The sequence below is a fragment of the Dendrobates tinctorius genome, unplaced genomic scaffold, assembly GCF_039654945.1.
Source record: "Dendrobates tinctorius isolate UK_male_01 unplaced genomic scaffold, ASM3965494v1 ptg000257l, whole genome shotgun sequence".
In the NCBI taxonomy this organism is placed as follows: domain Eukaryota; kingdom Metazoa; phylum Chordata; class Amphibia; order Anura; family Dendrobatidae; genus Dendrobates; species Dendrobates tinctorius.
The window spans coordinates 9,608,517-9,680,605 of record NW_027361924.1 but is presented as its reverse complement, the minus strand read 5'-3'; the positions used below and the strand labels follow the sequence as shown (position 1 = coordinate 9,680,605).

The following is a 72,089-nucleotide window of genomic DNA, read 5'->3' as shown; positions in this document are numbered from 1 at the left end:
GTGTTGTATGCATGTATGAATGTCTCTGGTGAATGACTCAGGCTGGTTTCACATTAGCGCTTTTTAAGCGTACGCACGGCCGGGGGTAGCTCCGCCCCCGAGCCGGCTCTCTGCCCGGCGTGCCCGCCCCTTGCTTGTAGCGCCGCCTCCTAGCGCACAGCGGCGCCTGCGATCGGCGCACCCTATCTTTAGCATAGGGTGCGCAGATCGTGCGCAGACCGTGCGCTAGTTGCGCTTTGACCTGCGCTGCGCACTTTTGACGGTGCGCCGTGCGCGCCAAAATCAAACTTTTCGGATTTTGGCGCGCACGGCGCACCGTCAAAAGTGCGCAGCGCAGGTCAAAGCGCAACTAGCGCACGGCCTTTGCACGATCTGCGTACCCTATGCTAAAGATAGGGTGCGCCGATCGCAGGCGCCGCTGTGCGCTAGGAGGCGGCGCTACAAGCAAGGGGCGGGCACGCCGGGCAGAGAGCCGGCTCGGGGGCGGAGCTACCCCCGGCCGTGCGTGCGCTTAAAAAGCGCTAATGTGAAACCAGCCTTATTGGAAACCCCTACCCTTGGTACACATGTGTTGTGTAGCCTAGCCTGCTAGCACCCAGGCTGAGGTCCAGGTAGAGACCGAGTCAGAGACTGCCATCAGCATTCACTTGTGGCTTTGTCTGTATGCCACGGTGCAAATAGTCTGCACTCCTCAGTGGTCAGCGCTCATTAGAGGCGTCCGCAGGTGCAACGCCACACGCTCAGTATGTCTAGAGGGACTCATACCTCGTGTCCTTGGGGCTGAGTTCTTTGACCTTTTACTGAGCACTCTCTTGCTGAGTGCTGTGTGTTTTAACAGGCTCCAGCATTTATGTTCCGCGGTACTGCGGCTCTGTGACGTAACAGAGTCCGCTCCTGTTCACACCGAGTGATGTTAACCCACGTGTATTGTATACCGCTATATACTTCCTCTATTGTTAAGCAGCAGTTTACCACCTCTGCACAGTGGACCCTGGGCTGCGAACCTTACTATTATTTTATTATTTGGTGCGTTCTGCCAGCCCTAACATTATATTAGCGCCAGGGTCTGGCTAGTAATGGCGGGCGAACAGCAGCTGCAGCAGTACATTCAGCAGCTGGAGGGTAGGTTGATGGCTCTTGAGTGCACAACCACAGCCATGGATGCTACCGCAGTTGCTGCTCAGGCTGCTAGCGTGGCTGCAGCTACTTTGCCCACTGCCATCCCTGTTCCGGCATTATCCCGCCTCCCGCTGCCAGATAAGTTTTCTGGTGATAGCCAGTCTTATAGGGGATTCGTGAGCCAGTGTGCAATACACCTTGAGCTCCTGGCAGCACGTTTTCCCTCAGAGCGGGCCAAGGTGGGATTCATAATATTACGAACATATAAATCCCCTTAAAACAAATTTTATTCAAAAATACATTAAAAAACACCTATCCCAGTGGATCATTGGCAAATGCCACAAATAGAAAGAGACCTATTCTGGGATGCTACACAGCCCTACAATAAGGCTTTCTGACACCTTCCTAGCAGTGGAGGTTGGCACCCTAGAAGTATGATTATTTGGTGCCCCCACTCAACGAGGACTGTCCCTCACTCCCCTACCAATCCCTGATAAGACAGGAGGGAAAACAATAATCAGATAGTGCAGAAATGAATATTCAAAATGCCCTAGGCTATGCAGGGCCCCAGATAAATATCACAAATACATAAAAACTATAATGCCTCCGCTCCATGATCAACCATGACCAGCTGATATGCCAAAAAGACAAATGATACAAAACAGCCCCTCTCAGGGGTATACAATCAATCAGATGAAATAAAGAGGGTCACTTATCATGTGCAGGTATGCCCCGACGCATTTCTCCGCCTATAGCGGTTCATCAGGAGGATTAATCAATATTGATAAAGTCCATAGCCGATACCCAGATGATGCTTGATGGTCACCAGTATGTCCTCACCAGGAGCTCAAATGTCCTCTTGGTCCCAAAATGTCCACCCACCCTGGACAGAGAGAACCTCTGGTCGCAAATTCCTCTACAGCCACAGAGGTTCCTGCTCAGCAGAGACGTCGATCCCAGCATTGTGCCCAGGCTAATGTTAGGCGTCTGGTTGCTACTCCAGGCTCAGCTATTGTACCATGCATGAGTCAGCGGCGAGCAGACTAAGTCCTGCTTTTCTCCTGCTGAGCATGCCCGTGGGACGACCTCTCATTGGAGGTCGGAGGTCACTTGCTCAGGTCCTATTGCATCTCATATTGGGCCATCAGGAGGGTTCTGGAAGGCTGCGTCTATAAATGGATCGCACGACCGCGTGGCCGTGCGCTAATATAGAAAAAGATAAGACCATGTGGAGTGAGTGTTGAATGCATGTATGAATGTCTCTGGTGAATGACTCATTGGAAACCCCTACCCTTGGTACAAATGTGTTGTGTAACCTAGTATGCTAGCACCCAGGCTGAGGTCCAGGTAGAGGCCGAGTCAGAGACTGCCATCAGCATTCACTTGTGGCTTTGTCTGTACACCACGGTGCACATAGTCTGCATTCCTTGGTGGTCATCGTTCATTAGAGGCATCCGCAGGTGCGACGCCGCATGCTCAGTAGGTCTAGAGGGACTCAGACCTCGTGTCCTTGGGGTTGAGTTCTGTGACCATTTACTGAGCGCTCTCTTGCTGAGTGCTGTGTGTTTTAACAGGCTCCAGCATTTATGTTCCGCTGTACTGCGGCTCTGTGATGTAACAGAGTCCGCTCCTGTTCACACTGGGTGACGTTAACCCGCGTGTGACCTATTGTATACTGTTATATACATCCGCCATTGCTAAGCAGCAGTTTACCCCTCTGCACGGTGGACCCCAGACTGCAAACACACCTTACTATTATTTTATTATTTGGTGCGTTCCGCCAGCCCTAACACTATAACTGCCATGCACACTGTGTGCCTCACTGCTGTCTTGGGGAACATCCCTCTTAAGATTGTGTAAAAGCATGTTTCGATGTTCTAGCATGTGTAAGTCCCTTACCAGGGAGGAAAACATCAGGCAAAATTTACTCTTGTGCCATCTAAGAGAAGGGGAAACCAAGTTGTCAGCACTATTTCTATTTCTAACAATACGGGCATCATGGTGCAGATAGTGAAGCAATAATAATAATAATCTTTATGTATGTAGCATCAACATATTCTGCAGCGCTTTACAGTTTAACAGTTCATACACAAGTCATAGGTAACAACTAGAGTTGAGCGAAACGGGTCGACAAATTTCAAAAGTCGCCGACATTTGGCAAAGTTGGGTTTCATGAAACGAAACCCGACCCTAGGATGAGGTCGGCCACGATGTCGGCGACTTAGGCGCCAAAGTCACGTTTCAAAAGCTTTTTTTGCGCTCTTTTTCAGCCAATCAGGATCCACGGACACTGTGGGCAACGTGATGACATAGGCAGGGGTCACCACCATCTTGGAGAAGGGCATGCAAGTGATTGGCTTGCTTTGTGGGGCGTCACAGGGGGTATAAAAGGGCGGGGGCGCCGACCACCATGTTACTCATGCTGATCTCAGAATAGGGAGAGCTGCTGAGGAAGATTCTGTAGGGAGAGTGTTAGGCAGGGAAGAAGATACCAAAAACTGATTCTGCTGCTAGCGATTTTGCCTGTACAACACACCAGTCACTGTGCAGTGCAAGGGGAGGCTATATCTTGGTGCATCAGCTCTGTTGGTTATTAAGCTGCCTTTTAAGGCTACCTGGTAGCTGCATTGCTGTGTGCACACTGCTGAGCAAACTGCTTTTTGCAAAGCAATCCAGATTTTATTGTTTTGTCCTGCTGAGGTACTGAGCGTGCATTTTTCACACCATACAGCGGTGCACACTCCTCACACAGTACCGTGTAACGGCTGTTATCACAGCCACAGTGAAGCTATCTGTGTGTCACTCTGTGAGAATAAGTCGAGGACATGTTCCGTTCTTACAGACCTGCACCTTCTAGTTTTGTCTAGCTTTCAAACAGTTAAATATATTTGCTGTTTGATCACATTCAAAACTATAGAGAGACAGCGTGTGTCAGTCCGTATCCTTAAAAAACACGGAGCTTGACAATTTTACGTACACCGGACAGCCGTGTACGTGCACGCGCCTCTCAGTACCGTGTAACGGCTGTTATCACGGCCACAGTGAAGCTATCTGTGTGTCACTCTGTGAGAATAAGTCGAGGACATGTTCCGTTCTTACAGACCTGCACCTTCTAGTTTTGTCTAGCTTTCAAACAGTTAAATATATTTGCTGTTTGATCACATTCAAAACTATAGAGAGACAGCGTGTGTCAGTCCGTATCCTTAAAAAACACGGAGCTTGACAATTTTACGTACACCGGACAGCCGTGTACGTGCACGCGCCTCTCAGTACCGTGTAACGGCTGTTATCACGGCCACAGTGAAGCTATCTGTGTGTCACTGTGGAAGGATAAGTGAAGGACTTGTTCCCTTCTTACAGACCTACACTCTAGGGAGATTCCTATTCTGCCCAATTCTATATACACCTTGTAGTTTGTGATACACTAGCCAATTTCTGCCTGTGACATAGCGCTTTGATATTCAGTGGGCCTCACACAATCCATAAGTGTCCAGTGTCCACAAGTGTGTGCAGAAATTCAAAATCTCCCCTGTCCTATAGACACTTTTTTCACACCTGTGCCATCGAGCCTGTGGCATAGCGCTGTGATATTCAGTGGGCCTCTCACAATCCATAAGTGTCCAGTGTCCACAAGTGTGTGCAGAAATTCAAAATCTCCCCTGTCCTATAGACACTTTTTTCACACCTGTGCCATCGAGCCTGTGACATAGCGCTGTGATATTCAGTGGGCCTCTCACAATCCATAAGTGTCCAGTGTCCACAAGTGTGTGCAGAAATTCAAAATCTCCCCTGTCCTATAGACACTTTTTTCACACCTGTGCCATCGAGCCTGTGACATAGCGCTGTGATATTCAGTGGGCCTCTCACAATCCATAAGTGTCCAGTGTCCACAAGTGTGTGCAGAAATTCAAAATCTCCCCTGTCCTATAGACACTTTTTTCACACCTGTGCCATCGAGCCTGTGACATAGCGCTGTGATATTCAGTGGGCCTCTCACAATCCATAAGTGTCCAGTGTCCACAAGTGTGTGCAGAAATTCAAAATCTCCCCTGTCCTATAGACACTTTTTTCACACCTGTGCCATCGAGCCTGTGACATAGCGCTGTGATATTCAGTGGGCCTCTCACAATCCATAAGTGTCCAGTGTCCACAAGTGTGTGCAGAAATTCAAAATCTCCTCTGTCCTATAGACACTTTTTTCACACCTGTGCCATCGAGCCTGTGACATAGCGCTGTGATATTCAGTGGGCCTCACACAATCCATAAGTGTCCAGTGTCCACAAGTGTGTGCAGAAATTCAAAATCTCCCCTGTCCTATAGACACTTTTTTCACACCTGTGCCATCGAGCATGTGACATAGCGCTGTGATATTCAGTGGGCCTCACACAATCCATAAGCGTCCAGTGTCCACAAGTGTGTTCAGAAATTCAAAATCTCTGTGATCCTGTAGTCACTTTTTTCACACCTGTGCCATCGAGCCTGTGACATAGCGCTGTGATATTCAGTGGGCCTCTCACAATCCATAAGTGTCCAGTGTCCACAAGTGTGTGCAGAAATTCAAAATCTCCCCTGTCCTATAGACACCTTGTACCTTGTTTTACATTACTATATAGTTTGTTTGACGATCGTTATGGCTACAAAAGGTCCTGCGCCAGTACTAGCGGCATCTCCTTGAGAAAGCGCTAGTGGCAAGCGCGAAACGCGCGTTGGAGATTACTTTTACAACCGGGGGCTAGTGGGCACCATCTGGTAAGCGTTCGCATTATAATCTCTTTACCTTTTTGGCATAATTATGTATGGCTGAACTCTTACCGTTGTTTTCATTTCCATAATGTCAGCCCGCTTTGGGAGCTCTCTGCCACCCTAGACATATTATGGTTACGATAGGATTTTTACATAGGCAGTAGTTTGCTAATTATATCCCATAAGGGCTATTATATCTTAGGCATTTTTGTGGTTTGGTGCCTCCTGTCATTGTTGTGTATCTCCTCTTCTGGTGTATGGTGTCATATTTTATGTGTAATTATATTATGATTATTGTGCTTTTCTATACTTACCAATTATAATAAAATGTTCATATTTTTATAATAAAAAACTGTTGGATTCAGTCACTCCTTTTTCTCCTTGTGTATGCATAGTTTCTTTGATTTTGTCTACATTTCTACCAAAAATGAGGAAGGCTGGTGGAAGAGGCCGTGGAATTGGGCGGGGGTTGGCAGCTGGTAATGATGGTGTTGGCGGTGGATCTGATGGTAGTGGCAAAAGCAAAATAGGACCAAATGCAGGAGGTGTTGAGCCTGCGTCATCGTCTGGCTCCACAAGGCCTCGAAGGCTTAGTTTTCTAGGAGTTGGCAAACCGCTTTTAAAGCCAGAGCTGCAGGAAAAAGTTTTGTCTTACATTGCTGACTCAGCCTCCAGCTCTATCGCCTCCTCTTCTGAAGTTGTAAAAAGTAAAAGCACTGAGTCGTCATTGGAGGCTCATGTTCATGAACCACACCTTTCCTTGTGTCCTTCACCCCAACCAAGATTGAAGGATGAAGCTGGCCGTACTACTGATTACTCCATGGAGCTGTTTTCACATACCATGCCTGGATTATCAAGTGAAATGGTGAATTACCCAGGCCAAGATGAATCTGACATAGAGTGCACTGATGCACAGCCACTGATAGATGATTCTGCTGGTACATTCACTCAGAGCACTACATTGTCCTCGCAGTGTAAAGAGCCAGATTCTGACCCTGATGAGACTCAGGTGCCCCTTCCCACACACTATACCACCATACACGGTGACACAGAGGAAGGTGCACATGACATTGAAGAGGAGGTGATGGAGGACCCAGTTGTTGACCCAGATTGGCATCCATTGGGGGAAGAGGGTGCTGCTTCCAATAGCTCAGATGAGGAGCATCCACAGCAGACATCAACATTGCAACAGCTGTTTTCTGGCAGGCACGGAGCACTCCAAAGACAGGTTCCAAAAATCAAAAGAGTTGCTGGACAGCTTGTCCAGAGGGTCAAAATATCACAGCGTGCTAGGCCGCAAAATGTCTGCCAAAGTAGGAACAGTGCAGTGTGGCACTTTTTTGAACAAAATCCTCATGATCAGGCCAAGGTTATCTGTAAGAAGTGCGCAAAGACCTTTAGCCGAGGGAAAAATCTGAAAAATTTGAATACCAGTTGCATGCTTAGACATTTAACCAGCATGCACTTGCAAGCGTGGACACAACACCAAACCTCAAGTGCCACATGTGCAACTGATCACAAAGAAGGTAATCAGCAATGCTACATTGTTTCCCCCACTGTAAGCCCACCGGTCAGCACAGCAGCAAATGTTGAGGTGTCGTTGCAAGGCCACAGCAGTCAGGGAATCCCACTGTTATATCAACGAAATACTGAATCTAGGCCATCAGAAAGAACACCAACTCCATCACCATCATCAACCCTCTCTCAGTCCGCCCTGTCCACCGCTACTTCCACCATATGCAGCTCTCAAGTCCAGCTCACCCTCCCAGACACTATGAGTAGGTCAAGGAAGTACTCAGTCTCTCATCCGCGTACACTGGGTTTGAACGCCCACATTGCCAAACTAATCTCGCTTGAGATGATGCCCTATCGGTTGGTGGAAAGCGCAGCTTTCCGCAAACTCATGGCCTATGCAGTACCACGCTATGACCTACCCAGTCGCCACTTCTTCTCTCGCAAAGCCATCCCAGCCCTCCACCATCATGTGAAAGGCCGCATTGTCCATGCACTCAAGCAGTCAGTGATTGGAAAGGTGCACCTCACAACTGATGCATGGTCCAGTCGGCATGGCCAGGGCCGTTACGTGTCCATCACTGCGCACTGGGTTAATGTGGTGGATGCAGGGTCCACAGGGGACAGCGGTGGTGGGACAGTGCTGCCTAGCCCACGGTATAGGAAACAGTTGGCTGTAGGCGTTCTACCCTCCTCCTCCTCCTCCAGAAGCGAAAGCTCGTCCACAGAGCGCAGTCGTACGAGCACTCCATCTGCAGCTGCCACTGTTGCACACGAGGTGTCCCCCTATCGAGCAGCTAGTGGAAAGCGTCAGCAGGCTGTGTTGCAGATGATGTGTTTGGGCGACAGACACACCGCCGAGGTGCTGGCCGAGTACTTTCAGCGACAAACTGAGTCATGGCTGGGCATTGTACATCTTGAGGCAGGCAAGGTAGTTAGTGATAACGGCCGTAATTTTGTGGCAGCCATAGCCCTTTCAAAACTCAGCCACATACCTTGCTTGGCTCACACCTTGAACCTGGTGGTGCAGTGCTTCCTCAAAAATTATCCGGAGTTAACAGCCCTGCTCCAGAAGGTGCGAAGACTGTGCGCGCACATCCGCCGGTCGCCTGTTCACTCCACTCGTATGCAGAAGCTGCAGCGATTGCTCCACCTTCCCAACCACCGCCTCATTATCGACATTGCAACAAGGTGGAACTCCACCCTGCACATGGTTGAGCGGCTGTGCGAGCAGAGGCAGGCCATAATGCATTTGTGGGAGGATACACGGCCAGGCACTTTGAGAGCAGACATGGAGTTGACAGGTGTGCAGTGGTCGAAGCTGAAAGACCTCTGTAAAGTCCTTCAGTGTTTTGAGGAATGCACACGGCTGGTAAGCGCAGATGACGCCATCATAAGCATGAGCATCCCACTTATGCGTCTGCTCATGCAAACTTTGACGCACATTAAGGAGCAGGCGTCTGCAGCCAATGTTGACGAGGAGGGAATCCTTGATGACATTCAGCCATTGTCTGCTCAGGGACCAATCCTGGACGAGGTGGAGGAAGAAGAGGAGGAGGAGGATGATTATGGGGATGATTACTTTGGGGAGGAGGATGCATCTCGTGGGGCAAGTGAAAATGTTGGCGTGGCAAGGTCTGGTACAGGGTTTGTGCGTGACTGGAGGGATGTGGATTTGCCAGAAAGTGCTCCTCCAACCAGCACTCGCAGTGCATCATTGACACCGGGAACATTGGCCCACATGTCAGATTATGCCTTGCAGATCCTAAAAAGGGACCCCCGCATTGCCAAAATGATGAACGATGACGACTACTGGTTGGCCAGCATCCTGGATCCACGCTATAAAGGCAAATTACAAAACATCATGCCACAGGAGAACCTTGACCTAATATTGGCGAATAAACAAGCAACTCTGGTAAATCGGTTGCTTGAGGCATTCCCAGCACACAGCAGCGGTGATGGTTCTCACACGAGCCGTACGGGCCGGGGGCAGCTTGGCAGAGTTGTTCGTGGTGCACACAGCAGAAGTGGCATTGGAGACAGGGGTTTCATGACAATGTTGTGGACTGATTTTTCAAGTACCGCTCACACAACTGGTAATACTGCATCGATGGAAAGTGACAGGAGACTGCAGTTGTCAACTATGGTTACAAACTACTTTTCCTCCCATATCAATGTTCTCCCACACAGGTCATTCCCCTTTGACTATTGGGCCGCAAAACTGGACACCTGGCCTGAATTGGCCCAATATGCCATACAGGAGCTCGCGTGCCCAGCTGCAAGTGTGCTATCGGAAAGAGTCTTCAGTGCTGCTGGTTCAATACTGACAGAAAAAAGGACCCGTCTGTCGACCCAAAATGTGGATGATCTAACCTTCATTAAAATGAACCATGCATGGGTTTCCAAGGATTTTGTCCCACCTTCCCCTGATGACACATAGGTTGACAGAAACATGGCTTGCTTTGGTCCTCCGCTTCCTGGGACTTGACCAATTTCGCCTTTTGCATCAGCTGAATGTCCAACATCAACATATGCCATTGTATAAACCTCCCTAACTGGGCTGCCCCCCACATGGTCGGGTTCACCAGCTAGCGCACGCAACCGTGCGAGTGCCGTTGCCCTTGACAGGTGGGTAGGCCGACTCTTGGGCGCGGGCACTGGCACAGGGTCCCTCATAGTGCAATCAAGTGTCTCTGATGGTGGTGGTGCACACCCACCGTCAGACACACCGCCGTACTATGAGGGGCCCAGTGCCAGTACCGACGCCCACGAGTGGGCCAGCCGTGCTTGGCCAGGGCCCCAGCATTTGCAATCTTTACCTCTCCCTGCTCCTCCGCTGTGTAGTCTGGGCTGTCAAATCCATACTGGGCCTGACACCGTCTGAGCCTGCCTCCTGATGTATAGACATATATTTTTAATGTGTAAACTATGCTATCCATACATGTTATCCGGTGATACGGTACCCTTTCTCACCTTTGTGCAATCACGTGTAATCCATAATGTGCCTGAGAACGGCTGGCGAGCTGTTATGCAAGCTACAGCACCTGTGGTTTGCACACATAAGTTTTTCCCTTTTTTAGGAATGACGGTTAGGCCTAATTCCGGAACAGCGGTTGACCTGCACTTACTGGGAAATCATCGTTCGCGGGTAATAATTGTAATCCCAGATCCCCATCACTAACGGTGTTCAGCGGCTTATCTGCACCTGTAAGCGACACCCGCTGGCCCTTTTGGTGTAGCGCGCATGCAGCCACGGACATGTAAGGCCTTGGCACACCAGTTATTGCCCAATCTCGCGTGCCAGAGCCTCGCGTGTCCCTCTAGTAAGCTGGACGCGGACCGCGTGGGCAGGACAGAGTCTCGTTCGTTAACGGAATTAAGCTTGCAATGCGTGCATCTTTTCGGTTGCTGGATGGTTGAGGTTGCCCGTGTTGAGTCCAATTACGCCGCAGGCTCCACTCCTGGTGGTGCCCTTCTGGACATTCCTTTAAGGTTCAGCTTTGCAACCATACTGCCCATGTCAAACTACAATTTTGCCTTCATGGATGCTGTTTGGAGGGTCGTGAGTCGTGGGAATCATGCCGCCCAATCAGTTAACCTGCTAGAGAGATCCTTCGTTCGTTGCTCCCAAGCATGACATCACACTCCCTAGGAGGAAGGTAATGCCAGTGTGGCGACCATACTCCTGTGGGCGCCACAAGTGCACTGATGCCCAGCCACTGCTCAATGATTCTGCTGGTACATTGACCCAGACCACTACATTCCTCTCGCACTCTACACAGCCTGAATCTGACCCTGATGAAACTCAGGTTACCCTTCTCATATAATGTTCCACCTTACACGGTGACAAAGAGGAAGCTGCAGATGAAAGTACAGGTTCGGCCCACCTGCCGTCAGACACACCGCCGTACTATGAGGAGCCCTGTGCCAGTGCCCTTGCCAAAGAGTGGGCCCCCCCTGCTTGCTCAGGATCACAGCACTTGCAAGGTTGAAATACTTACCTCTCCCTGCTCCACCGCCATGACGTCTTCCGCATTTCCTGACACTGATATTGTGATCAGAGAGCGCAATGACATCACGTCTGTACGCCCTCTGCCTAAACAGCCAAGTGCAGTGGGATGGAAGATGGGGACGACAAGGAGTCCTGACTAGTACAGGGATTCCATAGCGAGGAGAATTATTTCATTGTTTTCAATGTTGGGCCTGCTATTTTTGGGGAGCACTATACTCTGGAGAATGATAGATGGGGCCCACCATACACTGGAACATTCCAAAGGTGGACATCAGACACTGGAGCAGCATGTACAGGGCCCATTATACACTAGAGCATTAGAAATAGGGTCCATTATGTATGGAGCATTATTTGGGCCCATAAGACAGTGGAGCTTCATCCATGTAGACCAACATATACTGTAGCATTATGTGGAGCTCATCATATACAGTTTCAAACATTATATGGGATCAATGATTCTGTAGGGAGAAATAGATGGGCCTCATTACTCTGTATAGCGCACTATGCGGTGGCCATAATACTGTATGGAGTAATATACTGTCCGTTTTTGGAGCTATTGGAGAATTTTAAATGGATATCAGTCATGAGATGTAAAAAGTGAAGTATTTTTCATTGTACTAGACCGCTATTTCTCTGCCATATCAGAGCATCATGAGTTGTGGTATGTGTTAAAGGGGCGCTCTTTGGCCCAGGGCACATGAAAACCTGGATCCAGCCCTCCCCCATGCAAATTTAGCCAAATAACCCCCATTTTTCAATGCGTAGCTTGTATTATGAAGTAAATAAAGGGTGACAAGCTTCAGGAATAAGATTTTATGGTTTTGGCATTCAAATGGGCAGTGTAAGTGTGTTTTCTGTCCTCTTTGCACTCCCGACTTTTCTTCCCCATTGACTTACATTGGGTTTCGTGTTTCGGTCTGAACGAAACCCGACTTTTTCCGTTAGTCGGACGATCTCACTCGACCCGACTTTTGGAAAAGTCGGGTTTCACGAAACGAAACTCGACCCAAAAAAACCAAAAGTCGCTCAACTCTAGTAACAACATTAAAAATAATACAATAATTAAAGCAAAATAAAATGACCTTGCTCATGAAAGCTTGCAACCTAAAATGAGGTGGGGGGAGACACAAAGAACAGTTGCGTATATACAATGATGGTCCAGCCATCTTCAGGGACTGGGGGATAGGTAAAGGCTGAATGAAGTTGTCACCAGCCAGTATTTGTGGTGCTATTGGGTGTGGGGGAGTTTGATGGAGAGTTATTCTCAGATAGATAGTGAATGGGAGACACACACATATATACACACACCTACACATAAATATGCATACATACATAATAGGACTTTTATTAGGGAATGTGATAGGCCGCTCTGAACAGATTGTTTTGAGGGAGTGCCTAAAACTGTGTAAGTTGTGGATAGTCCTGATTTCTTGGTTTAGATCATTCCAGAGGTTTGGTGCAAATCGGGAGAAGTCTTGGAGCAGCAAGAAGGTGCTCATGTGTTGGGAGCTTCCATGAGGTCCAAGTCTATGGTGTGTTGGTGGTGAAGTAACATTAAAGCTTGCTTAGTCCATCTCCTCACACCAATCACAGTCAACAGAGAGGGGATCATTATCCTCTTCATCTCCTGACTGTCGGGCACCCATCACTTCTTCCTCCTCGTCCTCCTCTATTTGTTCCTCATCTCCTGCACCTTCAGTAATAGTTTGTCTTGTACCATGAGCCCCCGTCAATAGCTGTTATCCACCCCACAATAGCACACAACGACAGTCCGGTACTTAGAGTTATTGTTATCCTTTCCGCATCCTTCTCTGCTTCCACCTCTTCCTTTGGGACCACCACCTCCTCTCGCACACTACTCAATGTGTGCTCCAGCATGTAGATGACCAATATTGTGATGCTGATGACAGCATCGTCAGTGCTAACTATCTTAGTAGGATTTCGGAACTGTGCAGAAGGATGCAGAGGTCCTTCATCTGTGCCCACTCCGCAAGCATGATTTGCACCATGTCTGTACTGCGTTGGCCCATGCTCCAGGTTCAGTGGAGACAGCCAATGTTCAAACTCAGCCTGGATAGCTGTCCACAACTCTTGAGCTGTGTGACTGCGATCTCTAAGGCATATTAATTTAAACACTGCCTGATTACGGTGAGCCCTGGTTGCACAGTACTGAGGCTGGTGGGAATTCTCTCTGCACTGTTGGAACACATGTCTCATTAAGGGAGAGGTTGAGGGGACAGGTGGAGACCCTAGAGGATGTGGAAGAGGCAGAAGCAGTGGAGGAAGTGTTAGGTACAGAAGTTTGTACCGCAAGCCTTGGGGATTCCAAGACTTGTGAAGAAGCCCTTTGATCACCTGCCCCCGATGCCACCAGAATTACCCAGTACAGAGTCAGCGAGATGTAACGTCCCTAGTCATGTTTGCTCATCCAGGTGTCAGTGGTAAAATGCACCCTAAGTTAATTTAATTCACCGCACACTCAAACAGACTTTATGCAAATAGGTATTCATTTTATTACATGTGGGAGCCAAACAGGAATATAGCACACAGTGGAAGCGATATAAATAAAAGACGTTTCGGCTCAGCCCGAGCCTTTATCATATTATCGATTAGGACCTACTGGTCCATTGCACCTGCACCTCATCTATATTTGACTAGAGTGCACGCTAACTACCCAGTAAAATGCACCCTGGCAGACAAAGATTTTTTTCAAGAAATGGGTGATGTCTGCTACATGCTGGTGTAGCACATGCACAGCTTTCTTAGAGAATTGTGGCGATTGGACAACTGGTACTATGGGACTCTGACATCCATCAGCTTTCAGAAACCGTCTATACCATCAGGCAGAAAGGCAGCATTTATGTGGCCAAAATATTGGAGATGGTGGAGTTTAAGCTCTTAACTTTGGTATGTGAGCACAACAGCGGGACTGAGGGATGGCTGCTGTGCTGAGAAAGGGTGGAATAGGGTAAACATGAATAACTGCTTGACTGTGAGTGAAGTGCAGGCAGAGATGTTATTGTGGATTGAGAAAGATGTGGTGTGCTCGGTGAAATAAAAACAGTAGGTATCTATTGTAAGGGGTAAACAAATGGACATTCTGTAGCCGAAGACCTGTGTGAGAACACTTTCCATGGAGACAGAGAAGGAAGAAGCAGCAGATGTGTTAGATGGGACAGCCGGTGGTTTGTGAGGCCTGCTAGTTCGCATTTTAGCGCAGTGAGATTCCCAGACTAATGCATGTTGATCGTGCATGTGCTGGTTCATGCATATTGTAGTCAAATAATTGCAATTTTTGCCTCTACTGAGTCGTTTTTTGCAAAGTTGGCAGATCACATGAGTTCAGTCATCCTTTGTGGTCTTTATTTATTTGCTGAGATATTATTAATATAATAATAATAATAATAATAATAATATTAGCACAAACGATTTTGATCAGGATATGTGGCTTCCTGCCTGCACAACAATATTAGCCCAAATGATTTTGATTAGGAAATGTGGCAACTTGCAGCAGCTGGAGCAGCCTCTCTATGCTGTTACACTAACAAAATGGTGCCACCGAATCATGTCAACTTTTTATATGGAGAAGGAAATGTGACTTCGGCAGCCAATGACAGAAGCTGTTGTGTTTGGAATTTGTGGATGGTTTCTGTGCCTTGATTGGCTGTCGGAATTGCCGCACATTAAGTTAATTAAGAAGAAAACTGTACACAGCTCATTTGATCTCTCTCCACCCCCTTCCCTTTTAAACGATTTCCCCCACGCTCATCATACAGCACCACTATGCTAGCAAAAGTTCACCCAAAAGACTTAGTGGAAATGCGATCATTTACCGAATTGTGCCCAAATTTTGTCGTCCTTGAGGGAAAATACTCAGGTATCTGAACACAAATCCGAATAAGCTACTTTTATGCCAAATTTGAGATTGATGAACAAGATCGCTCATCTCTGTGTACAACTCTATAAAAATACAGTTAATTTCAACAATAAGTCATTTTCTGGTGACACATTCCCCTTTCCATGATTTGCTTTGAGTTTTGGAGGCCACAGAAAGCCCAAGAGGAGAGCAAGCAACCTCTGATCCTCACAAGATCTCATTCTCTACTCCCCTCTTATCTCCTCTTCCAACAGTCACATACAAGATTTTTCCCATGCATCCCCCCACTCTGGAACTCTCTACCCCAAGATCAGACTCTTGCCTACCAAAGAAACATTCAAAAGGAACCTGAAGACCTACCTTTTCTGACAAGCCTACAACCTGCTGTAACCTCCGAACCACCATACCGCTGAATGACCAGCTCTACCCTCATTTTATATATGTAAAGCGCCACAGAATAAATGACTCTACAATAATAAATAATAATAATAAAATATTAAGAGTACTATGATCACATATACATCTGTGTTCAATTCAGAACCTCCATCAAAGATTCTCTAAAATTGAGGTTTAAAAATATTGCTATTTGCTTACCGTATATACTCGAATATAAGTCGAGATTTTCAGCCCATTATTTTGGGCTGAAAGTCCCCCTCTCGACTTATATTCGGGTCATATACACCGGGGGGTCGGAGGGGAGGGGGGTCGGGTCATACTTACCCGTCCTGACGCTGTCTCTTGAGCCCCCCAGCTTCTCCGCGCTCTCTCTTCCTGCCTTCAGCGGTCACGTGGTACCGCTCATTAAAACTCATGAATATGCGCATATTCATGAGTTTTAATGAGCGGTATCACAGGACCGTTGAACGCAGGAAGAGAGCGCGGAGAAGCTGGGGGCTCAAGAGACAGCGTCAGGACGGGTAAGTATAGCGATACTCACCTGTCCTGCGTCCATGGCTGCTTGCTGCTGTCTGTCATCGGTCAGTGACTTCAGACAGCAGAGGGCGCGGTGACGTAATTAGTGCGCGTCGCGCCCCCTGCAGTCTGAACATCACTGACCGATGACGTGGCAGATAGCGCTGAGCAGCCATGGACGCAGGACAGGTGAGTATCTGACACCCAGCGACGGAGAGGTGAGTATGTAATTTTTTTTATTTTTACATGCAGCAGCAGCACATGGGGGAGTATATCTAAGGAGCTTCTTATGGGGCAGCACATGGGGGAGTAATCTAAGGAGCAACTTATGGGGGCAGCACATGGGGGAGTATATGTAAGGAGCTACTTATGGGGGCAGCACATGGGGGAGTATATGTAAGGAGCTACTTATGGGGGCAGCACATGGGAGAGTATATGTAAGGAGCTACTTATGGGGGCAGCATATGGGGGAACAACAATCTAAGGAGCTACTGTTGGGTTCAGCACATGGGGGAATAATCTATGGAGCTACTTATGGGGGCAGCACATGGGGGAGTATATGTAAGGAGCTACTTATGGGGGCAGCACATGGGGGAGTATATGTAAGGAGCTACTTATGGGGGCAGCATATGGGGGAACAACAATCTAAGGAGCTACTTATGGGGTCAGCACATGGGGGAATAATCTATGGAGCTACTTATGGGGGCAGCACATGGGGGAGTATATGTAAGGAGCTACTTATGGGGGCAGCATATGGGGGAACAACAATCTAAGGAGCTACTTATGGGGTCAGCACATGGGGGAATAATCTATGGAGCTTCTTATGGGGGCAGTATATGGGGGAATAATCTATGGAGCTTCTTATGGGGGCAGTATATGGGGGAATAATCCATGGAGCTTCTTATGGGGGCAGTATATGGGGGAATAATCGGAGCATTTCCCACCCTAGACTTATACTCGAGTCAATAAGATTTCCCAGTTTTTTGTGGCAAAATTAGGGGGGTCGACTTATACTCGGATCGACTTATACTCGTGTATATACGGTAGTTATTTTTCCCATCAAAACAACTTGATGGAAATACCAATTACAAAAATTTGATGGAGATACTAAGTCCAAATAATTTAGGTAAAAAAGGTTTAATAACACATCTCCTGTGACCTTATTTATATTACTATGGTGGTCTGACTGGAATGTGAAATTAGTATAGAGAAAAATTACTGTCTTGCACCAAACCTGTGACAAACCGCTCCCGATGTATGTTTCGCCACAAAGGCTTCATTAATCTTGATGGCCTCTATTAGGCTGGTTTCACATTCGCGCTTTTGAGCGCAGCGACGGCCTGTGCACGGCCGCCGCTAAGCCCCGCCCCCTGCCCCGCCTCCACCGGTATCTCCGCCTCCGGGCGCATGACGTTGCATGCGTCATGCGTCCCCTATCTTCATCACAGAGGGCGCAGGCCGTGCGCAGTCTGCGCACAGTCTGCGTTTGGCGGCGCATGCGTCCTTTTGACGGTGCGCCGAGCACAACCAAAATGCAACAGGTTGCGTTTGGCGCTGCTCGGCGCACCGTCAAAAGGACGCATGCGCCGCCAAACGCAGACTGTGTGCAGACTGCGCACGGCCTGCGCCCTCTGTGATGAAGATAGGGGACGCATGACGCATGCAACGTCATGCGCCCGGAGGCGGAGATACCGGTGGAGGTGGGGCAGGGGGCGGGGCTTAGCGGCGGCCGTGCGCAGGCCGTCGCTGCGCTCAAAAGCGCGAATGTGAAACCGGCCTTACACATGTCATGGTTTGCTGGCTTATCTGTTCTGGATCTCAGTTTCCTCCACATGGCCACCACAGCTCTACTTTTTCCATTGATGTTGTTCCTTGAGCTGTTGCTATGTTCTTCTTGGCCCACTGCTACCTGCTACCTTCTCCCATTACATTGGTCTGTCTTTATCCAAGCCTATATATAAAAACCTGGGAGCTGCCCCTAGACAGTGTTACCGAGTAGTCGTGTCCCGCCCTGTAAAATGTTTACAATTTATCTTTGCCTGAAGGTGTTAACAGCTTATTGATGACAGTGCCAGATTTCAAATCACCCATAATCTGAAAATGATAACAGATCCTGACTAGTGATGAGCGAGTGTGCTCGTTACTCAGGTTTTCCAAGCATGCTTGGGTGATCTCAGAGTATTTTGGGCCTGCTCGTAGAGGATTTTTGTGTCTCCACAGCTGCATGCTAAGTGTTCAGACTAAAGAGATATGTGTTGTGAGTTCGTTTTCCCCTTCACCATTGAGGTCTGATGAAATCCCTCTTCTGGTGAAGGAAGGTAGTGAGGCTGATTATAAACCACCTGAGCAGAATCATGATGACTGGCTGCCTGGGATTGCCAACTGGATATAAGTCAGCCGCCGCCCGTCTGCCTTGCAGGTTATTCCTCTCTGGGATTCTTGGAGACCAGTCTGATTCCTGCTCCTCTGAAAGCTAAGTTTTCCTGCTCTACTTTTTGCATCTGTATTTTGTTTTGGTTTTGCCTTGTTTGTCTGGAATTCTGCCTCTCCCTGCTGGTGAGCTGAATTCCTTTTTGCTCTGTCTTCAGATATTTCCAGAACACTGATATAGTTTTTGAAGCCTAGCGTCTTCAGGATATTTTTCCCTATCAGTCAGTTGGCTGTTTTTTGGAGAGGGTTTTGGTGGATTGCAGACAGCAACTGTCCTGTCCTTTTCTATTTAGTTAGCTTGGGCCCCAACATTTGCTCAGCCTATCTTTCTGTCTGTGTAAGTGTTTTTCCATCTCGCTTCACCGTCATTATATGTTGGGGGCTGCCTATTGCTTTGGGGGTCTGCTCTGGGGCAGTTTAGATTTCCCTTTTCTGTCTTTAGGCTATGTAGCTCTCCGGCTGTGATCGAGGGGTCTAGGGCATCGTAGGAACCCCCACGGCTACTACTAGTTGTTGTTGTTAGATTCAGGGGTCTGCAATCCGATAGCTGCCAACTTCTCTGGGTTTCTGGACTTAGCTAGCAATTCTGTTTTTGCCTCCTACGGTTACTCAGTCATAACAGAATAACCTGCCTTACCGCTGATCCTAGGGTACTCAATAGCAGGAAAGAATTGTGTGAAAAAAAAAAAGTGTGTATATTTTTTCCTCTATATCTCTGAGGCCGTAGGGGGAATTTTTTTTTTCCTCTCAATGGAGATAAAGCAATTGTCTGATCGTGTGGAGCAGCTCGCTGCTAAAGTGCGGGGAATTTCCGCTTACCTTGCTCATTCTCATGTTGCTGAACCAAAGAGCCCTACTCCGGATGTGTTTTTTGGAGATCGGTCTAAATTTCTGAATTTCAAAAATAATTGTAAATTATTTTTTGCCTTGAAGCCTACATCGTCAGGGAGCTCCGCGCAGCAGGTTAAAATTGTCATCTCGTTGCTGCGTGGCGATCCCCAGGATTGGGCGTTTTCTTTGAAACCAGATGACCCTATTCTGACTAGTGTGAACGCATTTTTTCAAGCCTTGGGGTTGTTGTATGATGAACCTAATGCTATTGATCAGGCTGAAAAGACCCTGTTGGCACTGAGCCAGGGTCGAGATTCTGCAGAATTATATTGTCAAAAATTCCGAAAGTGGGCGGTCCTTACTACCTGGAATGATAATGCCTTGGCAGCTCTCTTTCGGAAAGGGTTGTCAGAAGCCTTAAAAGATACTATGGTGGGATTTCCTGTTCCCTCTGGTCTTGACGATTCTATGTCATTAACCATTCAGGTTGATCGGCGTTTACGTGAACGCAGGATTGCACGGGAGGTGTTGCCACCTGTTGAACAAGTGTCGGAACCTATGCAATGTGATAGAGTTTTGTCCAGGGAGCAACGTCAGGAGTTCAGAAGGCGTAATAAACTGTGTTTTTTCTATGGAGAAGCCTCGCATAGTATTTCTGTCTGTCCTAAACGAGAGAGACGTTTTGTCCACACGTTTTCTGTGGGAGGTGTTCAACGTAAGTTTCTTCTGGCAATTACTCTGATCTGCTCCCTGTCCACATTTTCCGCCGAGGCTTTTGTGGATTCGGGAGCAGCCCTGAATTTGATGGATTTGGATTTTGCTAAACGTTGTGGATTTCCTATGACGCCTCTGTGGACGCCTATCCCTTTGAGCGGGATTGATGCTACTCCTTTGGCGAAAGATAAACCTCAGTTTTGGACCCAGGTGGTAATGCGGGTCGCCCCAGACCATCAAGAAAATTGCAGGTTCTTGGTGTTACATAATTTGCATGATACTATCGTTCTGGGGTTTCCCTGGTTGCAAATTCATAACCCAGTTTTGGATTGGAAATCTGTGTCTGTGGTGAGTTGGGGTTGTCGGTGTGCCCTTAGTGAGGCTCCGGTATTTTCCACCTCTCCTCAGTCGCATGATGTTCCTGACTATTTGGCGGACTTTTATGATGTATTTAGTGAGAATGAGTCTGCGTCTTTGCCTCCTCATAGGAGTTATGACTGTGCAATTGAACTGAGTCCGGGGTGCAAATTTCCTAAGGGTCGGCTCTTCAATTTATCTGTACCCGAGCACGAGGCTATGCGATCCTATATTAAGGAGGCGTTGGAGAAGGGTCATATTAGACCATCCTCTTCGCCCTTAGGTGCCGGTTTTTTTTTCGTGGGCAAAAAGGATGGTTCATTAAGGCCTTGTATTGATTATCGTGCCCTCAACAAAATTACTATTAAATATCAGTATCCGTTACCCCTGATTTCAGATCTATTCTCCAGAGTTAAAGGTGCTTGCTGATTTACCAAGCTTGACCTCAGGGGGGCGTATAATCTTATCCGCATTAAGCATGGGGATGAATGGAAGACGGCGTTTAATACTCCGGAGGGACATTTTGAGTACCTGGTGATGCCTTTTGGGCTCACTAATGCCCCTTCTGTCTTCCAGTGCTTCATGAACGACATTTTCCGTGACTTTGTGGATACATTTTTGATTATCTATCTGGATGATATTTTGATCTTCTCCAAGGATTGGGATTCTCATGTGGAACATGTTTGGACTGTGTTCCGGATCTTGAGGGAGAATTCTCTGTATGTCAAGGGATCGAAATGCCTTTTTGGGGTACAGAGGATTTCTTTTTTGGGATTTATTTTGTCTCCGTCTACTATTGAAATGGACCTGGCCAAGGTACAGGCCATTCATGATTGGGTTCAGCCCACTTCTTTGAAGGCCCTCCAGAAGTTTTTGGGTTTTGCTAATTTTTATCGGAAATTTATAGCAAAATTTTCTAGTATTGCCAACCCATTGACTGATCTGACTAAGAAGGGTGCTGATGTGTTGAATTGGTCTCCGGAGGCTGTTTCTTCCTTCCAGGAGCTGAAGCGAAGATTCACTTCTGCCCCGGTTTTGCGGCAACCTGATGTCTCACTCCCGTTCTAGGTGGAGGTGGACGCTTCTGAGATTGGTGCTGGAGTGGTTTTGTCCCAAAAAGATCCTGTGACATTTAAGATGAATCCCTGTGCTTTCTTTTCCCGAAAGTTCTCTTCATCTGAACGTAACTATGATGTGGGGAATCGGGAACTGTTGGCCATGAAATGGGCATTTGAGGAGTGGAGACATTGGTTGGAGGGAGCTAAACACCAAGTTGTGGTCCTCACTGACCACAAGAATTTGATTTACCTGGAATCGGCCAAACGCTTGAACCCTAGACAGGCTAGGTGGGCCTTGTTTTTTACATGTTTTGATTTTGTGGTCTCTTTTCTTCCTGGCACTAAGAATGTCAAGGCAGATGCCCTCTCTAGGAGCTTCCTTGCTGATTCTCCTGTAGTGACCAAGCCTGCTACCATCTTAGGCGAAGGGGTAGTGCTTTCTGCCATCTCGCCCGATCTGAGACGTGCTCTGGAAGAGTTCCAGGAGGACAAAACTGAGCATTGTCCCAGTGGAAAGTTGTATGTTCCTGACCAGTGGAAGAAGAGAGTGATGTCTGAAGTTCATTGCTCTGCATTGGCTGGTCATCCAGGTATTTTTGGTACTAGAGATCTGGTGAGTCGGTCTTTTTGGTGGCCCGCCTTGTCTCGTGATGTCAGGAATTTTGTGCAGTCCTGTGGGACTTGCTCCCGGTCTAAACCTTGTTCTCGCTCTAGTGGGTTGTTGATGCCTTTGCCGGTCCCTAAGAGGCCTTGGACCCATATTTCTATGGATTTCATCTCTGATATGCCTGTCTCCCAGAGAATGACTGTTATTTGGGTGATTTGTGATAGATTCTCTAAGATGGTTCATCTTGTACCACTCCCTAAGTTGCCATCTTCCTCTTGAGCTGGTGCCCCTGTTTTTGCAACAGGTGGTTCGCTTGCATGGGATTCCTGAGAACATTGTATCTGACAGAGGAGTTCAATTTGTGTCTAGATTTTGGAGGACTTTCTGTTCCAAGCTGGGAATTCAGTTGTCCTTCTCCTCTGCTTTTCACCCTCAGACCAATGGGCAGACGGAGAGAACAAACCAGACCTTGGAGTCGTATTTGAGATGTTTTATTTCCGCTGATCAGGATGATTGGGTTTCATTTTTGCCCTTGGCCGAATTTGCTTTAAATAATAGAGCTAGTTCTGCCTCTTTGATGTCACCTTTTTTTTGTAACTTTGGGTTTCATCCTCGATTTTCTTCAGGGCAGGTGGAGCCTTCTGCTTGCCCAGGTGTTGACACTGTGGTGGAGAGAATGCACCAGATCTGGGACCAAGTGGTGGATAAGTTATCTCTCTCCCAGGAAAAAGCTCAGCGGTTTTCCAACTGACATAGGACCATCGGTCCCCAGTTTAAGGTTGGTGATATGGTTTGGTTGTCATCAAAAAATATCGCTATGAAGGTGGCCTAGATTTATTGGACCTTACAAAATTTTGGAGATTATTAATCCGGTCTCTTTTCGTTTGGCTCTTCCTGTCACATTTAAAATTCATAATGTGTTTCATAAATCCTTGTTGAAGAGGTTTGTTGAACCAGTTGTTCCTGGGGTGGCACCTCCGAACCCTGTATTAGTTGAAGGTAACATGGAATATGAGGTAGAGAAGATACTGGATTCCCATCTGGCTAGACGGAGACTCCAGTATTTGGTTAAGTGGAAGGGTTATGGTCAGGAGGATAATTCCTGGGTCTCTGCCTCTGATATTCATGCCAAAAGATTGGTGCGTGCCTTTCATCGGGCTCACCCTGATCGCCCTGGTAGCGTGAATGAGGGTTCGGTGACCCCTCCTCAAGGGGGGGTACTGTTGTGAGTTCGTTTTCCCCTTCACCATTGAGGTCTGATGAAATCCCTCTTCTGGTGAAGGAAGGTAGTGAGGCTGATTATAAACCACCTGAGCAGAATCATGATGACTGGCTGCCTGGGATTGCCGACTGGATATAAGTCAGCCGCCGCCCGTCTGCCTTGCAGGTTATTCCTCTCTGGGATTCTTGGAGACCAGTCTGATTCCTGCTCCTCTGAAAGCTAAGTTTTCCTGCTCTACTTTTTGCATCTGTGTTTTGTTTTGGTTTTGCCTTGTTTGTCTGGAATTCTGCCTCTCCCTGCTGGTGAGCTGAATTCCTTTTTGCTCTGTCTTCAGATATTTCCAGAACACTGATATAGTTTTTGAAGCCTAGCGTCTTCAGGATATTTTTCCCTATCAGTCAGTTGGCTGTTTTTTGGAGAGGGTTTTGGTGGATTGCAGACAGCAACTGTCCTGTCCTTTTCTATTTAGTTAGCTTGGGCCCCAACATTTGCTCAGCCTATCTTTCTGTCTGTGTAAGTGTTTTTCCATCTCGCTTCACCGTCATTATATGTTGGGGGCTGCCTATCGCTTTGGGGGTCTGCTCTGGGGCAGTTTAGATTTCCCTTTTCTGTCTTTAGGCTATGTAGCTCTCCGGCTGTGATCGAGGGGTCTAGGGCATCGTAGGAACCCCCCACGGCTACTACTAGTTGTTGTTGTTAGATTCAGGGGTCTGCAATCCGATAGCTGCCAACTTCTCTGGGTTTCTGGACTTAGCTAGCAATTCTGTTTTTGCCTCCTACGGTTACTCAGTCATAACAGATATGTTTTCATGTGTCTGTACTAATCATGTTATAAGAAAAATTATTATTTGTGGCTGAAATTGTTTTGTATGAATAATTTTTGAGCCACCATTTTTTCCCAAACCCAAAAGCCTAATTTTGGTAATGGTGGGATTTCCTGTGTTTGTGCAGCACCAAGAACTAATAAAGGGAACCTGTCACATGAGAAAAAGCCATTAACCTGCAAATATGAGGTTAATCTGAAGGTTAATAGTATTCTGAACCTGCCCGATGCCTGCACTTAGGACCCCACTTCTGGAAGGAAATTAACTTTATTCCTCCAAGCAGCTTTTAGCTTTTGGTAATGGGGGTGACTCTGACGAGATTTCAGTCATCTCTCTGTGTATAGAGCACGGTGGCTGTAACTGTGACCTTGGCACTGACTGACAGCAGGATCAGCAATAGAGTCCGTTTTCAGTCAGTGCTGGGTTCGCGGTTACAGTCATCGATCCCAGCACTGGCTGGTAACCGACACTAATGCTGATCATATTGGTGCTGATCGGAAGCAATGGTGGTAAGACCAGCTAATATTGCGCATGAAGAGAAAAGAGGGTTGGAATGTGTATCAACATGTAATGACAAAACTGAAAACTTTTATTTTTCCATTTGTGTAGCTACTTTTGTTTAAGGCACAGCAAGGATTGCATTTCAAAACACATGCATACTGTATGCATATTACATTTGTGGAAAGTTAGCAAAATTTGGGAAAAATTTTTTTTCTAACAATTAGAGTTTGAGAACTATGTTTCTAAATTTGTTTTATGCCCATGGATGATCATGTTTGAATTAGTAATTTAACGCCTTCATGACCGGATGTATTTTTGGCTTTGCATTTTTGTTTTTTGCTACTCTTCTTCCCAGAGCCATAACTTTTAATTTTTCCATCAATACGGCCATGTGAGGGCTTGTTTTTGTGGGAAGAGTTGTACTTTTGAACAATACCTTTGGTTTTTGCTTTGATTTTTACTAGGTTCACTAAATGCTAAAACTGCCCTGCCATTATGATTCTCTATATCATTGTGAGTTCATAGACACCAAATATGTCTAGGTTCTTTTTTATCTAAGTGGTGAAAATAATTTTTAAACTTTGCTAAAAATATTGCGCCATTTTCCAATACCCGTAGTGTCTCCATTTTTCTTGATCTCGGGTTAGGTGAGGGCTTATTTTTTGAGCGGCAAGCTGACATTTTTTTATAATACCATTTTGAAGCAGATACGATCTTTTGATCGCCTGTTATTGCATTTTAATGCAGTATAGCAGCTACCAAAAAATCTTAATTCTGGCATTTTAACATAAGTTGAGGATCCAAGAAAAGCACTTCTGAGCATCCGCGCTGCTTTAGTGATAAGAATTCTCCAGAAATCCATATAAATCTTTCAAGTTCTTTATTATATGTACTACAGAAACTACGCATTTCGAGGTGACAAACCGCACCTCTTCTTCAGGTTACATTACAGAGTTGTCAACCTGAAGAAGAGGTGCGGTTTGTAACCTCGAAACACGTAGTTTGACTGTTTTCTCGCTACACCATTTAGCGATCAGGTTAATCCTTTTCTTTATTGATAGATGTGGGTGATTATGAACATGGACATCTTGTTGGCAATGCCTGGTGCCCTCTCCATGGCCTTGAAGCTGGATTTGGTGACATTGTCAACCCTCCACTTTGTGGTCCTGGGCGAGGCGGACACACTGTTTGATGACACTTTCTGTGAACTCATTGAGGGGGATTCTTATGAGGACCGATATCCTGGTCTAGTGACTCACAAGGTCTGGATAGGAAAGTCCAGCTGGCAGTCTTTGGAACCACCTACCCTCGAGACGTCAAAATCCTTAAAAAGGTGACGGATCTAGGCAGTATTGACACCATCAAAAGCAAGTGGCTCCATTTCCTAATGCCCCACATCCAACAGATGTTTAAAACTTGAAGGAATCAGAGACATTGTATGAACTTGTGGAGTGCCTGAAGAAGCAAGTAGCGGAGAGCACTGGCACCGCAGTACTGGTCTTCTGTAACAACGCCAGCACTGTCAACTGGCAAGGTTACTTATTGGACGACCATGGCATTAAGCATACCAGATATCACGGCCAAGTTGCCAGCTGACTGGCGTTCTGGTATCCCTTGAAGCCTTTCAGAAAGGCCTGTGTGAGTCGTTGGTCTGCAGAGACATAGCCTCAGGAGGGCTGGACAGTCTCTGAGCCGGCACAGTGGTAAATTACAATTTTCCCCCCACTTTAGAGGACTACTTGCATAGGATAGGAATGGTGGGCCACATTGGTAGTGAGAGCAAGGGAATTGTCGTGAGTTTCAACACCCACAAATGGGATGTTGAATTAGTAAAAAAGATTGAAACTGCGGCCTGAAAGTAAACCAGCATTGGAGTCTAGAATAAAGAATCCTGTAAGCTCCACTGATATTATAAAAGAGCAGAAGGAGTAAAGACATTCTGCAAATCACTCAGTGCAAAGAGTAAACAGAGATTAATTCTTGATAGCAAGAAATCAATAATACATGTGAAAATAAAACAGGTGAAATCTGTCTTCAGTGTATAATTCCTCATTACTGAGAGAGATAATGATGGCAGGTGGTGCTTATAAAGTTCTATGGAGACCTGTAAATGTTTCCTTATAGCTCCTAGCAGAATGTCTGTGCCTGCCTCCTCCCATCTTTATTGAATCCTTCCTTCTGAGCAGAAGATTGCTAAGACTACAAAGGGTAACGGTACTAAACTCCGGTAAGCCATTATTGGGTCACCAGCACCCCGTTTTGGCTGGCATCCAATGAGAGGCGGTTGTGGTAAGCTTAGAAAGATGAGCAAGCACACAGAGGTAAGTGGCCAGGTGACCAGGTAGTCCCATCCTGGGTTCTCCAAATGTAATTTTCCTCCAAATGATGCAGACTAGTACACTGCAAAGAGCTGATGCAATCTGAAATCAGCAGGCATTCCACAAATTAGCTTACAAAATGGGCATCGGACAGTATCTCATGAAACAATGGATCATGTCCCTTGACTTACTAAACAGAGGAATAGCACATCTAGCATAGTTAAGAATAGCTCCCCCCTCGCACAAGTGGCCAGATTTTCCTCATTGACACAAAGTCATCGCATTACTTATTTATTTATTTTTTTTACAGAGCTCTGTATTCTCTGTGTGGTAGGATTTATCACAGATTTTTCTTGTGTAGACTATTTTGAAGATATAATCCAGATTTTCAGACATCAGTTACACAAATACTAAAAACGAGCAGATGAGGCAAATTTTTATGCCTATAAGGATGGTTTCTCCTGGTAAATTAATTTGTGAAGATGTAATTCTCTGACAGTTTAATGTCCTTTATTTTGTATAATCTACTGTATTATATAAAGCTCAAGTGTGTGTATGTGTGTATGTCCGGGGTTGGCATCCGCACCGTCGCAGCTACAGCCACAAAATTTGGCACAGTCACACGTCTGGACCCCGAGAGTGTCCTAAGCTATGTTGTGAGGTGAAATTTTAACGCCGCGTGTTCCAATTCACCAAAAAATTTTGCCCCTATCTACATAATGGGGAAAAAGTGTGTGTGTATCAAGCCCCGCCCCTCATTATGATGTCATAATGGTTGCCATGGCGACGCTGATGTCATCATAGGTTGCAAGCCCCACCGCACATTATGATGTCATAATGGTTGACTATGGGAAGGAGGATGTGTGATGGGTATATGGGCACTGGACTATGGGATGGAGGATGTGTGATGGGTATATGGGCACTGGACTATGGGATGGAGGATATGTATGACGGGTATATGGGTACGGGACTATGGGATGGCGGATATGTATGATGGGTATATGGGCACGGGACTATGGGATGGAGGATATGTATGATGGGTATATGGGCACGGGAGTATGGGATGGAGGATATGTATGATGGGTATATGGGCATGGGACTATGAGATGAAGGATGTGTGATGGGTATATGGGCACTCGACTATGGGATGGAGAATATAGCATGGGGATGTGGAAACCACATAAATTACGACCAATAGATCCGATTATCAAAAAATAGTACATACTTTATTCAGGGAATTGCACAGAACGGGAAGTGGGGAACATGTGTACAGAAAGGACAAAGTGCTACAGTGCAAGAGGACACGTGGCCAAGCCCTGGCCATATATATCACTATATACACAATACTCTGTGAATAAAAATGGCATTGTTACCATCTCCACAATGAGCAAAAAATAGCCAAGCAGCCTAAAGATATACAGGGAAAATATGTTGTAGACAAGATCCCTTAATATTATGTATGCCTATGCTAATTAGCAAATAAATAAATGTTTGATATATATATATACTATAACTAAATCACAAATGTGATTAGTCATGCATACATAGGCAGTAGAATCTGCCAGAGGCTGCAATGAGATGTCCACCCCTATATGTGACCATTACCCACCCACCCACATAGGAGTGAGCGGTACCAGAACAGAACATACCTCAGAGTGGGATAAACCAGAATGGCCGGGCGGTCCACGTGTCACCCCGACGCGCGTTTTGGAGGCATTCTCCTTCGTCAGGGGGCGTGTGGATAGACATACCGGTGTGTTTAAATACCGCCGGACCGGAAGTGCCCGCGTCGCAGACCGGAAGTGACGCGGGCGTAGTCATGGGAACCGGGAACGCTGGACGGCCGCGGCGTCATGGGGCGGGGAGGGACTCACCAAAGTAAGCCACCCCCACACCGCATAGAGACGCCGAGACCCGATCAGCGCACCGGGACATGGCTCACCTGCGTGCAAAGTCCACGGCACGTCAGCTCCACTGTCACAGAATCATGAGGGGATTTCCATAAGACACAGTATAATTATCTCTTTTGCAAAACGGGCTCCGCTATATCCAAACAACCATATACATAGATGCTAGATTTTTTACAGTATTAAGTCAGGAAACATTAACATTACAATATCAGGGCCTCATAACATATGTATTACGATGTAATAACAAATTAAATAAATAACAGCACAGTGCTATAAACAATTATAATGTTAATAATAAGGCAGTAATGGATATTCCAATTTACTATCCATCTAATTATATCACAAATGCAAAGAAAAAGGGGGAGGGAAGCAGAATCCCGTATATGTATATAGAGATATATGTATCTCCAACTGTGTCACTCATAATAAACATAACGAGTAAAGAGACATATATTGCACCTAATAAAAAATTGTGCATATTTAGCAAAAACTTGATACAAAAAAGTGAAAAAGAAAACTACAAATGAAATGAAAATAAAAATGAATGTAAATTAAATAAAAAGAATATAAACAAAAAAATATAAGAAATCAAGTTTTTGCTAAATATGCACAATTTTTTGGTAGCACTTTGTCCTTTCTGTACACATGTTCCCCACTTCCCGTTCTGTGCAATTCCCTGAATAAAGTATGTACTATTTTTTGATAATCGGATCTACTGGTCGTAATTTATGTGGTTTCCACATCCCCATGCTATATATCATGCACGACTGATCCTATGACTATCCAAAATTATCAGCATTTAATATACAGAATGCTGCTTTATTCCTTTGCCTGTTTTCTTTACGGGATGGCGAATATGTATGATGGGTATATGGGCATGGGACTATGGGATGGAGAATATGTATGATGGGTATATGGGCACTCGACTATGGGATGGAGGATGTGTGATGGGTATACGGGCACGGGCCTATGGGATCGTGGATATGTATGATGGGTATATGGGCACGGGACTATGGGATGGAGGATAATTATAATTTGCTATAACTAACCACAGTTAGTTACTATGCCCGGGCAGCACCAGGCTCTTCAGCTAGTAAACATAATAAATGTAAGATGTAAAAGATAACAAAAATCCATATTCTCACCTCCCCACTCACGTATGTGGCTCATCCGTTTCTTACATCACCCGTCTAGTCCCCACAACATCTTCTGTCTAAGAGTGCTCTGTGCATGCCTGAGTATGAACATGGCAAATTCAGTGATGTCATGATGCCTTGACCTTTAATGCGCTTGTGTAGAACCCTCCCAGGCCTTCATCAGGCCTGATATTCTGACGTTGGGTAAAAGCCCGTGGATTACAGAATGAGCAAAAGCTATTTGTAGATGTGACAAAGACCAGACGGGTTGTGCAGAAGGGATAAATAGGTGCGTATAAGGATTTTTTTTAACAATTTGAAGGCCTTTTACAGTTCAGAGATGTATAGCGAGCGGTAACAATATTTTTGGATGTGCGCGAGAACAAAATTACAGAAAATCTGTATTTTAGTGAATGAGAATTTTTGTAAAATTGTAGTACAATGTGTCTGTAGTCACTCATTAAAACACAAATTCCCATCATTAATTACCTCACCAACCCTAACAACGCAGATTGTACATTGGAATTCTGTATGCTGTATATGATCGGGTTTATTGTGGGGGTTACAGCGGTAAATACTAAATTCAAGAAAGAATAAATCCAGAATATCAGAGTAAACTGGAATCAGATTCACAGCTATACATGTCCCATAGTAAATAGAGATGACGGTGATGTGGGATGAGCAGGTGGAGAAGGCTTTTTTATGACTTTCTTTTGACTTCATTCTGAAAATGATGGAGAAAATTTTAAAGTAAGAAATAAAAGTGCCGATCATTGGGATAAAACCTAATGTCAAAATTTCTATGCCAAGTATTACAAAAAACATTTGCATGGTTGTGCAAGTAGTCACTGTTAGTGACTTCATATCACAGAAGAAGTGGTGGATGATGTTGGAGTGACAGGAGGACATGTATAAAATGGTGATTATAAGAATTGATGAGTTTAGAACGGCAGCTGCCCAAATCCCAATAGTTATCAAGGTACAATTTCTGCAACTCAGGATCTGATGATGATGTAGCGGGAAGCAGATGGCAACTTATCGGTCATAAGCCATAATGAAGAGGAGGATTTCCTCGGCTGTCGCCACAGCTAAGAAAAAGTACAACTGAGTGTAACATTGTGGGATGGAAACAATATAATTCTCATATAATGAAGAATAAAGTAGAAATAAGTGGTTTATTATTTGATTTTCCAAAAGAGGGCAAAAGGGAACAATATTTAACAGAAGTCTGATTTTCCATTCTTGTTAAATTAATATTCTTGAAAAAATAGTATCAGAAATGTTGCCATTGATCCAATGGTCATCTGAGGTGATCAGATGATTATTCCTATTCTTTTTTCTATTATACCCTATATTAGCAAAGTACAAGACTTTTATTCTGCATTTGATAACTAAAAATTCAAATATTCTCTATTTAGGAGAGTTGAAAATTACCACTAAGAATATTTTATTTATATTGATTACTGTTTGAACAATCGTGCATAAACATCTGGTTTCTTAGGTTCTTTAATTTTGTTTTAATCATTTGGTTGCATTTTAAAATTTGTATTTTTATTTTTTCAAATAGGAATCTATTGAAAAGATGAGAAAGTATGAATTTTATTATTCGTTACCACAACTAGATAAACTTCATGTGGTACATGGAATTATTTTACAGTTTAACATGTCTGTATTAGGCTAAAATGAATTTTTATTAAGTTCTGCAGTTATTCATACAATTTTTTTTCAACTTATGTGACCCAAGTGAAAACAAAAAGGTTTTTTTTAAAAAAAGAGAGAATTATCAATCTTTTCTTAACACTTTTCCTTCTTTATTTTTCCAGCTCTGAGTTTGGCCTGAGAAACTGCATTCAAATCTACACTTATTCAAACCAGTTTACACAAATGAAATCGAGCGCTATTTATAGTCCTGCTCCTGCACCTCTGAAATAGATAGAGGAATGATGCCCCCATTACACATAGCGATATCGCTAGCAATATCGCTGTAACATCACTGGTTTTTGTGACGTTATAGCGATATTGCTAGCGATATCTCTACGTCTGATACTTACCTCCGACCGCTCCCCCGCTGGTTATCGCTGATCACGCGAGAAGGTCCTGGACCATTTCTCGTCGGGCGCTGTGGCGCCGACGAGCGACGTGTGGACGCGGGCGGGAGGATGTCAGGATCGCCTCGTCTAACAGGTAAGTAGCGACCCCCGACCCCTGCTATGTCGCTGGTGAGATCTGCCTGTGTGGCAGCTCACTAGCGACCACTTAGCGATGCACCAGCGATCCATATCATTGTCGGGATCGCTTGTGCATCGCTTAGTGTAACAGTACCCTAAGTGTCATCAAATGTTCTCTCTGTCTAGCTGTACTGCATTTTTTTAGAACGCTAGTCCGCTGCTAATTGCTATTTCACCTCTTATTGTAAGATTTTTTTATTAGATATATTTTTTCCAATCATATATTATATTCATTGAAATATAAAAAATTTTTTTTCTTCTAATCATTGCACTGACCACAAATCACACTGTTATATATATACATTTTTTAATATGAATTTATAATAAAAATAATGATTTTATTCTACATTTAATATAAAGATTTGATTGGCTTGGCTTGTAAGAAGGCAAATTACATATTTCACAGGATAGTCCAGCTGTAAGGCATCTGCTTTTCAACTTGAATAATCGTTTTACTATTGGTTCTTGTCCGTTGGAGTGAAGATCGGGTTCTTCTCTTTTTTCCTCCTTTTTTTGAAAGTTTTAATCTAGATTTGGCACCTAGAATTGAAGAGATTATTAATGATATTAATAATTGTTGCTTATGTAAAAAAAATTTTTTTTCATTTTACACATCTCTGTAATGCAACGTATTGGATCTGTTAACCTTGTGATGTCATTTGAACTTTGACATTGTGTCATCTGATCTCTTGGCGCTCATTTTTTTGGAATTCAGCGTCCTCTCATAACTATATATTCTTGTGATGCCTGTACATCAGTGTGGTATTTCCTGATGAAGGGGGCATGAGACCCCTGAAACGCGTTGAATAAAGCCACTGTGAATTCAAGATTTCTTTCTCCTGGAATTTATCCCTGCGGTAGCGTGGAGTTTTAACTACAAATTCCCACTGAACACATAATTTTTAACCTAGAAATGTTGCTATTTAATTTATTAGTTTAGTAGAATATGATGTATATAATTTATATAACAAATGTAATGTCTTGTTGACTTACTATTAAAGTGACACATAGATTGTTTTGATGTAAGATATTTTACCAAATGCAAAAGGAGTTTTTTTTTAGAAAATTGATATTATAGGAGGAAATCATGACCTGATGGTAAAAGATTTAAAATGACGCATGAAGAAAAATAATATTTTGGATCACATTAAATTCACATATTTATTATCCTAGAATTTTGTTTTATCAACTTTTGGAACATGTTGTGCATTATTTAATTTATTGAGTCACAAGGCGTGCTGAGAAATAATAATAATTAGAGTTGAGCGAAACGGGTCGACAAATTTCAAAAGTCGCCGACTTTTGGCAAAGTCGGGTTTCATGAAACGAAACCCGACCCTAGGATGAGGTCGGCCACGAGGTCGGCGACTTACGCGCCAAAGTCGCGTTTCAAAAGCTTGTTTTGCGCTCTTTTTCTGCCAATCAGGATCCACGGACACTGTGGGCAACGTGATGACATAGGCAGGGGTCACCACCATCTTGGAGAAGGGCATGCAAGTGATTGGCTTGCTTTGTGGGGCGTTACAGGGGGTATAAAAGGGCGGGGGCGCCGACCGCCATGTTACTCATGCTGATCTCAGACTAGGGAGAGCTGCTGCTGCTGATTCTGTAGGGAGAGCGTTAGGCAGGGAAGAAGACACCAAAAACTGATTCTGCTGCTAGCGATTTTGCCTGTATAACACACCAGTCACTGTGTGTGCAGTGCAAGGGGAGGCTATATTTTGGTGAATTAGCGGTGTTGGTTGTTAGGCTGCCTTCTAAGGCTTCCTGACGGCTGCATTGCTGTTTACCCACTGCTCTGCAAACTGCTTTTTTAAAAGCAATCCCAATTTTTTTTTTGTCCTGCTGAGGTACTGAGCGTGCATTTTTCACACCATACAGCGGTGCACACTCCTCACACAGTACCGTGTAACGGCTGTTATCACAGCCACAGTGAAGCTATCTGTGTGTCACTCTGTGAGAATAAGTCGAGGACATGTTCCGTTCTTACAGACCTGCACCTTCTAGTTTTGTCTCGCTTTCAAACAGTTAAATATATTTGCTGTTTGATCACATTCAAAACTATAGAGAGACAGCGTGTGTCAGTCCGTATACTTAAAAAACACGGAGCTTGACAATTTTATGTACACCGGACAGCCGTGTACGTGCACGCTCCTCTCAGTACCGTGTAACGGCTGTTATCACAGCCACAGTGAAGCTATCTGTATGTCACTCTGTGAGAATAAGTCGAGGACATGTTCCGTTCTTACAGACCTGCACCTTCTAGTTTTGTCTAGCTTTCAAACAGTTAAATATATTTGCTGTTTGATCACATTCAAAACTATAGAGAGACAGCGTGTGTCAGTCCGTATACTTAAAAAACACGGAGCTTGACAATTTTACGTACACCGGACAGCCGTGTACGTGCATGCTCCTCTCAGTACCGTGTAACGGCTGTTATCACAGCCACAGTGAAGCTATCTGTGTGTCACTCTGTGAGAATAAGTCGAGGACATGTTCCGCTCTTACAGACCTACACTCTAGGGAGATTCCTATTCTGCCCAATTCTATATACACCTTGTAGTTTGTGATACACTAGCCAATTTCTGCCTGTGACATAGCGCTCTGATATTCGGTGGGCCTCACACAATCCATAAGTGTCCAGTGTCCACAAGTGTGTGCAGAAATTCAAAATCTCCGTGATCCTGTAGTCACTTTTTTCACACCTGTGCCATCGAGCCTGTGACATAGCGCTCTGATATTCAGTGGGCCTCACACAATCCATAAGTGTCCAGTGTCCACAAGTGTGTGCAGAAATTCAAAATCTCCATGATCCTGTAGTCACTTTTTTCACACCTGTGCCATCGAGCCTGTGACAGAGCGCTCTGATATTCAGTGGGCCTCACACAACCCATAAGTGTCCAGTGTCCACAAGTGTGTGCAGAAATTCAAAATCTCCCCTGTCCTATAGACACCTTGTACCTTGTTTTACATTACTATATAGTTTGTTGGATTTTGTCTACATTTCTACCAAAAATGAGGAAGGCTGGTGGAAGAGGCCATGGAATTGGGCGGGCGTTGGCAGCTGGTAATGATGGTGTTGGTGGTGGATCTGATGGTAGTGGCAAAAGCAAAATAGGACCGAATGCAGGAGGTGTTGAGCCTGCGTCATCGTCTGGCTCCACAAGGCCTCGAAGGCTTACTTTTCTAGGAGTTGGCAAACCGCTTTTAAAGCCAGAGCTGCAGGAAAAAGTTTTGGCTTACATTGCTGACTCAGCCTCCAGCTCTATCGCCTCCTCTTCTGAAGTTATAAAAAGTAAAAGCACTGAGTCATCATTGGAGGCTCATGTTCATGAACCACACCTTTCCTTGTGTCCTTCACCCCAACCAAGATTGAAGGATGACGCAGGCCATACTACTGATTACTCCATGGAGCTGTTTTCACATACCATGCCTGGATTATCAAGTGAAATGGTGAATTACCCAAGCCAAGATGAATCTGACATGGAGTGCACTGATGCACAGCCACTGATAGATGATTCTGCTGGTACATTCACTCAGAGCACTACATTGTCCTCGCAGTGTACAGAGCCAGATTCTGACCCTGATGAGACTCAGGTGCCCCTTCCCGCACACTATACCACCATACACGGTGACACAGAGGAAGGTGCACATGACATTGAAGAGGAGGTGATGGATGACCCAGTTGTTGACCCAGATTGGCATCCATTGGGGGAAGAGGGTGCTGCTTCCAATAGCTCAGATGAGGAGCATCCACAGCAGACATCAACATCGCAACAGCTGTTATCTGGCAGGCACGGAGCACTCCAAAGACAGGTTCCAAAAATCAAAAGAGTTGCTGGACAGCTTGTCCAGAGGGTCAAAATATCACAGCGTGCTAGGCCGCAAAATGTCTGCCAAAGTAGGAAGAGTGCAGTGTGGCACTTTTTTGAACAAAATCCTCATGATCAGGCCAAGGTTATCTGTAAGAAGTGCGCAAAGACCTTTAGCCGAGGGAAAAATCTGAAAAATTTGAATACCAGTTGCATGCTTAGACATTTAACCACTATGCACTTGCAAGCGTGGACACAACACCAAACCTCAAGTACCACATGTGCAACTGATCACAAAGAAGGTAGTCAGCAATTCTACATTGTTTCCCCCACTGTAAGCCCACCGGTCAGCACAGCAGCAAATGTTGAGGTGTCGTTGCAAGGCCACGGCAGTCAGGGAATCCCACTGTTATATCAACGAAATACTGAATCTAGGCCATCAGAAATAACACCAACTCCATCACCATCATCAACCCTCTCTCAGTCCGCCCTGTCCACCGCTACTTCCACCATATGCAGCTCTCAAGTCCAGCTCACCCTCCCAGACACTATAAGTAGGTCAAGAAAGTACTCAGTCTCTCATCCGCGTACACTGGGTTTGAACGCCCACATTGCCAAACTAATCTCGTTAGAGATGATGCCCTATCGGTTGGTGGAAAGCGCAGCTTTCAGCGTACTCATGGCCTATGCAGTACCACGCTATGACCTACCCAGTCGCCACTTCTTCTCTCGCAAAGCCATCCCAGCCCTCCACCATCATGTGAAAGACCGCATTGTCCATGCACTCAAGCAGTCAGTGAGTGGAAAGGTGCACCTCACAACTGATGCATGGTCCAGTCGGCATGGCCAGGGCCGTTACGTGCCCATCACTGCGCACTGGGTTAATGTGGTGGATGCAGGGTCCACAGGGGACAGCGGTGGTGGGACAGTGCTGCCTAGCCCACGGTATAGGAAACAGTTGGCTGTAGGCGCTCGACCCTCCTCCTCCTCCTCCTCCAGAAGCGAAAGCTCGTCCACAGAGCGCAGTCGTACGAGCACTCCATCTGCAGCTGCCACTGTTGCACACGAGGTGTCCCCCTATTGAGCAGCTAGTGGAAAGCGTCAGCAGGCTGTGTTGCAGATGATGTGTTTGGGCGACAGACACACCGTCGAGGTGCTGGCCGAGTACTTTCAGCGACAAACTGAGTCATGGCTGGGCAGTGTACATCTTGAGGCAGGCAAGGTAGTTAGTGATAACGGCCGTAATTTTGTGGCAGCCATAGCCCTTTCAAAACTCAGCCACATACCTTGCTTGGCTCACACCTTGAACCTGGTGGTGCAGTGCTTCCTCAAAAATTATCCGGAGTTAACAGCCCTGCTCCAGAAGGTGCGAAGACTGTGCGCGCACATCCGCTGGTCGCCTGTACACTCCACTCGTATGCAGAAGCTGCAGCGATTGCTCCACCTTCCCAACCACCGCCTCATTATCGACATTGCAACAAGGTGGAACTCCACCCTGCACATGGTTGAGCGGCTGTGCGAGCAGAGGCAGGCCATAATGCATTTGTGGAAGGATACACGGCCAGGCACTTTGAGAGCAGACATGGAGTTGACAGGTGTGCAGTGGTCGAAGCTGAAAGACCTCTGTAAAGTCCTTCAGTGTTTTGAGGAATGCACACGGCTGGTAAGCGCAGACGACGCCATCATAAGCATGAGCATCCCACTTATGCGTCTGCTCATGCAAACTTTGACGCACATTAAGGAGCAGGCGTCTGCAGCCAATGTTGACGAGGAGGGAATCCTTGATGACATTCAGCCATTGTCTGCTCAGGGACCTCTCCTGGATGAGGTGGAGGAAGAAGAGGAGGAGGAGGATGATTATGGGGATGATTACTTTGGGGAGGAGGATGCATCTCGTGGGGCAAATGAAAATGTTGGCATGGCAAGGTCTGGTACAGGGTTTGTGCATGACTGGAGGGATGTGGATTTGCCAGAAAGTGCTCCTCCAACCAGCACTCGCAGTGCGTCATTGACACCGGGAACATTGGCCCACATGTCAGATTATGCCTTGCAGATCCTAAAAAGGGACCCCCGCATTGCCAAAATGATGAACGATGACGACTACTGGTTGGCCAGCATCCTGGATCCACGCTATAAAGGCAAATTACAAAACATCATGCCACAGGAGAACCTTGAAAAAACCTCAAAAAATAATGGATCAAATACTCTAGGAAGACACCAAGATAGCAACAAAAAAATTGATCCTAAAAATTAACTTTTATTCCAATATTTAAAACCTGGATGATACCAGTATAGGGAACAGGGTACAGGATATTTTTAACATACAAAATATGCAATGTATCAGGGCACTACACTCGCCCTAATAGGCCCTAGTGCGTCCCTTCCTTGCCGCGGAGGTTGGCACCCTAATATATGCGATGTGGCGCCCCCGCTCAACGTCGGTGACCCTAATAACACCCTAAAAAACCCTAATCCACGACGAGGATACACAAAAAAAAAAAACACAAACACACAGAATTCCCGAAAAAATGACCCCTAGTGGAGAGACTATATACTGTCTCTAGGAGTGCACCTATTCTAAAACAGAGTGGTGGGTATATGTCCACCCTAATATCTCGTAGTAAAAAATGCTTATGGTTGCAGCTCAAATAGAAACTTATCTCGTAGAAAAAATGCTAAATGCTGCATAGATGACAGACTGTAGCTTTCTATAAAAAACGTTTACACATAACAGCAATGCATAGATCAAGTCCAAAAGGAGTTCATCAGGAAAAAATATTTGCTGATCTAACATATCCAAAGGACATAATAGTCCTCAAAATACACAATAGACACAATAGTCTCTTTTATAAGCAAGGATGGCAAAGAACACCATTAAATTCATTCATGGGGTAACCCAGTGACCCAATATACAAATTGCCATCCATCAGTCTGTCAGCATAAAAATTCAAAAAGATACTTATCAGCCATCAGATGATATCGAGCCCAGCCCGACGCGTTTCCCCCTCTTAGATGCTGAAGGTTCATCAGGGGCAAAAGAGCACAAGGGGTCTCATCACCCCAGCCGAATGATCAATGCAGTGTGCGGCATGTTTTCTGTCTCCCGCCGGCTCATATTTACCGCCTTCAGACTGCGACGCCACTTACGGTACCACGCCGTGATTGTGTGTCATACTTGCAATCATTGCCGTGGGGCGCGCCCCCATACCATGTGACAACAATCATCACTTCCGGTGGCGCATCATGATTACGCGCACTGCTAGTGATCAATACACTGGGGTGTAGTCCCACCGCCACATCATGTGACCCTAGTCGTCACTTCCGGTGAAATACGTGTGTCTCTCTCGGCGCATATCAAATCCTCTCCCCACGTGACTACACAGCCTTTGTCCACACTAGAACCACAGTGGGGGAAAAAACCACAACAGGTCACAACCCACCAAAATTAGTGGGATTAACCACGGGCGTGTATTAGAGCAAAGGGGGCTAATATATACATATACCCTAAGGCAGCATTATTCAGGGCTAGTAGAACCTGAAGAAAATTATATATCCGGATTATACCTCATTTTAGATATATCAGTGTGCCATAATAACGTTACTTAATCATAAACCGCATCAATAAGATATGATGAAAAATGTTGTTATTAACCCCTACAGGAGACACCTCTATGTATCCAAGCTAATCAAATGATCCAATAATAAAATGATAGATATCCAAGAATAATCTCTTTGCTCAGGAAGAGCATGAAAAAATAGCATGGTGGATCCATCAGGTACACTAACTACAAGAAACTAGTAAAATTCAAATTTTCATTGAGGCCTTTAGGGCTTTGTGATTCCAGCCAGAAAATCCAACGCGTTTCCCGTTGTAGGATCTTCTTATCCCAATCCCCCTGCCTCACTACGGGTTGAACCCTTTCAATAACACGAAATCCAATCTGTTTCTCATCACTGCCATGAACAAGATTAACATGACGTGCTAGTGGAGTCTCTCTTTTATGTCTAATGTCTCCCAGATGTTCCCCAATCCGTATCCGGAATTCCCGCTTAGTTTTACCCACATAATCCAATGGACAGGAGCATGTGCACAGGTAGACAACTCCTGTAGTTTTGCAGTTAGCAAATGAGTTCATTTTATACGTTCTTTTCGTGTAGGCACTACTAAACGTTTTTGATGGTACCACATGCTTGCAAAAACTACAGTGTCCACATCTAAACGTCCCAGCCTGCCTATTTTGTAGCCAAGTCCCCTCCTTCTTATGTGGTTCCAGGTGACTCTTAACCACTAAATCTCTTATGGATTTTCCCTTCCTATAGGTCACTGAGGGTTTGGGAGAAATTATCCCCCTAATATCTTGATCAGTCCTGAGTATATCCCAATGTTTCCTCAGAATCTCCATTACTCTTTTTGACTGGTCATCAAAGGTACCTATTAGTCTAGTCAAATTTTCCGTATCTTTCTTCTCTCTCGGGTTTAATAGTGAAGATCTCCTAGTCTGTCTGGCCAATTTAAAGGCAGGTTGAATGACATTGGTGGGATAGCCCCTATCCTTAAACCTAACACACAGGTCCCTTGACTGGGCCTGAAAATCACCCCAATCGGAGCAGTTCCTCCTCAGTCTGAGAAACTGCCCCCTGGGGATACCACGCTTCAGGGGGAGAGGATGATGACTCTCCCACCTAAGAAGACTATTTGTTGATGTGGGCTTCCGGTACAGAGATGTTGTCAAAGATCCATCTTTTGCAATTGATATGGTGGTGTCCAAGAAAGTGATACTTTCTCCACCAATCTCATACGTGAAAAACAGGCCCATCTCGTTAGTATTCAGATGATCCACAAAGGATTTAAACGATTCTCCATTACCCGTCCACAGGACGAGGATGTCGTCAATATAACGTCCCCAAAATAAAATATTCGGGCCCCAGACGACATCCTCATCACTGAAGACCACAGTGTCCTCCCACCAGCCCAGAAGCAAATTTGCATACGTGGGGGCACAAGGGCTCCCCATCGCGGTGCCCCTGAGCTGGTGGTAGTACCTGCCATCAAACAAAAAGTAATTATGGCAGAGTACAAACTCCAACAACTGCAACAAAAATTTATTATGCGCACCCAGATGTACCCCCCTACCTCTCAGGAAATAGTTGACCGCCTTCAGGCCCTCCACATGTCTAATGCTGCTATACAATGCCTCAACATCGATAGATGCTAGGATGGTACCTGGGTCAACTATAATCCCCTCTATTTTATTAAGAAGATCCATAGTATCCCTGAGGTAGGAAGGGAGGGTCACCACAAATGATCTCAACATTTTGTCAAGATAAACACTGGAGTTCTGACACAAGGCATCGATCCCAGAGACAATTGGTCTCCCTTTGATAGGGTCTGTGCCCTTATGAATTTTTGGTAATGCATAAAATGTTGCAATTACCGGCCATTTTGGCAATAGAAAATCGAATTCCTTCTTGGAAATCAGCTTGGTTTCTAGAGCCATTTTCAAGATTTTTGACAATCCCAGACTAAAATCCTTAGTTGGATCCTTTCTCAAAATCTCATAGGTTGCTTCATCAGATAGGATGGCAAGACACATCTCAATATATTTGTCCCTATTCAAGATAACCGTATTGCCACCCTTATCTGAGGGTTTAAGTACAATCTCCTTGTTATTCATCAGCCCCACCAATGCTTTTCTCTCACGATACGAGAGATTGGGTAGGGTCTGTTCTACTTTGGGATTTATATTCCGTATCTCATCCGAGACTAACTGTAGAAAAATATCAATACAGCCAATCTCTCCTATCGGGCTCGATATCATCTGATGGCTGATAAGTATCTTTTTGAATTTTTATGCTGACAGACTGATGGATGGCAATTTGTATATTGGGTCACTGGGTTACCCCATGAATGAATTTAATGGTGTTCTTTGCCATCCTTGCTTATAAAAGAGACTATTGTGTCTATTGTGTATTTTGAGGACTATTATGTCCTTTGGATATGTTAGATCAGCAAATATTTTTTCCTGATGAACTCCTTTTGGACTTGATCTATGCATTGCTGTTATGTGTAAACTTTTTTATAGAAAGCTACAGTCTGTCATCTATGCAGCATTTAGCATTTTTTCTACGAGATAAGTTTCTGTTTGAGCTGCAACCATAAGCATTTTTTACTACGACATTTTTTGTGTATCCTCGTCGTGGATTAGGGTTTTTTAGGGTGTTATTAGGGTCACCGACGTTGAGCGGGGGCGCCACATCGCATATATTAGGGTGCCAACCTCCGCGGCAAGGAAGGGACGCACTAGGGCCTATTAGGGCGAGTGTAGTGCCCTGATACATTGCATATTTTGTATGTTAAAAATATCCTGTACCCTGTTCCCTATACTGGTATCATCCAGGTTTTAAATATTGGAATAAAAGTTAATTTTTAGGATCAATTTTTTTGTTGCTATCTTGGTGTCTTCACAGGAGAACCTTGACCTAATATTGGCTAATAAACAAGCAACTCTGGTAAATCGGTTGCTTGAGGCATTCCCAGCACACAGCAGCGGTGATGGTTCTCACACGAACCGTACGGGCCGGGGGCAGCTTGGCAGAGTTGTTCGTGGTGCACACAGCAGAAGTGGCGTTGGAGACAGTGGTTTCATGACAATGTTGTGGACTGATTTTTCAAGTACCGCTCACACAACTGGTAATACTGCATCGATGGAAAGTGACAGGAGACAGCAGTTGTCAACTATGGTTACAAACTACTTTTCCTCCCATATCGATGTTCTCCCACACAGGTCATTCCCCTTTGACTATTGGGCCGCAAAACTGGACACCTGGCCTGAATTGGAGCTCGCGTGCCCAGCTGCAAGTGTGCTATCGGAAAGAGTCTTCAGTGCTGCTGGTTCAATCCTGACAGAAAAAAGGACCCGTCTGTCGACCCAAAATGTGGATGATCTAACCTTCATTAAAATGAACCATGCATGGGTTTCCAAGGATTTTGTCCCACCTTCCCCGATGACACATAGGTTGACAGAAACATGTCTTGCTTTGGTCCTCTGCTTCCTGGGACTTGACCAATTTCGCCTTTTGCATCAGCTGAATGTCCAACATCAACATATGCCATTGTATAAACCTCCCTAACTGGGCTGCCCCCCCATGGTCGGGTTCACCAGCTAGCGCACGCAACCGTGCGAGTGCCGTTGTCCTTGACAGGTGGGTAGGCCGACTCTTGGGCGCGGGCACTGGCACAGGGTCCCTCATAGTGCAATCAAGTGTCTCTGACGGTGGTGGTGCACACCCACCGTCAGACACACCGCCGTACTATGAGGGGCCCAGTGCCAATACCGACGCCCACGAGTGGGCCACCCGTGCTTGGCCAGGGCCCCAGCATTTGCAATCTTTACCTCTCCCTGCTCCTCTGCTGTGTAGTCTGGGCTGTCAAATCCATACTGGGCCTGACACCGTCTGAGCCTGCCTCCTGATGTATAGACATATATTTTTAATGTGTAAACTATGCTATCCATACATGTTATCCGGTGATACGGTACCCTTTCTCACCTTTGTGCAATCACGTGTAATCCATACTGTGCCTGAGAACGGCTGGCGAGCTGTTATGCAAGCTACAGCACCTGTGGTTTGCACACATAAGTTTTTCCCTTTTTCAGGAATGACGGTTAGGCCTAATTCCGGAACAGCGGTTGACCTGCACTTACTGGGAAATCATCGTTCGTGGGTAATAATTGTAATCCCAGATCCCCATCACTAACGGTGTTCAGCGGCTTATCTGCACCTGTAAGCGACACACGCTGGCCCTTTCGGTGTAGCGCGCATGCAGCCACGGACATGTAAGGCCTTGACACACCAGTTATTGCCCAATCTCGCGTGCCAGAGCCTCGCGTGTCCCTCTAGTAAGCTGGACGCGGACCGCGTGGGCAGGACGGAGTCTCGTTCGTTAACGGAATTAAGCTTGCAATGCGTGCATCTTTTCGGTTGCTGGATGGTTGAGGTTGCCCGTGTTGAGTCCAATTACGCCGCAGGCTCCACTCCTGGTGGTGCCCTTCTGGACATTCCTTTAAGGTTCAGCTTTGCAACCATACTGCCCACGTCAAACTACAATTTTGCCTTCATGGACGCTGTTTGGAGGGTCGTGAGTCGTGGGAATCATGCCGCCCAATCAGTTAACCTGCTAGAGAGATCCTTCATTCGTTGCTCCCAAGCATGACATCACACTCCCTAGGAGGAAGGTAATGCCAGTGTGGCGACCATACTCCTGTGGGCGCCACAAGTGCACTGATGCCCAGCCACTGCTCAATGATTCTGCTGGTACATTGACCCAGACCACTACATTCCCCTCGCACTCTACACAGCCTGAATCTGACCCTGATGAAACTCAGGTTACCCTTGTCATATAATTTTCCACTTTACACGCTGAGAAAGAGGAAGCTGCAGATGAAAGTACAGGTTCGGCCCACTTGCCATCAGACACACCGCCGTACTATGAGGGGCCCTGTGCCAGTGCCGTCGCCAACGAGTGGGCCCCCCCTGCTTGCTCAGGATCACAGCACTTCCAAGGTTGAAATACTTACCTCTCCCTGCTCCACCGCCATGACGTCTTCCGCGTTTCCTGACACTGATATTCTGATCAGAGAGCGCAATGACATCACGTCTGTACGCCCTCTGCCTAAACAGCCAAGTGCAGTGGGATGGAAGATGGGGACGACAAGGAGGCCTGACTAGTACAGGGATTCCATAGCGAGGAGAATTATTTCATTGTTTTCAATGTTGGGCCTGCTATTTTTGGGGAGCACTATACTCTGGAGAATGATAGATGGGGCCCACCATACACTGGAACATTCCAAAGGTGGACATCAGACACTGGAGCAACATGTACAGGGCCCATTATACACTAGAGCATTAGAAATAGGGTCCATTATGTATGGAACATTATTTGTGCCCATAAGACAGTGGAGCTTCATCCATGTAGACCAACATATACTGTAGCATTATGTGGAGCTCATCATATACAGTTTCAAACATTATATGGGATCAATGATTCTGTAGGGAGAAATAGATGGGCCTCATTACTCTGTATAGCGCACTATGCGGTGGCCATAATACTGTATGGAGTAATATACTGTCCGTTTTTGGAGCTATTGGAGAATTTTAAATGGATATCAGTCATGAGATGTAAAAAGTGAAGTATTTTTCATTGCACTAGACCGCTATTTCTCTGCCGAATCAGAGCATCATGAGTTGTGGTATGTGTTAAAGGGGCGCTCTTTGGCCCAGGGCACATGAAAACCTGGAGCCAGCCCTCCCCCACGCAAATTTAGCCAAATAACCCCCATTTTTCAATGCGTAGCTTGTATTATGAAGTAAATAAAGGGTGACAAGCTTCAGGAATAAGAATTTATGGTTTTGGCATTCAAATGGGCACTGTAAGTGTGTTTTCTGTCCTCTTTTCACTCCCGACTTTTCTTCCCCATTGACTTACATTGGGTTTCGTGTTTCGGTCTGAACGAAACCTGACTTTTTCCGTTAGTCGGACGATCTCACTCGACCCGACTTTTGAGAAAGTCGGGTTTCGCGAAACCCGACTCGACCCGAAAAAAGGCAAAGTCGCTCAACTCTAATAATAATGAAAAAAATCAGCAGTTCAATAATTGTCCATTATTTGGTTTCTTGATATTTAAGCTTGGAATATAAGTATCTGAAAAGAGCTAGGCATTCCCACTGTCACCCCATCAGAGTTGTACTCACATGGACTCAGGACCCAGTGCCGGGGTTTGCTCCTTTTTTCTATGGCCAGCTCCATCGGCATTAGTACATGTTTGGTTATTCTGGTAACCTGGCAAGCATCCTTATGATCAACACCCAAGGCATTTTAAGGCTGTCTCAGGCAGATGCTAGTTGTGTGAGTATTCAGGAAAGTATAGCATCATATTACCATGTGCATTTGCAGGAGCTAGCCTATTCTTCCTCCAGACTTTGGCTCCAGCCAACTGGTTATTTCTCCACCCTGCAACTCATGTTTGCTTTTCAGCATTCTAATTTTAATTTACTCATCTTGATGTTTAGAGTTTGAACTCCGCTGCAAAAGGTTCCAGAGAACAAATTCCTCTTTTCTAATACTGGTGATGACTCTCCTTTGTCTCTGCTTTCAAGGGTTGATCACACCTTTGACTAGGCAAGCAAGGTTCCTAATTATATTCATCTTTGCTACTCAAAGACTGCTCACACTCACAACTCTCCTGTTCTTTTTCTGCCACTATATTTTGATGGCCTTATAGATCATGTTTGCAATCTGCTGTCCTGGAAATTCTTCTGTCCTGGTCTTTCTGATTCCACAAGCTATGTGGCAAGTGAATTCATACTGCATCTTAATCTTCAGTGTATTCTGCACTCTCCGACCTAAGGCTTACAGTATTCACCTAATAAGATTAGTCTTTAACATAGAGGTTCTAAAAGTGGCAATAAGTTGCTAATAAAGTCATTTGTTAAAGATGCAAGGCCTAATAGGCTTCCTATCAATTTTTTGGGTGAAGTAGCAAATAAAAATAAAATATCTGCAGAATAATAAGATCATGTCATGTCAATAAAAAAACAAAAAGCAATGTTGATTTCTTCCACCCCTCATCAAAAATAACAATAGTTATGTGCAATGAGAGAAAGAGATATAATATGTATGTTGAACTCAACCAATGTTGTTGGAAACTGACCCAGTCATGCAAACTGGCAGTCTTATGCCCGATTGTCCTACTACTGTAGCTGCTGATTTCTGATTCACCACCAATGTGCAAGGTATGAGAATCTGCTAGATTTTACAGTGATAGGGCATTATGGGGAAGCCAGCTAGTGTGAGAAATTGTGCAGGGAAATTTTTTTTGTAAATTGAGAATCAAATTACAAAATGAAACCACAAATTTTTGGAAATTTGATTCAAGCTCTATCCCTAAAGGAAAGTTCCATTCATCTCTAATACACAAGTTAGTGTGGTGATCTCTATAGACTACTAAATGGTGGCCGAAAAGTACTCTGTTTGGGCAAATTAGAGCACAGTCTCACATTTTGTTCTAGTAAAGGTCAAAAAGAAAATTGTAAAATTCTCAATATGCATGACATCACTGTGTAAGATACAAGTAGCAAAATCTTTGTAATTTTTTTGTCTATTTATATGTATTTTCCTATTATTTGAAAGTATTAAGAGATAAATTAGGTTAAAATAGAGGTTAGTGTGGTAGGCATATGGACCTTTAGGCAGCAGGGTCATTGTGAGCCACCTCTTTACCACTTGCTCAAAAATCACCTTGTATTCTTACCTAGATTGCAATGGGCTCTACTAACCCAGTGGATTTGAGATAGTGAAAAAACATCTAAAATGAGTATACAATTCATGTAAGAAAACTGTACATGTTTGATTTTCTAAAACTGAGAGAAAATCCATGTATTTTACATAGTAAATCTGTATCTAAGTGCTGATGTTAGGCTACTTTCACACATCCGGTTTTTCTCATCCGGCGTGCTGTGGCAAAAAGTTGTGAAACCGGATCCGGCAGCAGCCGTAGACACCGGATCATCATTTTTCGCCAGATACGGTGCAGCCGGCATTTAAAGCGACATCGCATGAGAAACCGAGGATCCGGGGGTGAGAGCGGGGGTGAGAGAGAGAGTCGGGGTGAGAGAGAGCGGGGGTGAGAGAGCGAGCCAGGGAGAGAGAGCGTGGGGGTGAGAGAGCCGGGGTGAGAGAGAGAGCGGGGGTGAGAGAGAGCGGGGGTGAGAGTTAGAGCGGGGGTGAGAGAGAGCCGGGGTGAGAGAGACAGATTGATTCTATATTCACATCTTCCAGGCATGCTCTTCTAGGGTTAATATTCACATCTTCCGGGCATGCGCTGTTGTAAAAACCGGTCCGGCGCTCCAAAAAAAACTTTGCAGGGAACGTTTTTTGGAAACACCGGACAGGCAATTTTTGCCTTATCCAGCAAAAGCCGGATGCGACACATGCCCATCCGGCACAATGCGGCGATAATGAAAGTCTATGGTAAAAAAACGGATCTGGTGCCAACCGGTGCTGGATCCGGTTTTACAAAATTTCACCACATCGTGCCGGATGAGAAAAACCAGATGTGAGAAAGAGGCCTTAGTGAGATCAATTATCCCTTTCTCTTATCTCAATGGACCAATATGAAAAACCAGTAATTTTATTTTGAGGATATAGAAAAATGAAGAAACCATGGAAGTGACCATATAGGGAACATATATATTCAATGAACAAGTCCTTTTTTGACACATGTAGAGTTGCATGAGATTTGATTAAGACAGATTGTCCCAATTTGGGGGAGTAGGGGTAGAAGGAGATTCAACTTGAATTGAATAAATTTGAACCAATCAAATAAATGGGGAAGGGGTAAAAAAATTGAGCTCTTATACTCACCTCAGTTTTTTCCACGGCTGCTACAGCTACCTATTCGGACCTCTGAATGGTTATTCTTTGGTGCATGGCTGATGATTAGACCACACACGGACACATGGAACATGAAGCACGTCAATGAACATGGAAGTGACCATACATGGATAGTTCATATTCAAGATAAAACTTTTACTTGTCACATGTAGAATTGAGTGAATCTTCTGAAATTCTTTTTGGCATTGATGTGCATTGTGCTAAGTCAAGTGAGTATGGGTTTATTGTCATTTTGAACTCCTTCCTGGCCCTCAAAGTGCAGTAAAATGGCATCTCTTTTCCCCCCATTTTTGGTAAATTGAAACAAATCAAATCTCCTTAAACTCTTATTTGTTAGTATCCAAATTTTTTTGGGAAATTCATATTTAGATTTAATTAGAATTGATTAGTGCATAATCATGTATTAGAAATGTATGCTCTATGGTCGATATGTTAGCATGACTATTTATCAAAAAGATTCTATACCATGAGAATTTTCGTAGATAATAGTGGCCACCATTGCCATTCTTGACAACTCTGGGTTTAATCATGGTACATGTGGTTATTATCAGACAGATTTCCTTTCAACTGATTACAATGAACATTCTAATAAGTTAAAAAGTAAATTCCTCACTGACACGGCAAACTCTACACTCCGGCAACTTCAAAGGACAAGTGCAATAATGGTAATGAAAGTCTGAGGCAATCCACGCATTGCTCCCAGACCAGATGTCCAGAACACAAACAATGATTCTCAGCTTACAGATAGTTAATCACTCATAATTTTCAGAGGAAATTAGCGGCACTCAATGCTGAAGAATAGTGCTGTTTAATTGAAAAATATGCAAACTCTCCGAGTAGACAACCCACTCATCAGCCAATTCAGTTTTGCATTAACAAATGATTTCTCAAGGCTCCACCGTGGTCCCTTGATGGAGCCTCGAGAAATCATGTGTTCATGTGAAATGATGTTGGTTGATGGGTGTTGTTTAGCCAATGCCTTATGCACAGTTTTCAATAAAACAGCATTATTCTTCTGTATCGAGTTCCGCTTCTTACAATGAAGTTCTGCTGAGCCATAATTCCTAACTTGTATTCTTTTTAGGCGTCAAAGGTTCACAGGTATAAGCACATCTTACCTCTGTATTGTGACAGCCTAATGGATTATTTCCTCTGTGTTAGGTTTTTTATCCTGTTAAGAAAAGTCTGAGTCATCTAACAACTGATGTCTCCATCTCTCCATGGACAATTACCAATAACTCTAGAATTAGAATTTTTAGATCCCTATTCCCCTTTGCAGTAATGTGAAAAAAATGGATTAAATTATACCCAATGAGCAAATTATGGGACTGGCATACTTAACACACTTGTATTTGAAAAGAAAAATCATAAGCCATACATTGTTGGTACATTCCATATTTAGATTATTTTGGGGTGATGGCAATGGGGGTAAAGTCTGAACTTGCCCTGACAACCTGTATCTGTCTCAGACACTAGTAGCTGCCTCATTTGAGGAATTGTCTGGAAGGATTAAGGATAAGATAGCAGGTCGAGACATTTCTATTACACCGGACGACCTTGTTTACTTGGCCATACGAATTTACCTCCCTCTCTTGGAGCACTCTCGAGAAGCGGTGCGTGGAAGAAAACCACTTTGACTAGCTTTGTCTTTCAAAAGGCTGCATGTCCCTCAGTGTGCCGCATCTGCAGCATCTCTTGAACCTATGCAATTCAACAATATTGGTCTGTCTGAACAACAGAGCTCCTTCGAATCAAATGCTTGTGCTTCTATTTTGGAGAAACCTGTCTTCTCATTTGCGCTTGTCCCAAGCGACCAGAAATCTTCCAAGCCTAAGGATGCTAGGAGAGGCACCCCTGGGTGAGAACAATTCCTCTCCACTATAGATCTTGACCATGTCTGTTACTTGTGGAGGTTCCTAGTTCATTGAGACTGCGTGTTTAGAATTTGGTGCAGCAGGGAACTTTATACAGCAAGCAGTGCTAGATCGCTTCCAGATTACCATTCTACCACTCCAATATCCATTGCTGGTGTCATCTTTCGATGGGAAACCCTTATATGAAGCCATTCAGCTGGTCACAGAGCATGTAGAACTGCGGATAGGAATGCTGCACACAAAAGGCTGCACACCTTCTTTGTGCTACCTAGCCTGTCTCACTCACTTCTTCTGAGTCTACTGTGGCTCCACATGCATGAAGACATACTAGATATGAGATTTGGAGAGTTGCTTAATTGGGGTCAATCTTGACATGAGAAGTGTCTGTCTAGTACCTGTACGACCATTCATGCCACTGATAGCACCATCTTCTCTATTAGAATTACCGTCTGCCTACTGGTCATATGTGGACCTCTTTGACCAGAAAGATGCTTAAGCATGATGTCTAAATAGTCCGTATGAATGCCTTATAGACCTGCTTTTTGAATCATCACCTTCAGGAGGCTGTATTTACCTTCTGTCCCAAGCAGTGACTCTAGACATGTCTGAATATGTCAAGGAAAGTCTAGCTGGGGGTTTCAATCAAAAATCCTCTTCTCCAGCTGAAACCAACTTCTTTGTAAAGAAAAAGGATGGAACCTTGCATCGATTATAGGGGACTCAATTAGATCATGATGAAGATCATATAACCATTGCTGCTGATATCAGAGCTGTTTGATCACCTCAGAGGTGCTAGAATCTTTACTAAATTGGATCTGCCTAGTGCATACAGTACAATCTTATGTAAAGGAGATCAATGGAAGACAGATTTTAACACTTGGGACGGTTATTACGAATACCGAGTTATGTTGTTCGGGCTCAGCAATAACCCGACTGTCTTCCAAGAATTTGTGAATTAAATTTTTTTAGATCTTCTCTAAATTTGTGTCATGGTCAATATGGATGATATCTTGATCATTTTGCAGACCTATCCTCTCATAGGCGGAACGTCTGTCAAGTACTGCAACTACTTAGAAAGAATTGCCTTCATGCTAAATTTAAGACATGTGACTTTGAACAATCTTCTCTCACTTTCCTAGGTTATATCATCTTGGTAACAGGCCTGGATATGGATCTGGAGAAAGCATCTTCCATCCTTGAGTGGTCGTGTTGTAAAGGCCAGCCAGGGCCAAAGTCGTGGCTGAGCTTATCAGGCCTTGCGTACCCAGGCCTTCCAATACATACAAATCATGCTTCACTGTCAACTTACTTGTCTCTCCGTCCTCTGTTTCGTCAGGGCCTTTTGGCCAATCCTTAAGGTCACCTCCGGCAGCTTGTGAATAAACCGACACAGAGTCCAGATGCAACTCAAAATGTAAAACTTTACTCATGTCTTTGCAGCACATCCAGATTCATTACAGCATTATTGACAGGTGCTACCTTACTCATTATTTTGTCTTTCCCTGTATTCTTCTCCTTGCCACATGGCATGTACCCAGGTTGGACCATATCATACGGTTCCTCAGCGTCCTCCCTGTCCATCCTCACTGCATTTGTGAGTTCCCTCAGCCGTTTTGCCCCAGATCTGAGGGCATCAGCACACGCAATGACCTGCCACATGATGAGCGACCTGCCCTGCTGTGCTGTGGTGGCTTTTTCTGTAGCCCAAGTTCCGGTAGCTGCTGCTGCTACTGTATCTGAAGCTATGCTGGTCCACTGACTCTGGATGGCTGGGCTCTTTCTTAAGCATTGCGGGGTGCTGAGTAGCTCTGGCATTAAGCCCACCCGAGCACTTTGGGCTACCTAGCCCCTTCTGACTCTAACCAGGAACTATTCCTGCCTTACACCCCAGCTGACCCCTCCTATGTTAACTATTTACTATCTATTGAACTCTTGTCCTATATTAAGAAACTATTCTATCTCCATCTAGTTGCCTAATAAAATTACTACACTCTACCTATACAACACCTTAGCAATATATACATAGCACTATTATGTACACATCTTAACAGGGTTACGAGGCAACAATATACATACATTTATACACTCTAAACCGGGACATGTTTGGGGGTTCAGGACAGCTTCTGTGACCCTCTTATTGCATTCTAACAGAGTTGAAGCTATACAATGATTCCTGAGTTTCGCCAACTACTACTGGCAATTCATTTTACATTTCTCTTCTCGGACCACTCTCATCTCTGCCATAATCCGTATGGGTGCTGATCCGAAGTTATCCAGACGCTAAGAATGCTTTTCTCTTCATAAATCAGCCCTTCTTCTCCACTCCAGTATTACATCAACCAAACAGTTGTTTCTGGAGGTGGATGCCTCATCTTCTGGAGCTGCAGCCATCCTGACCCAGAAGTCTCCTTCTGGTCATATGGTGATCTAAAATTTATTTTCCAAGGCCTCTGCCACAGAACACAACTACTCGATTGGCGACTTGATCCACCATTTTTCCCCAAACACAAAAGCCTAATTTTGGTAATGATGGGATTTCCTGTGTTTGTGCCTAAAAGTGCAGCATCAAGAACTAATAAAGGGAACCTGTCACATGAGAAAAAGCTACTATCCTGCAGATATGGGTTTCATCTGAAGGGTAATAGTATTCTGAACCTGCCTGATGCCTGCACTTAGAGCCCTGCATCTGGAAGGAAATTAACTTTATTCCTCCGAGCAGCTTTCAGGTTTTGGTAATGGGGGTGGCACCGGCACGATTTTAGTCATCTCACTGTGTATAGAGAGCAGTGGCTGTAACTGTGACCTCGGCACTGACTGACAGTAGGCACAGAAAGAGTCTGTTTTCAGTCAGTGCTGGGTTCGCGGGTACAGTCGTCGATCCCAGCACTGGCTGATAACCAACACTAATGCTGATCATATTGGTGCTCATCAGAAGCGATGGTGATAAGACCAGCTAATATTGTGCATGAAGAGAAATGAGAGCTGGAATGTGTATCAACATGTAATGACAAAACTGCAAACTTTTATTTTTCCATTTGTGTAGCTACTTTTGTTTAAGGCACAGCAAGGAATGCATTTTAAAACACATATACATACTGTATGCATATTATATTTGTGGGAAGTCATCAAAATATGGGAAAAAAATATTTCTAACAATTAGAATTTGTGAACGATGTTTCTAAATTTGTTTTATGGCCCATGGATGATCATGTTTGAAGCAGTAATTTAACCCCTTCATGACCGGAGGTATTTTCAGTTTTACGTTTTCATTTTTTACTACCCTTCTTCCCAGAGCCATAACTTTTTTTTTCTGTCAATATGGCCGTGTGTGGGCTTGTTTTCTGTAATTTGAAAAAAGAAGGGAGACAAAAAGCGCAAATAGGGTCTTATCCCACAAATCAGATAGAGAAATTACCAAGAAAGTTGCTCACCTGGTGACACTGAATGCAATCCGTGCTGCCGTGACAATAAGGTTCAAGATGATAATAAAATTATACAGTGGATTATACAGTGGCTTATTCAACGCGTTTGAAGGTTCCAATGACTCCTTCTTCAGGAGTTACCACATATAACATGAATAGACTGTGTACTTACAATGTTTAAATACATGCAGGATTCATTGATATGATAAAATCTCTAATGTATATGATAAATTCTATGCTGATATATGTTAACCATTTATCAACCATGAACTCTGATATTATACGTCATTTAATTGTTTGACGCCATTTTTTGAATCCTGCATGTATTTAAACATTGCAAGTACACGGTCGCTTCATGTTATATGTGGTAATTCCTGAAGAAGGGGTCATTGGAACCTTGAAAAGCTTTGAATAAACCATTGTATAATTTTATTATCATCTGGAACCTTATTGTCACAGCAGCGCGGATTTAATCCACATTTCCTACCAAGCATATGACTTGTTTTTTGTGAGATGAGTTGTATTTTTGAACGGCACCATTGTTTTAACATATCTTATCTTGGAAAACGGGAAAAAAAATCAAAGTGGTGAAATTGCAAAAAAAAGTGCAATCTCACATTGTTTTTTGTTTTGCTATTTTACCAGGTTCACTAAATGCTAAAACTGACCTGCCATTATGATTCTCCAGGTCATTACGAGTTCATAGACAACAAGCATGTTTAGGTTCTTTTTTTATCTAAGAGGTGAAAAAAATTTCCAAACTTTGTTAAAAAAAACAAACACTTGTGCCATTTTCTGATACCCGTAGCGTCTCCATTTTTCATGATCTTGGGTCGTTGAGGGCTTATTTTTTGTGCACTGAACTGTCATTTTAATGATACTATTTTGGTGCAGATATGATCTCTTGATCGCCCGTTATTGCATTTTAATGTAATGTCGCAGCTACCAACAAAACTTATTTCTGGCGTATTGACTTTTTTCTCACTACGCCGTTTAGCGATCAGGTTAATCCTTTTTTTATTGATAGATCAGGCAGTTCTGAACACGGTGATGCCAAATATGTGTATATTTGTTTTTTGTTTTATTTTGAATGGGGCGAAAGGGGGGAAATTTGAACTTTTATATTTTTTTATATTTTTAAAAGCATTTTTTTTCACTTTTGGCATGCTTCAATAGTCTATATGGGAGAATAGAAGCTGCCATAACCCAATTGCCTCTCCTAAATGCAGGTAATGATCAGATCACATGCATGTAGCAGAGTACCTCACTTGCTATGAGCGCCGACAACCAGGTGGCGCTCATAGCAATCTGGCAGTGACAACCATAGAGGTCTCCAGGAGGCCTATGGTTGTCATGCCAGCCCATCGGTGACCCACTTTCACGTGAGTCACTGACGGGTGGATTTCCGGTGTGATTGCCGGGCATGCACGTTAAATCCCGCTGTCAGCACTTGACAGCAGCATTTAACATGTTAACAACCGCAGAGGATTGCGATTCCTCTCATGGCTGTTAGCGGCACATGTCAGCTGATCAAGTCAGCTGTCTTGCCGGAAAAGGTGTGAGCTCATCGCCGGAGCCCGCCCCAAACAGGGGTAGAATTTTATCCATTTTGCTTTTAATGTACTTGTGCAGAAGGCTAGTAGGTGCTCTCGTTCACTGGCTTGGCTGCTTTTATAAAGAATGATCGGGCCAGGGCTCATCCCACTGAATGCTGTACTCTTTCCTTGTGAGCAGAACATTACTCAGACAACAAAGGTTAACCATACCAAACTCCGGTAAAACTTTATTGGGTCACCAGCAGTCAACAACAAATAGTACATTCCCAGCAAGGACAGAACATAGTGTAAGTGACACAGTCTCCCCTTTCTGCTTGCTCGCCACATATCAAAGGCCAAATACTCCAACCTCCAGTACCCCATTTTGGCCAGCACCCAATGAAAGGTAACGGTAATCTTAGAAAGCTGAACAAGCACACAGAGGTACGTGGACAGGTGACAAGGTAGTCCCATCCTGGGTTCTCCAAACATAATTGTCCTCCAAATGATGGAGACTTGTTCACTGCAAAGAGCTGATGAAATCCGTAATCAGCGAGCATTCCACAAATTAGCATACAAAAGGGGCACCTGACAGTATCTCATGAAACAATGGCTCATGTCCCTTGACTTACTAAAGAAAGGAATAGTACATCTAGCAAAGTTAAGAATAGCTCCCCACACACAAGAGTGGCCACATTTTCCTCATTAACACAAAGTCGTCACATTACTTACTTAATTTTTTCTTTACAGAGCTCTGAATTCACTGTGTGGTAGGATTTATCACAGATATTTTTTTCATATAGACTATTTTGAAGATATAATCCAGATTTTCAGACATCAGTTACTCAAATACTAGAAATGAACAGATGAGACAATTTTTTTAAGCTTATAAGGTAAATTCATTTGTGAAGATGTAATTTTCTGCCAGTTTAATGTCCTTTATTATGTATAATAAACATAATAAATGTAAGATGTAAAAAATAACGAAAATCCATGATCTCACCTCACCAATCACCTCTGTGGCTTATCTGCTCCTTACCATCACCTGTCTGGTCCTCACCACATCTTCTGTCCAAGAGTGCTCTGTGTATGCCTGCATATGGACTTGGTGCACATAGTGACATCATGATGCCGAGACCTTTTGCGTGCTTGTGTAGAACCCTCCTAGGCTTTCATCAGGCCAGACATTCTGACCATGTGTGAAAGGATTTCAGAATGAGCAAAGGCCATCTGTAAATGTGACAAAGACCAGACGGTGGCGAAGAGGAGCTAAATAGGTGAGTATAAGGATTTTTTAAAAAATTTGATGGCCTTTTACAATTCAGAGAAGGAGTATTGAGCGGTAACAATATTTTTGGATGTGTGCGAGAACAAAATTACAAAAAATCTGTATTTTGGTGAATGTGGAGTTTTGTAAAATTGCAGTGCAATGTGTCTGGGGTCACTCTTTAAAACAAACATTCTCATCATTAATCACCTCACCAACTTCAACAATGCAGATTGTACATTAGAATTCTGTAAGCTGTATATGATCGGGTTTATTGTGGGGGTTACAGCGGCAAATATTAAATTCAAGAAAGAATCCAGAATATCAGAGTAAGCTGGAATCAGATATTGAGATAACCATGTCCCATAGTAAATAGTGATGACGGTGATGTGGGATGAGCAGGTGGAGAAGGCTTTATTCCGACTTTCTTTTGACTTCATTCTGAAAATGATGGAGAAAATTTTAAAGTAAGAAATAAAAGTTCCCATCAATGGAATAAAACCTAATGTCAACATTTCCATGCCAATTACTACAAAAAGCATTTGCATGGCTGTGCAACTAGTTATTGTTAGTGACTTAATATCACAGAAGAACTGGTGGATGATGTTGGAGTGACAGGAAGACATGTATAAAACTGAGATTATAAAAACTGATGAGTTTAGAAAGGCGCCTGCCCAAATCCCAATAGTTATCAAGGTGCAATTTCTCCGACTTAGGATCTGATGATAATGTAATGGGAGGCAGATGGCAACATATCGGTCATAAGCCATAATGAAGAGGAGGATTTCCTCAGCTGTCGCCACAGCTCCAAAAAAATACAACTGAGTATAACATTGTGAGAAGGAAACAATGTGATTCCCGGAAAATAACATGTGCAGTAATTTAGGAACCGTGACCGATGTATAAAATATGTCTACAATGGATAAATTACAGATAAAGACATACATTGGTTTATGTAACTGAACTTCCAGACATATGACTGTGATAACGGAGGAATTGACAAGTACTCCAACCAAATATATGATGAAGAATAAAGTAGATACAAATGATTTATTTGATTCTCCAAAAGAAGGCAAAAGGTAAAAATATTTAACAGAAGTCTGATTTTTCATTATTGTTAAATTAATATTCTTGAAAAAATAGTATCAGAAATGTTGGCATTGATCCACTGGTCATCTGAGGTGATCAGATGATTATTCCTATTTTTTTTCTATTAGTAAAGTACATGACTTTTATTCTGAATTTGATCACTAAAAATTCAAATATTCTCTATTTAGGATAGTTGAAAATTACCACAAAGAAAATTTTAATTATATTGATTACTGTTTGAACAATGATGCATAAACATCTGATTTCTTAGGTTCTTTAATTTTGTTTTAATCATTTGGTTACATTTTAAAATTTGTATTTTTATTTTTTCAAATAGGAGTTTTTTAAAGATATGAGAAAGTATTAATTTTATTATTCGTTACTATAACTAGATAAATCTCATGTGGCACATGGAAATATTTTACAGTTTAACATGTCTGTATTAAACTGAAGAGAATTTATGCAAGTTCTGCAATTATGCATACTATGTTGTTTCAACTTATGTGACCCAAGTGGAAGCAAGAACGGCTTTAAAAGTGGGAATATCAACCTTTTCTTAACACTTTTCCTTTTTTATTTTGCCACTTCTGGGTTTGGCCTGAGAAACTGCATTAAAACCTTCACTTATTCAAACCAGTTTACACAAAGGAAATTCCAATATAAAAACACGTGTATAATATGGGGTAAAGCTCAGGCAATATTAGATACTACTTTGAATCAAAGGTTATAAAGAAAAAACATAATTGTGTCCAAAAAGAAATATATTTATTTGTAAAACAGTGCGCAATAGCATAAAAACATAATAGTAAAACGTAGATGCTGCTATCTTATGTTGGGACGTACAGTAAAATTACACTTAACAGACCTTGTGCCTTGTGTGTAAGTACAAAGTGTAGGGCAATGCTTAATACAGGGGGATAATCATATCCAATACGCTCCCTGAGGAAGAAGGGCGAAACCTGTGTTTGGAAGGCGGCGACATTTCCACACCTAGAGTAGTGGCAGTAATTTTCGGACTTCCATCTTTACCTCGTTGTTAGACACTCTATTTACTGTAGTGGGATATGATTATCCTGATTCACTTAGATAATAAAGCACTTTCTTCCATTTTGTACTTATACACATGGCACAGGTGTGACGTCCGTCAGCGAATCTGGGCTGCAGTAGGAACAGCACCCCGAGTAACCCCGAGACCCTTAACCCCTATACAGGGATCTGGAATTGTAGCAAGGCCCAGGGGGTAGTGTTGTGAGTTCATTTTCCCCTTCATCACTGAGGCCCGAGGAATTCCCTCTTCTGGTAAGGAGAGGTAGTGAGTCTGATTATCAGACACCTGAGATTAATGATGATGACTGGCTGAGTGGAGTCACAGACTGGATATAAGGCTGCATACGCCCATTCCTCCCTGCGGGTGATTTCTCTGTGGTATCCTTGGAGTCCAGTCTGAATTCCTGCTCTGCTAAAGCTAAGTTTTCCTCCTGGCCTTTTGCATTTGTGCCTTGCTTTGTTTTTTCTGGATTTCAGCCATTCCCTGCTGGGGTGAGCTGAACTCCTTAGCTCTGTCTTCTGAAAATACCAGAGTGCTGATTTAGTTTTGAAGCTTAGTTGCTTCAGGGTCTTTTTCCATTTCAGCTTGCTGGCCTATGTTTTTGATAGGGTTTTTTGCCGATTGCAGACAGCAGCTTTCCTTTCCTTTTCTGTTTAGATTAGATTGGGCCCCAACGTTTGCTCAGCCTATCTTTCTATCTGTGTCAGTGTTTTTTCATCTTGCTTCACCGTCATTATATGTTGGGGGCTGCCTTTTACTTTGGGGTCTGCTCTGGGGCAGTTTAGATTTCCCTTTCTATCTTTAGGCTATATAGTCCTCCGGCTGGGTTCGAGGGGTCTAGGGCACCGTAGGTACCCCCCACGGCTACTGCTAGTTGTGTTGATAGGTTCAGGGGTCTGCAATCGGATAGTTGCCAGCTCCTCTGGTTTTCTGGACGTAGCTTCTATTTTTTGTGTCTGCCTCCTACGGTCACTCGATCATAACAGAATCACCCGCCTGACCGCAGATCCTAGGGTACTCAATAGCAGGAAAGAATTGCAAGAAAAAAAAAAAAAGTGTGTATATTTTTTCCTCTATATCTCTGAGGCCGTAGGGGGAATTTTTTTTTCTCTCAATGGAGATAAAGCAATTGTCTGATCGTGTGGAGCAGCTCGCTGCGGAAGTGCGGGGAATTTCCGCCTACCTTGCTCATTCACATGCTGCTGAACCAAAGATTCCTACACCTGATGTATTTTGTGGTGATCGGTCTAAATTTTTGAATTTCAAAAATAATTGTAAATTATTTTTTGCCTTGAAGTCTAACTCGTCAGGGAGCTCCACGCAGCAGGTTAAAATTGTCATCTCTTTGCTGCGTGGCGATCCCCAGGATTGGGCGTTTTCTTTGAAACCAGATGATCCTATTCTGACTAATGTGAACGCATTTTTTCAAGCCTTGGGCTTGTTGTATGACGAACCTAATGCCATTGATCAGGCTGAAAAGACCCTGCTGGCATTGAATCAGGGTCGAGATTCTGCAGAATTGTACTGTCAAAAATTCCGAAAGTGGGCGGTACTTACTACTTGGAATGATGATGCCTTGGCTGCTCTCTTTCGGAAGGGTTTGTCAGAAGCCGTAAAAGATACTATGGTGGGATTTCCTGTTCCCTCTGGTCTTGACGATTCTATGTCATTAGCCATTCAGGTTGATCGGCGTTTGCGCTAACGCAAAACTGCACGAGAGGTGTTGCCACCTGTTGAACAAATGACTGAACCTATGCAATGTGATAGAGTTTTCTCCAGAGAGCAGCGTCAGGAGTTCAGAAGGCGTAATAAGTTGTGCTTTTTCTGTGGAGATGCCTCGCATATTATTTCTGTCTGTCCTAAACGAGAGAAACGCTTTGCACACACGTTTTCTGTTGGTGGTGTTCAACCTAAGTTTCTTCTGGCTATTACTCTGATCTGCTCCCTGTCCACATTTTCCGCCAAGGCATTTGTGGATTCGGGAGCAGCTCTAAACCTAATGGACTTGGATTTTGCTAAACGTTGTGGATTTCCTATGACACCTCTGCGGACGCCTATCCCTTTGAGGGGGATTGATGCTACTCCTTTGGCTAAAGATAAACCTCAGTTTTGGACCCAGGTGGTGATGCGGGTCGCCCCAGACCATCAAGAAAATTGCAGATTTTTGGTGTTGCATAATCTGCATGGTACCATTGTTCTGGGGTTTCCCTGGTTACAAATCCATAATCCAGTTCTGGATTGGAAATCTTTTTCTGTGGTGAGTTGGGGTTGTCGGTGTGCCCTTAGTGATGCTCCAGTTTTCTCCACCTCTCCCCAGTCACATGATGTTCCTGACTATTTGGCTGACTTTTATGATGTATTTAGTGAGAATGAGTCTGCGTCTTTGCCTCCTCATAGGAGTTATGACTGTGCTATTGAGCTGAACCCGGGGTGTAAATTCCCCAAGGGTCGGCTTTTCAATTTATCTGTACCCGAGCACGAGGCTATGCGATCCTATATTAAGGAGGCATTGGAGAAGGGTCATATTAGACCATCCTCCTCACCCTTAGGTGCTGTTTTTTTTTGTAGCCAAAAAGGATGGATCATTAAGACCTTGTATTGATTATCGTGCCCTCAACAAGATTACTGTTAAATATCAGTATCCGTTACCCCTGATTTCGGATCTATTCTCTAGAGTTAAAGGTGCTTGCTGGTTTACCAAGCTTGACCTCAGGGGGGCGTATAATCTTATTCGCATTAAGCATGGGGATGAATGGAAGACAGCGTTTAATACTCCGGAGGGACATTTTGAGTACCTGGTGATGCCTTTTGGGCTCACTAATGCCCCTTCTGTCTTCCAGTGCTTCATGAACGATATTTTCCGAGATTTTGTTGATAAATTTTTGATTATCTATCTGGATGATATTTTGATCTTCTCCAAGGATTGGGATTCTCATGTGGAACATGTTCGGACTGTGTTCCGGATCTTGAGGGAGAATTCCCTGTATGTCAAGGGATCTAAATGCCTTTTTGGGGTACAGAGGATTTCATTTTTGGGATTTATTTTGTCTCCGTCAACTATTGAAATGGATCCAGTCAAGGTACAGGCCATTTATGATCGGGTTCAGCCCACTTCTTTGAAGGCCCTCCAGAAGTTTTTGGGTTTTGCTAATTTTTATCGGAAATTTATAGCAAAATTTTCTAGTATTGCCAAGCCATTGACTGATTTGACTAAGAAGGGTGCTGATGTGTTAAATTGGTCTCCTGAGGCTGTTTCTTCCTTTCAGGAGTTGAAGCAAAGATTCACCTCCACCCCGGTTTTGCGGCAACCTGATGTCTCACTTCCGTTCCAGGTAGAGGTGGATGCTTCTGAGATTGGTGCAGGAGCTGTTTTGTCCCAAAAGGATCCTGTAACATCTAAAATGAATCCCTGCGCTTTCTTTTCCCAAAAGTTCTCTCCATCTGAACGTAACTACGACGTGGGGAATCGGGAACTGTTGGCCATGAAATGGGCATTTGAGGAGTGGAGACATTGGTTGGAGGGAGCTAAGCATCAAGTCGTGGTCCTCACCGACCACAAGAATTTGATTTATCTAGAGTCGGCTAAGCGCTTGAACCCTAGACAGGCTAGGTGGACCTTGTTTTTTACACGTTTTGATTTTGTGGTTTCTTTTCTTCCTGGAACTAAGAATGTCAAGGCAGACACACTCTCTAGGAGTTTCTTTGCTGATTCTCCTGTGGTGACCAAACCTGCTACCATCTTAGGCGAAGGGGTAGTTCTTTCTGCCATCTCGCCCGATTTGAGATGTGCTCTGGAAGAATTCCAGAGAGACAAGCCTGAGCGTTGTCCCAGTGGAAAGTTGTATGTTCCTGACCAGTGGAAGAAGAGAGTGATGTCTGAAGTTCATTGCTCTGCTTTGGCTGGTCATCCAGGTATTTTTGGTACTAGAGATCTTGTGAGTCGGTCTTTTTGGTGGCCCTCCTTGTCTCGTGATATCAGGAATTTTGTGCAGTCCTGTGGGACGTGCTCCCGGTCTAAATCATGCTCCCGCTCTAGTGGGTTGTTGATGCCTTTGCCTGTCCCCAAGAGGCCATGGACCCATATTTCAATGGATTTCATCTCCGATATGCCTGTCTCTCAAAGGATGACTGTTATTTGGGTGATTTGTGATAGGTTCTCTAAGATGGTTCATCTTGTACCACTCCCTAAGTTGCCGTCTTCCTCTGAGTTGGTGCCCCTGTTTTTGCAACAGGTGGTTCCCTTGCACGGGATTCCTGAGAACATTGTGTCTGACAGAGGAGGTCAGTTTGTGTCTAGATTTTGGAGAACTTTCTGTTCCAAGCTGGGAATTCAGTTGTCCTTCTCCTCTGCCTTTCACCCTCAGACCAATGGGCAGACAGAGAGAACAAACCAGACCTTGGAGTCATATTTGAGATGTTTTATTTCTGCTGATCAGGATGATTGGGTTTCATTTTTACCCTTGGCCGAATTTGCTTTAAATAACAGAGCTAGTTCTGCCACTTTGATGTCACCTTTTTTTTGTAACTTTGGGTTTCATCCTCGATTTTCTTCAGGGCAGGTGGAGCCGTCTGCCTGCCCAGGGGTTGACACTGTGGTGGAGAGAATGCACCAGATCTGGGACCAAGTGGTGGATAAGTTATCTCTCTCCCAGGAAAAGGCCCAGCGGTTTTCCAACCGACATAGGACCATTGGTCCCCAGTTTAAGGTTGGTGATTTGGTGTGGTTATCATCAAAAAATATTGCTATGAAGGTGGCTTCTCCTAAGTTTAAGCCTAGATTTATTGGACCTTACAAGATTTTGGAGATTATTAATCCGGTCTCTTTTCGTTTGGCTCTTCCTGTCACATTTAAAATCCATAATGTGTTTCATAAGTCCTTGTTGAAGAGATTTGTTGAACCTGTTGTTCCGGGAGTGGCACCTCCAGACCCTGTATTGGTTGAAGGTAACATTGAATATGAGGTAGAGAAAGTACTGGATTCTCGTCTGGCTAGACGGAGACTCCAGTATTTGGTTAGGTGGAAGGGTTATGGTCAGGAGGATAAATCCTGGGTCTCTGCCTCTGATGTTCATGCTAAAAGACTGGTGCGTGCCTTTCATCAGGCACACCCTGATCGCCCTGGTGGCGTGGTTGAGGGTTCGGTGACCCCTCCTCAAGGTGGAGGTACTGTTGTGAGTTCATTTTCCCCTTCATCACTGAGGCCCGAGGAATTCCCTCTTCTGGTAAGGAGAGGTAGTGAGTCTGATTATCAGACACCTGAGATTAATGATGATGACTGGCTGAGTGGAGTCACAGACTGGATATAAGGCTGCATACGCCCATTCCTCCCTGCGGGTGATTTCTCTGTGGTATCCTTGGAGTCCAGTCTGAATTCCTGCTCTGCTAAAGCTAAGTTTTCCTCCTGGCCTTTTGCATTTGTGCCTTGCTTTGTTTTTTCTGGATTTCAGCCATTCCCTGCTGGGGTGAGCTGAACTCCTTAGCTCTGTCTTCTGAAAATACCAGAGTGCTGATTTAGTTTTGAAGCTTAGTTGCTTCAGGGTCCTTTTCCATTTCAGCTTGCTGGCCTATGTTTTTGATAGGGTTTTTTGCCGATTGCAGACAGCAGCTTTCCTTTCCTTTTCTGTTTAGATTAGATTGGGCCCCAACGTTTGCTCAGCCTATCTTTCTATCTGTGTCAGTGTTTTTTCATCTTGCTTCACCGTCATTATATGTTGGGGGCTGCCTTTTACTTTGGGGTCTGCTCTGGGGCAGTTTAGATTTCCCTTTCTATCTTTAGGCTATATAGTCCTCCGGCTGGGTTCGAGGGGTCTAGGGCACCGTAGGTACCCCCCACGGCTACTGCTAGTTGTGTTGATAGGTTCAGGGGTCTGCAATCGGATAGTTGCCAGCTCCTCTGGTTTTTTGGACATAGCTTCTATTTTTTGTGTCTGCCTCCTACGGTCACTCGATCACAACAGGGTAGCTGGTTAGAGGAGCAGTGGACCAGAGCAGGACGGCCGCCAAGGGGTCCAAACTAAAACCCGTAATCCAAGTCAGGAGGCAGGAGTCGGAGGCCGGAGGGCAGCAGAGGTACGAAATCAGTAGACACAGAAGGAGAGCCAAAAGTCCAGGCCAGGGTCAGTAAAACCAGGAGGTCAGCAAGGTACAAAATCAGCAGGCAGAAGGAGAGTCGGGAATCCAAGCAAAGGTCAGCGTCAAAATATCAGAAGAGGCAGAGGTACAAAAACGGCAGGCAATAGAATGGTCAGAAATCCAGGCTGAGGTCAGAGTTAACTATAGCAAATTACACAGAAGCACGCAGGGGAACCAAGAATATATCAGGCGGCTTGCAAGACCAGTCCCAAGGTATTTGAGGGATCAGGTCCTCCCTCACAGGTTCCTGGCCTGATGATGTAATCAGGACCGCCCCCAGGACCAGGTCAGATGGAGATGCAGAAAGCCCTACATGACTGACAGAGGAGCGGAGCCTGTGCCCACCAGATGCCTGCGCAGCCTCTTCCCTGTCACCACCCTCACCCTGGAGCGAACCACGGCACCTCCCTGTGGCCGAGGCAGGAACAGCCATCCCCGAGTCCGACGGCGACGTGATGGTCCGGCGCCTCCTAGTGGCCGAGACCGAAACCGCAGGCCCCGAGTCTGGCGGTGACGTGTCAATCCGGTGCCTCCCAGTGGCCGAAGCTGGAACAGCAGGCCCTGAGTCTGGCGGCGACGTGACAACAGGGTCTGTTAGGTGTAAATTTAATGTATGTCACCACATAAGCTAGCAGCATCGTGGCTTTATTATTATTTATTTATTCTATTCCCCCCCATTTTTTTTTACAAATAAATGTATTTCTTTTTGGGCACAATATACTACTGTGTTTTTTCTTCATACCCTTTGATTTACAGAAGATTGATGATTCACTTTTTAAAATCAAACCCCACCGACCCCCAGGTATATGGCTTGTGTATAAGCCGAGAGGGGGTCTTTCAGCCCCAAAAAATGGGCTGAATATCTCATCTTATACACGAGTATATATGGTATATAATTTATATTAAAAAATGTAGTGTCATGTTAACTTACCATTAAAGTGACACAAAGACATTTACCAAATGCAAAAGAAGGATTTTTTTTTTGAAAATTGATATCATAGGAGGAAATCATGACCTGATGGTAAAAGATTTAAAATGACTAGAGTTGAGCGATACCGTCCGATACTTCAAAGTATCGTATCGGATGGTATCGGCCGATCTTTAAAAAAAGTATCGGTATCGCCGATTCCGATACCGGAAGTCCCATTCAAGTCTATGGGACTTCCGGTATCGGAATAAGAAAAACCCTTTCCTGCCCTTGTACAGCCTCTCTGGGGTCTGTACGGGCCTTTCGGGGGGCTGTGCCGGCCTGCCAGGGAGTCTGTGCAGGCTCCGGTGGTCTGTGCCGGCCTGCCGGTGGGCTGTGCCGGCCTGCCGGGGGGCTGTGCCGGCCTGCCGGGGGGCTGTGCAGGCTCCGGGGGGCTGTGCCGGCCTGTCGGGGGGCTGTGCCGGCCTGCCGGAGGGCTGTGCAGGCTCCGGGGGTCTGTGCAGGCATCGTCCGATGGGACTACAAGTCCCATCGGGCGATGCCTGCTACCATGACAGTGATTGACACATTAGCCAATGATGGGACAGTAGTAGTCCCATCATCCGGCTAATGTGTTAAATGTAAAAAAAAAAAAAAAAAAAAATTACATGCTACATACATACAACATGCATACTACATACATGCTACATTCATACTACATGCAACATACATACTACATATATACTACATGCATGCTACATACATACTGCATGCTACATACATACTACATACATACTACATGCATGCTACATGCATCATACATAACACATATATACTACATGCATGCTACATACATACTACATGCTACATACTACATATATACTACATGCATGCTACATACTACATGCTACATACATACTACATATATACTACATGCATGCTACATACATACTGCATGCTACATGCATGCTACATACATACTACATACATACTACATGCTACATACATACTACATATATACTACATACATACTACATACATACTACATGCATGCTACATACATACTACATGCATGCTACATACATACCACATACATAACACATATATACTACATGCATGCTACATACATACTACATGCTACATACATACCATATACATACTACATGCATGCTACATACATACTACATGCATGCTACATATATACTACATGCATGCTACATACATACTACATGCTACATACATACTACATATATACTACATGCATGCTACATACATACTACATGCTACATACATACTACATATATACTACATGCATGCTACATACATACTACATATATACTACATGCATGCTACATGCATGCTACATACATACCACATATATACTACATACATACAATACATTCATACAATACATACATAGACATACAGTACATATAACATAGAGTAACATACTTACCAATACTTGTCACATTGTTCCCCGAAGCCATTGTCTTTCCGGAATAAATATTAACATAACAAACCACAAAAATACTCACCCACGATCCGAAGCAGTCCACGAGTGTGTCCCACGACGATCTTGGGTAGAGAACTGCAGCATCAGCTGTTGCTGCCGTTCTCTACTGGCTGCAGGAATCCAATGACGGAAGGTAGGTATCCTTCCGCACTGTATTCCTCCGCCACTTAAAAAAAAAAAAAGTCCCTAGTCTCACTTTATGCCATTGCTGTGTGGGAAATTCCCACGCAGCAATGGCATAAAGTGAGACTAGGGACTTTTTTTTTTTTAAGTGGCGGAGGAATACAGTGCGGAAGGATACCTACCTTCCGTCATTGGATTCCTGCAGCCAGTAGAGAACGGCAGCAACAGCTGATGCTGCAGTTCTCTACCCAAGATCGTCGTGGGACACACTCGTGGACTGCTTCGGATCGTGGGTGAGTATTTTTGTGGTTTGTTATGTTAATATTTATTCCGGAAAGACAATGGCTTCGGGGAACAATGTGACAAGTATTGGTAAGTATGTTACTCTATGTTATATGTACTGTATGTCTATGTATGTATTGTATGTATGTAGTATATATGTGGTATGTATGTAGTATGTATGTAGCATGCATGTAGTATATATGTAGTATGTATGTAGCATGCATGTAGTATATATGTAGCATGTATGTAGTATGTATGTGGTATGTATGTAGCATGTAGTATGTATGTAGCATGCATGTAGCATGCATGTAGTATGTATGTGGTTTGTATGTAGCATGTAGTATGTATGTAGCATGCATGTAGTATGTATGTAGTATGTATGTAGTATGTATGTAGCATGCAGTATGTATGTAGTATGTATGTAGTATATATGTAGTATGTATGTAGCATGTAGTATGTATGTAGCATGTAGTATGTATGTAGCATGTAGTATATATGTAGTATGTATGTAGTATATATGTAGTATGTATGTAGCATGCAGTATGTATGTAGCATGTAGTATATATGTAGTATGCATGTAGTATGTATGTAGCATGCATGTAGTATGTATGTAGTATGTATGTAGTATGTATGTAGCATGCAGTATGTATGTAGCATGTAGTATATATGTAGTATGCATGTAGTATGTATGTAGCATGCATGTAGTATGTATGTAGTATGTATGTAGTATGTATGTAGCATGCAGTATGTATGTAGCATGTATGTAGTATGTATGTAGTATATATGTAGTATGTATGTAGCATGTAGTATGTATGTAGCATGCATGTAGCATGTATGTAGTATTTTTTTTTTTTTTTTTTTAACATTTAACACATTAGCCGGATGATGGGACTACTACTGTCCCATCATTGGCTAATGTGTCAATCACTGTCATGGTAGCAGGCTTCGCCCGATGGGACTTGTAGTCCCATCGGACGATGCTTGCACAGACCCCCGGACATCAGCACAGCCCCCCGGCAGGCCGGCACAGCCCCCCGGCAGGCCGGTACAGACCCCCACAGGGTGCACAGACCACCGGCAGGCCGGCACAGCCCCCCGGCAGGCCGGCAGAGACCCCGGGCAGTCCACACAGCCCCCCGGCAGGCCGGCACAGCCCCCCGGCAGGCCGGCAGAGACCCCCGGAAGGCCCGAAATGACGGCGCATCATGATGCGCACACACCGCGCATCATGATGACGTCAGGCCGTCAATCAACTGAACTTCCGATTCCGATGCCGAATTCCGATATTGAAAAAATATCGGAAGTCGGTATCGGAATTCCGATACAGCAAGTATCGGCCGATACCCGATACTTGCGGTATCGGAATGCTCAACACTAAAAATGACGCATGAAGAAAAATAATATTTTGGACAACATAAAATTCACATATTTATTATCTTAGAATTTGTTTTATCAACTTTTGGAACTTGTACATTATTTCATTTCTTTAGTCACAAGGCATGCTGAGAAATAATAATAATAATAATAATAATAATAATAAAATCAGCAGTTCAATAATTGTCCATAATTTGGTTTCTTGATATTTAAGCTTGGAATATGTGTCTGAAAAGAGCTAGGCATTCCCACTGTCATCCCACTGTTTGTAATTTTTTTGTCTATTATTATATATCTTCCTATTATTTGAAAGTATTAAGCAATAAATTAGGTTAAATTAGAGGTTAGTAAGGGAAGCATATGGACCTTTAGGCAGCAGGTTCATAGTGAGCCACCTCTTTACCCCTTGTTCTAAAATCATCTCTACAAACCCAGTGGATTGGAGATAGTGAAAAAACATCTAAAATGAGTACACAATGCATATAAGAAAATTGTTCTTGCTTTATTTTCTAAAACTGAGAGATAATCCAAGAATTTTACATAGTAAATCTGTATCTAAATGCTGATGCTAGTGACATCAATTATCCCCTTCCCTTATCTCATTCGACCAATATAAAATACCAGTAATTTTATTTTGAGGATATAGAAAACGAAGAAACCATGGAAGTGACCATATAGGGAACATACAGTACAGTGGAGAAAAAAAGTATTTAGTCAGTCAGCAATAGCGCAAGTTCCACCACTTAAAAAGATGAGAGGCGTCTGTAATTTACATCATAGGTAGACCTCAACTATGGGAGACAAACTGAGAAAAAAAAATCCAGAAAATCACATTGTCTGTTTTCTTTTCATTTTATTTGCATATTATGGTGGAAAATAAGTATTTGGTCAGAAACAAGCAATCAAGATTTCTGGCTCTCACAGACCTGTAACTTCTTCTTTAAGAGTCTCCTCTTTCCTCCACTCATTACCTGTAGTAATGGCACCTATTTAAACTTGTTATCAGTATAAAAAGACACCTGTGCACACCCTCAAACAGTCTGACTCCAAACTCCACTATGGTGAAGACCAAAGAGCTGTCAAAGGACACCAGAAACAAAATTGTAGCCCTGCACCAGGCTGGGAAGACTGAATCTGCAATAGCCAACCAGCTTGGAGTGAAGAAATCAACTGTGGGAGCAATAATTAGAAAATGGAAGACATACAAGACCACTGATAATCTCCCTCGATCTGGTGCTCCACGCAAAATCCCACCCCGTGGGGTCAGAATGATCACAAGAACGGTGAGCAAAAATCCCAGAACCACGCGGGGGGACCTAGTGAATGAACTGCAGAGAGCTGGGACCAATGTAACAAGGCCTACCATAAGTAACACACTACGCCACCATGGACTCAGATCCTGCAGTGCCAGACGTGTCCCACTGCTTAAGCCTGTACATGTCCGGGCCCGTCTGAAGTTTGCTAGAGAGCATTTGGATGATCCAGAGGAGTTTTGGGAGAATGTCCTATGGTCTGATGAAACCAAACTGGAACTGTTTGGTAGAAACACAACTTGTCGTGTTTGGAGGAAAAAGAATACTGAGTTGCATCCATCAAACACCATACCTACTGTAAAGCATGTTGGTGGAAACATCATGCTTTGGGGCTGTTTCTCTGCAAAGGGGCCAGGACGACGGATCCGGGTACATGAAAGAATGAATGGGGCCATGTATCGTGAGATTTTGAGTGCAAACCTCCTTCCATCAGCAAGGGCATTGAAGATGAAACGTGGCTGGGTCTTTCAACATGACAATGATCCAAAGCACACCGCCAGGGCAACGAAGGAGTGGCTTCGTAAGAAGCATTTCAAGGTCCTGGAGTGGCCTAGCCAGTCTCCAGAAAACCTTTGGAGGGAGTTGAAAGTCCGTGTTGCCAAGCGAAAAGCCAAAAACATCACTGCTCTAGAGGAGATCTGCATGGAGGAATGGGCCAACATACCAACAACAGTGTGTGGCAACCTTGTGAAGACTTACAGAAAACGTTTGACCTCTGTCATTGCCAACAAAGGATATATCACAAAGTATTGAGATGAAATTTTGTTTCTGACCAAATACTTATTTTCCACCATAATATGCAAATAAAATGAAAAAAAAACAGACAATGTGATTTTCTGGATTTTTTTTCTCAGTTTGTCTCCCATAGTTGAGGTCTACCTATGATGTAAATTACAGACGCCTCTCATCTTTTTAAGTGGTGGAACTTGCACTATTGCTGACTGACTAAATACTTTTTTTCCCCACTGCATATATATTCAAGGAATACCATAAGTCCTTTTTGACACATGTAGAGTTGAAAAAGATTTGATTAAGACAGATTGTCCCAATTTGGGGGTGTAGGGGTAGAGGGAAATTCAACTTGAATTGAATAAATTTGAACCAAAGCAAATATACAGGGAAGGGGTAAAAAGATTGAGCTCTTATACTCACCTCAGTTTTTTCCACGGCTGCTACAGCTACCTACTCGGACCTCTGAATGGTTATTCTTTGGTGCATGACTGATGATTAGACCACACACGGACACATAGGACATGAAGCACCTCAATGAACATGGAAGTGACCATACATGGATTGTACACATTCAAGGTAAAACTTTCACTTGTCACATGTAGAATTGAGTGAATCTTCTGAAATTCTTCTCGACATTGATGTACATTGTGCTATGTCAATGATGGAGTGAGTATGGGTTTATTGTCATTTTGAACTCCTTCCTGGCCCTCAAAGTGCAGTAAAATGGCATCTCTTTGCCCCCTTTTTTGGTAAATTGAAACAAATCGAATCTCCTTAAACTCTGATTTGTTAGTATCCAAATTTTTTGAGAAATTCATATTTAATTTGATTTGATTAGAATTGATTAGTGCATAATCATGTTTTAGAAATGTATACTCTATGCTTGATATGCTAGCATGACTAT

At 44.2% G+C, this 72,089-nt stretch overlaps 1 pseudogene; it reads left to right on the top strand.

Moving 5' to 3' along the window:
- The first annotated feature begins 25,798 nt into the window (after positions 1-25,798).
- On the top strand, positions 25,799-26,651 carry LOC141069292 (probable ATP-dependent RNA helicase DDX28; annotated as a pseudogene).
- Positions 26,652-72,089: the final 45,438 nt, after the last annotated feature.